Consider the following 60,948-nt stretch of genomic DNA (forward strand, 5'->3'; position numbering starts at 1 on the left):
GGGCTGGTGGTGGCTCAGACCAGGCACCAGAAGTGCATGCAGCTCCGTATCAGGGTCGGGCTTGAGGAGTGAGACCTCAGGGCTGGTAAAGAGATAAAGCTTTATTATTATTATTATTTTTTAATACTTACTGCAACAGTGGTCCTCCAAGTTGTAACCCTCCTGCCTCAATCTACTGAGTTCTGGGATTCTGGGCATGTGTCACCATGGCTTTCACTGTGACATTTACATTCATATATATGTATACTATATATTCATATATATGTATGTTATATGTATATGATGTTTATGTTATACATATATAATGTATATGTGTATAAGTATGTATGTGTATATGATATATATGATGTATATGATGTATATGCATATGTATAATACTTTGATTGTATTGGTCCCATTACCACCACTGTCTCCCCTTCCATTAGTCTACTTCCTGGTCCCTAACAGTAACAATAACCTGTGCAGGCATACATTTTTTGCAACCTACTTTGAGTAAATGTTCATCCTCTCCTCTTGCCCACTACCCACTAGAGTTAGTAGAAGAGAAAAGTTATTAGGATATGGGGAAAGTGAATCTGTTTAGTGATAGTTCTTTAGGGGTGAGCTCAATCTTCTTTGGCAGCATTTCAATCTTGTAGCAAACACCAAATACAACTCAGCAGCTACAGACCAGTAGTTCTCTGGCAGGCAGATGGCACACACAAACCAGCAGTTCAGTCCTTTCTACAGACAGACACCAGGCACGAACCAGCAGCTGTAGTTCAATCCTGAAGAAACTTCAAGACTTGACCACCAGCCAAGGCAGCGGAAGTTCTTGAGTAGTTCTTGGCGAGTTTCTCTCAGTGACTGCATTACTGCAAGCTGAGCTCAACAACACTATGTAAGGCGAAGCAATAGATGCCTGTTGTCAGTGAACAATAGCAAAGCAGAGCAAACCAATGCTCAGTGTTCGTCTCCCACTGTCTGTGGGGTAGTATTTATATCCATCGTGTGTCCTTTTGTGTGTCTGTTATATCAAAACATCCTTTCGCCTGTGTCTGCTTCAGGAAAACATTCTTTCCCATGTCTGCTCCAACAACACGTCCTTTCACCTGTGTGCCCAGCAAAACTTCATTTGGCATAACTAACTTTCCAAAGAACTAGAAGTTTCCGCTTCAATAAACCCTCTTCATCTCTCTCCTCCTCTCCCTCCCTCTCTCCCCATCCTCTTTTTCTCTCTCCCTTCATCTCTCCCTCTTCCCCTAGGCTCTCCAACGAAAGAGCACATACTATCTATATTCATTCATCTTAATTTTCTTAGCATGATGATCTCCAGTTTCTCTTTTCTGTAAATGAATTTTTTCATGAATTAAATCTATACTTTCATTCTTTGTAGCTAAACAATTCCTCCCACATCAGCTAAAAGAGAGCGACATTCAGCTAAGGGGTCAGACTGTATCTACTGAGAGAGAGCCAACTTCAGCTAGGTCCTAGCTGCTAGGAGACCAGACCCTGCATTTATTTTGGAGATGGATAAAGCTGCAACAGAAGTAGTCAAGAGAGATCCTATTTTACATGGGCAGCACATTGTCAACATGCTGTTATTTGGATGATGCTCTGCCTACACAAGCCCATAAAGTGGGACCTCCATCTGGGAAGCCAGGCCTTGCATTCACTCTGGAGGTAGAATTACACACTGGCAGCAGAAACGTCCCAGGAGGCTCTATCCCAGTTGCGATGGCACACGCTCTAGCCACCAGAGGGGTCACTCTACCACACACAGTCACTGTAGAGCTATCCTACCTATCTTAGTCAGGGTTTCTATTCTCACACAAAACATCATGACCAAGATGCAAGTTGAGGAAGAAAGGGTTGATTCAGCTTACACTTCCACATTGCTGTTCATCACCTAAGGAAGTCAGGACAGGACCTCACACAGGGCAGGAACTTGGAGGCAGAAGCTGATGGAGAGGCCATGGAGGGATGCTGCTTACCGGATTGCTTGCCCTGGCTTGCTCAGCCTGCTTTTTTATAAAACCCAGTACTACCAGCCCAGAGATAGTACCACCCACAATGGGCCCTCCCACCCTTAATCACTAATTGATAAAATGCCTTACAGCTGGATCTCATGAAGGCATTTCCTCAAGGGGGGCTCCTTTCTCTGTAATAATTCTAGCTTGGGTTAAGCTGACACAAAACCAGCCACTGATCTTATGGCACCTAGGTCTGGAAAGGATCTTCCATGCCGCCAGTTCAGAGTACTGCCAGCTATGACCTCTGACCTCACTCAGAGTGACTGTGGTAGTGGATGTACCTCTGTTTTTCAAAGCTAACATCTTCTTGGTTCTGTGACTCTCTGGGAGTCTTTCCACATGTACTGTGACATAGGCCACTTTCAACTTCGGCCACACTCCTTTACTTCACTGTGGAGTAGAGCTACCACCAGAGAGGCAGGCAAGCCAGACCCTACCTCACCATCCTCCTCTTGCAGTTCATCTGCAATGGAGCTCCAGCCTCAGTTTACACCTCTCACCAGAGTCCTAGCCCCTGCCTCAGGTTCAGCCTCACCCTGCCTCAGAATCATATCCTCTGTGCTCTATCTGCTTTTGCTTTCCATGTTTGGTATATCATTTTCAATTTTAACATATGAACTGATGTTAATAAAACGTCACTGTTTACTAATTTTAAATTGCATAATCCAGGGTACAAAGTCTACTGACTGACCCTGGAACTCTACTGCAGACTGAAGCCCTAAGCGGGGCGTATGGGTTGATTTGAGAACATTCACAAGTTGGTGTAATGAAAGCCCATATGTTGAATGTTTGGCCTGTAGCTGGTGGTGGTGTTCTAATGGTTGCAGAACCTTTGGGAAGTGGAGCCCAGTTGAATATAGTGGGTCACTGGAGGTTTGTAGCCTCTACTTTCTGATCCAATCAAATCTGAGTACCAATCCCCCTCCCCATTGTCTCAGGTCTGAGTTCACTCCAGGTGCCACGCCTGCCCCGACATTATAAACTAAATACTCATTTATTTATTTTATTTTATTTTTGAGACAGAGTTTCTCAGTGTAGCCCTGGCTATCCTGGAACACTGTAAAGCAGGCTAGCCTCAAACTCAAGAAATCCGTCTACCTCTTCTTCTCAGGTGCTGCACCACCACATCTGACTTCCAACTGCATCCTCCTAACCCACGACCCAAGAAACCATTCCTTTCTTTGGCAGTCCAGTCATTTATTTTTGTCCTATCGGGAGAGAAGCCGCTGGAAAGGAATTTGATTTCAAGTAATGGGGCTGTTGTCCCTGGACCATGTTGGATCTGGCTTGGAGCTGGTTTCTTAAAGGAATGTAGCAGAGTTGTGAACTGCAGCTCAAAGATTCCATAAGTAGAGATCCGTGGGCCTTTCTTGTGGGAGTTGGGTGGGAGACTGGAACTCTGAGAGTCACAGAAAATAAAACCAGAGTTCAGAGGGCGACAAAGAGTCTATCAAGAATTGGACTGGAGGCATGTGCACACTCAAGCACACACACACGTACACAAACTCACAGCTGTGTTTTGCCTGTGTCCTGAAAATCAGATTGAGACTAAATTCAAAAGTGATGGACCAAGTTGCCTGATGTTGGAAATTTCAGCACAGTGTTCGCACTATGACACTGATAATGTTCGCTGAATTTAGTGAGGTTTATGGTACAAATTAAAAGCAGAAAGTAGAGCAAAAACCTGGGGGGGGGGAGTACAGTTTGGTGAGAAAAGGCACATGGACAGGGCACACAAGACAGGTTCAGACAAAGCAGTATGGTTGCTAAGGAGACTAGTACAGCAAGAGCCTGGGAGAACTGGAAGACCCTCTCATCGATGCCCTATCGGGGGTTGATGCCTTGTGATGATTGTGTGTGATGTGTATATATGTATAAAGGGGCTTTTATTTACAGGGGCTCTCATAAGAGACTGTCTTAAGTCTTAGAAGAGATTTTAGCGAGTTGAACATTGTTGCAATTGTCAGACTGTGGGGTCTTGTGAAGCTCAGCTGAAAGCATTTGGCAGAGGTGACTCTAAGCCTAAGGAGACTGCATCAGAATGTTAGCGAAGAAAGGAAGACATGACTGCCCCTAAGTATGGGGCAGGGAGACGGTTGATTATAGACAGGAGAGAGAGCTCAGCCAGGGGCATCTGGGAGGGTGTGGACTGAACTGAGCCATGAGAGGAGAAAGGGCTGGGGGGTAAGAGAGGAAGAGAGCGTAGAGAGGCAGGACCAAGAGGCCAAGAGTGAACCAGGAGACAAAGAGACACCATGTAGCAAAAGTATAGGAATCAGAAGCTGGGGGAAGGGATGAAGCTCCGGGGCTGGAAAGATCCAGGAGGGGGCAGAGTGAGAAGGATTGAGAGGAACCAGGACACTGTAATGGGACTGGTGATGCTGGGAGAGACTAGCAGCCAGCTTCCGCCCTGACGTACAGATAGGTACTCACCTAGCCACCTGCCCTGGGTTTCTTTGAGCCCTACGAGTTATGAATATCTCACCTAGGCTCATGAGTTATAAAGCTTGGGTGCTTGCACTGTTTTGGGAGGTTGTGAAAAGTTTGGAATCCAGCTGGAGGGAGGGAGGGACTAGAGATGGGTGGTGGGGTATAGCTAGGTCCTAATTCTGGTCACTCTGTGTTTGGTGTCAGTGTAGCCAATGACTTACCCTTCACTGCCACCAATTGTCTGGCTGTGGGCTCTTACACTACTTAAATACAAGGGAGGGTCTCTATGTTGCAGTAATTAAAAAGCGGGGTGACCAGTTCCCTGAGCATAACTGATCCCCGAGCACTGCCCTCGGTTCCCTCTGGCCAGGGCGGTCTATAAGCCACTCCAGCGTGGCTGCCACGCGCTTTCACTCACAATTCCCTTGGTGGGCTGCCACCACGCCAGTTCCACAATCCCAATTCCGCGGAGGGCTTGGTGCGCCCCGCCACTACACTTTCCCTTGAACTCAATTAAGTTGCCACATGAAAGAACACGCCACACAATACCTCTGATCCAATTGATAAGATATAGTTTTCCCATCTAGACAGCACAAAATCCTGCACACACCTGTCCCTTTAAAATATTCATAACCTGTATCTATGCAGAGACTCAGAGAGGATCAATTTCCCTCCTCCCTTTGCTTCTCCTTCCTTTTTCTAAAACTTTATTCCCACCTACCCTTTCTTCTCGTCCAATGGCAGGCCTTGTGCCAGCCCTCTTTTAACTTCAGCCACATCTCTAGCTGTCCTCTTTGCCTCCATGTTTGACTGCAGTAGGCAGACAGAAGCAGTGACAAGGGAAGTATTACAGTCCCCTGTAGGTCTCTGCTATGAAGACTTCCGGCCCTTGGCACGTGGGTCTGAGTCCTTTGTCCTTGAATACTTGACAGCTCTCTGGGACTCTTGAGATGGTTGGGACCTTCCTTTGACTTGTTTCAGTGGTTGTTAAGCTTTCAGGACTGGGGAGATGACTCGGTGGGAAAAAGCACTTGTCACACTAGTGTGAGGACCCTGGTTGGAATCCTCTAACCTAATTAAAAGCCAGATAGGTATCATGGCATCTGTAATCCCAGTCCTTGTAGGGAAATGGAAACCAGAGACAAAAATTCTTAGAAGCCTGTGAGCCAGCCAGCCTGCCTAATGGTAGGAAACAACAAAGAAGACTCCCCTCCACCCACCCACATACCTACACACAAGGCAGAACCTTTAGAGAGTTGAACATTGTTGCAACTGTCAGACTGAGAACTTGTGAAGTTGATAGTAGAAAGGAGGGAGAGCACAGCCAGAAGTGTCTGGAAGGATGTGGAAGGGGGTAGGGTGAGAGAAGAAGAGAAGAGAGAGTAGAGAGGCAGAACCAAGAGGCCAAGAGTGAGCCAGGAGACAGAGAGATCCACACACATACATACATGCATGCATATCCACACACATACATACATGCATGCATACAAGGCGGAAGCTGTCACTTAGGGCTATCCTCACATGGTCAAATGTGCACTTCCAGGGGTCAAAAGGAAATGTCCTGTTAAAAGGAAGGTTAAGTTTTTCCATGGACCTTGTATTAGATACTCTTTTTGTTACTATGACCAAACATGAACAGACTGAAACAATTTAGAGGAGGAAGAGTTTACTCAGTATTATAGTCTCTGGGAACTCATCCTGATGACCTATTTTCTCTAGCTAGGTTCCACCTCCTGAAGTTTGAATGAGAAGAAAGGAAGAAAAAAAGAAAGAGAGAAAGAGGGAAAGAGAGAGGGAATAAGTGTTGGCATTTAGTCTAGGCTCTGCCCCACAGTTATGTGGCACCATCCCCCTCCCCATGTCTTGAATAAACTCTATTCTATACTATACAATCATATGGCTGGTACCTTAGACGGGGAAGGGATGCCTCAGCTTGGGCCTGCAGAGGCACCCCTTTCCCCCACACCATACCTCACCTCCACCAAATATATTCCCTCTCTTATACCTTTTTATAAAACACAACAGGAAGAAAGGCAGAGTGGGGAGAAGTATGGCAGAGGAGAAGGATTACTATAGATAAAAGGGATAGCAGAGCTAGAGGCAGAGATGTCCGGGAGAGCCCAGAGGGAACAGGACCCTGAGCTGGACCATGTGAGGAGAACCAGGAAACCAGGGAATCAGAGGCCGGATTGGGGGGTGGGGGATGTAAAGATCAGTGTAACATCCTGGCTGGATTATACAGGGAAGAGTTGAGGGGGAAAGGAAGCCCACCTCAACTACAGAGGCTACAGAGTTCAGGGTGTGTGTGTGTGTGTGTGTGTGTGTGTGTGTGTGTGTATGTGTGTTTAAGAATTTGTCGGCCATATCTTGACTGAGGGATGCAAGATGCCAGGTCAGCAAGCTGATAAGGAAGGCAAGAGAGAGAGGAGCACAGCCTGTTTTACTTGCTGTCCAGGCTCTGCGGGACCATCTAGGGCTAGGAAGTGCAGGGCCCCATTAGAGAAGTTTGTGAGGCTAGACCACCTGGGGCTGGCCACTCTGGAGCCACCTGGGATGCAGATTCTGAGGGAACATGTTGGTGAGAGAGAGAGAGAGAGAGAGAGAGAGAGAGAGAGAGAGAGAGAGAGAGGCTGGCCATGAGCATGTGGAGAGAAAGGGGGGAAGGGAAGGGGAAGAGGACTGATAGGGGTGGGAGAGCAAGAGAGCCAAGAGAGCCAAGAAAGAGAAAGGAAGGGTCAAGCAGCCCCTTTTATAGTGTCAGGTCACTGGGGTGGAGCATACCCAGCTACTGTCTGGTAACTGACGGGTGGGGTTTATAGAATCCCAACAGTAGGGCTGGCTGGTGAGTCAATGAAACAGTCTGCAGTAGATTTAAAATCTGCTAGGAAAGATAGACTGGGGACAGAAGGTAAAATTAAGGTGTTTAGGGGAAATCTTTTTATATTGAGTGTGCACTTGAAACTTTCAGACTCATGGTTCTGGTGGGGGGGGGGAAGGGAAAGAGAGACAGACACAGAGAGAGAATCCCATCTTCAGGAATATGGGGAACAGGCATTTGGTTACTAGCACTAATCTGGAGTCCATCTGCAAGAGATGGATCCAAGACGACTCCCTGAAGCTTACATGAATTTTTTAAAGTTGAAAAAGAGATAAAAGTTTTAGATGTGTCAGCATTACCACTGTTTATAATCTGTACTGAAATCCACATTGTAGAAAGAACAATAGACTCGTGCTTTTGAGTCACAGTAAAAGCCTGGGGACCCCAGAATGATCCTGGATTAAAGGTGTTCACACTCTTTCCAGAAGGCTGGATATATAGACTGAAGAGGGATGATTTTAGCATGATGGAGAAGAACCTTTAACCCTTAAAGAAAACCATAGAAAATTTAAAATCTCGTGATTGTGACTGTTATAACAGCATTCAGTGCTCCACTGATTGACATCGAAATTTCTTACTTTAGAAGTTTTAACATAACAATAGTATAAAGGAGGAAAAAAGTATTGTTGCTGGATATTTGATCACACTGTGCACCCTAAAACTGTCTTATGGTGTGGCTCAGCCTTTAGCACACAGCTTTAATCCCTCCAACTGGAATACAGAAGGTAGACACACATTTAATCCCAAACAATGTAGGTAAAGTTAATTTAGAGAAGGGGGTACCCATGTTTGAAAGCGATGTCTAAGTGAATGGCAGACAAAGTGACGAATTAGAGGAAGACCTGACAGAACAGGATATGCCTGTGAGGAGAGAAGGGGAAAAGAGGCTACTTAAATTAGCGAGGCACAGAGGAAAAAAGAGAGAGAAAGAGGTAGTTTTACTGGGACAGTTGTACAGAGACAGGTTACAGAGAGAACAGCTACAGGTAACAATCAGAATGAACCAGAAAACAATAAGGAGCCAGGAGATTAGAACAGGCTGTCAGAGTTAGTAGGAGGCCAAGCAGGGCAATACAGTCAAAGCCAAGAGAAGCCAGTTTGAATCAGTCAGCTTGGAAGAGGAGTTTAAGCTGAAGACCACTTTGACATCAGCCATGAAGATGGCAAAGGCTGAGTTTGCCCAGCTGGTTGCCTGTAATTCAGGGATTATAATTAAGTGGCTGGCTGGATCTCTGAAGAGACCTTAAACTTTGGTGATATTGCTACAGACTATGGGGACTTTGAAAGTTGGACTAAATGTATTTTGCATTATGCTATGTTTTGGTATGGCCCCCATAGACTTATGTGTTTGAACAAGCCTATAGGAGCCACGGAGTGGAATGTGATGATTTGAATATGCTTGGTCCAGGGAATGGCAGTATTAGGTGTGACCTTGTTGGAGGAAGTGTGTTATTGTGGGTGTAATATTTAAGGCCTTCAACCTAGCTCGCTGGAAGCCAGTCTTCTGTTTGCATTCAGAACAAGATGTAGAACTCGCAGCTCCTCCTGCACCATGCCTGCCTGGATGCTGCCATACTCCCACCTTGATGATAATGGACTGAACCTCTGAACCTGTAAGCCAGCCCCAATTAAATGTTGTCCTTATAAAACTTGCCTTGGTCATTGTGTCTGTTCACAGCAGTAAAACCATAACTGAGACAATTTTATTTTGTTAAGGAGGTTGCAAAGGCCAAAGATAATAAGGAAGGATGGAAAGATGAAAAAAATTGGGGTGTATGATGTGAAATTCACAAAGAATCAATAAAAAGGCTTCCTGATATCCTGAAGAATCTTTTGGGGCCCTAGGACCATCCAGCTTAGACCACTCCCCAGCAATCCCTTACCTGCTAGGTTCATCTGGAGCACAATAGCAGAAGCGAGTATCAGACTGTTCCCTGAGATCCATTGTCAGACTTGGCCTATCTCTCTGGAGAGCTCTGCTGGCATCAGAAACATCCAGCCAACACCAGGGACAACCAAATGGCTAAAGGACACAATAAGAACACAGTCAACAAGAACCATGACAATTTGGTGCCACCAGAGACCAGCTATCCTGCTACAGCAAGCCCCAGATATCCTAACACAGCGGAAGCACAAGACGTTGACTTTAAATTTAATCTTATGAAGATTATAGAGGCCATTAGAAAGGAAATTAATAAATCCCTTAAGGAAATACAGAAAAATACAATCAAATTGGTGAAGGAAATGAAAAAAAAAAAAAAACAGTTCAAGACATGAAACAATTAAAAAAAACTGAGGAAATCCTGAAGATAGAAAACCTGACGAAGAGAACAGGAACTAAAGATGCAAGCATTACCAACTGAATATAAGAGATGGAAGAGAGAATCTCAGGTGTAGAAGATAGGATTGAAGAAGTTGATACATTAACCAAAAAATTTACGAAGTCTAAAAAGTTCATGACACAAAACACCCAAGAAATTTGGAACACTATGAAAGAATATTCCCAACTACAAGGCCCAGAAAATTCTTTCAACAAAATCATAAAAGAAAAATTTCCTAACCTAAAGAAAGATATGCCTATATACATACAAGAAGCTTACAGAACACCAAATAGGTGGGACACTAAAGGAAAATCCTTCCACCACACAATGAACAGAGCACTAAATATACAGAACAAAGAAAGAATAGTAAAAGCTGCAAGAGGAAAAGGCCAAGTAATATATAAAAGCAGACCTATCAGAATTATGAGATGTCTGGTGTCTCTCAGATCTACAGACTCTGAGAGACCACAGACTGCTACACCCAGCAAAAGCTTCCATCACCATAGATGGAGAGAACAAGATATTCCATGATAAACCAAATTTAAACAATATCTACCCACAAATCCAGCTCTGCAGATGATATTAAGGAAGAAAACTCCAATCAAAGGAGGCTAACTACACTCAAGAAAATAAATAGCCCACACAACCAAACTAAAGGAAGTAACTCTCTCTCTCTCTCTCTCTCATTCACACACACACACACACACACACACACACACACACACTACCAACAACATCAAAATAACAGGAATTTAAAATTTCTGGTCACTAATATCTTTCAACATCAATGAACTCCATTCCCCAATAAATGGAAACATATCTCTACAAGAAAAATAGACATTATCTTAAAGGGCTAGAAAAAGATTTTCCAAGCAAACAAACCCAAGAAGCAAGCATATTAGATATTAGAATGGAGTAGCCATTTTTTTTTTTTTTTTTTTTTTTTTGGTGGAGCTGCTCTGATTAGTATTTTATTTCTCCTTTACAAGTTCCACATAATAGACAAAGGCTTTTTTAAAACCTTGTTATCTTTGCTGAAAACAATCATATAATCATTTAAAACAACACAAATGTGTACATACATGCATACATGACTGAGGTTTCTGCAGCCTACAAACACTGCTTTGGGTTTAAAAAGGAAAAGAGCAATATACTGACAATCCAACTGTAACTCTTAGAAAAACATTGGTTTTCTTACCAAACATGAGTGTTCTGTACAGGGACCTATCAACCAAGACAGCAATGAGTTCAAGCCAAGGGGAGCCAGAAGCAGCTCCCACACCAGCTCAGAAGACCCTCCCCGACCCCAGCTCCTTATCCTCATCATAGGAAGACAGCAGCCGCCCCCAGAGAAAACAGGAGCAGCAGATACACTTGTAATGTCTGAATGTCTTCTGCAGTATTTCACACCCAGCATCTCAGAAACATGTCCATGGGTACCATTCTTTAGACTGCTCCCTTCATTTCTTGAGTGAGGGACTAGGACTTCCTAATTCACTTTAGGTGCCTGGGATAACAAAGTGTTTCACCAGAAGGGGTGTAAGCAATGCTATCTGATAAGAGTGTGAATAAGGAAAAAGCAGTTATCTTAAAGAAAACTTGTGATCTACTCACACTAAAATATCAGACCAATGTACCATATACTGCAAAACTGTAACACAATACGGCCAAACGCAATGTTCAAATATTAAACTGTTCAAGCATGTGAAGATCTTCTGAAAGACAAAATGGGTTCTTATTTTGTAGCTACCTTTGTGTAACTTAAAAAAAAATGCTGTCCCTCAACAAGGTCTGACGCTGGTCTTGATACTTGTTAGGAAGTTCGATGAGACGATGAGAACTCAGCAGTAGCTCTCGGGATCTCCCAGCATCATCTTCAGCATTCATCCGAGGACTGGGCATCGTCTTCGTCCCTCACTTCTCAGTATCTCCCTGAAGACTCCCCTTCTGGATTGTAGGTTTGCATTTTAATATTCCGTCTCTCGGCTAGTTTTCTGTGCTGCGAGCTTTGCCTGCATCTCCTCATAATTCTGCTTCTGCTCTTTCTGCTCTATGGAGAGCAGCTGTGCGGGCAGGTGGTGGAGTGGAAGGAGGCGCGCTGCTGTGACATCATCAAGATGCTGCCTAGCCCTGCGCCGCTCTTCTGAGGACGCAGGAGACTGACCCCTCTGACAATGACTTGGTGAGTTATTTTGTTGTGTGGGTAACACATTGGTCTTAAACTTTTGAGAAGGGGGCGCTGGGTTCCTGGCTCGCATTTCTATCACTTTCATGTAAGTCCTGTCAAGTTCTCAGTGCTGGTGTTTTCTTCTGAGGGTTCACTTTGGTCTGCAATTGTGATCCTTTGCAACTTATCGATAAACAGACTGTCGACGTTGCTGGAAACCTCTTCCACTTGACTTGAGTGCTGGGGGAGATATTCACTAACTTCAGATGAGGGTGCCTGGGCTCTCCTATGGGCAGCTGGGCTGGTGTTCACTGTCCAGCCAGCCTCCAAAATCTTGTCATTGCCTTTGTGAGTGAGATGTATAGGTCTCTGTGTTTCTGTGGTTGTTATAGATGATTTAATATCTACTGGGGAACATTCAGAAACTAATGATGAAGCATCAGGTCAGAATTCTGGGCCTTGTCTATGTCGGTATCAACTCTTGTGGTTGCTTTTGGCTTTAGCTTACAGTCTACACTAACAGGACGAAACGGTTCACTTCTCCCTCTAACCTCTTCACGTTCTGAAATGGCAGCCTTCAGTTTGGCAATGGAGTCTGAGATCTTTTTACCTTTGTCGGGCAATTTGCAAATCAGTTTTTCCTTGCGCAAAAGTCTCTCCTGGTGCCTCAACCTCTCCCGCAGCTCCACCCGAACTCTGCCGTCCCAAGTCCTCGGGAGCTGGGGGCTCGAAGCCGCGGGGCGGGGGGCAGCGAGCACATTTCGCGAGGGCTGCGGTTGGTGCGGCAGCAGGGGCCCACGGCAGGCCCAGACTCTGGAGTTTGAGCGGGAGTCGCCATTTTTCCAGAAGAGCACTCGTAGCCATTCTAATATCTAATAAAATAGACTTTCGATCAAATTTATCAAAAAAAGATGGGGACACTTTGTACCCAGTAAAGAAAGAATCCACCAAGATGACATCTCAGTTCTGAACATCTACGCCCCCATATGCAAGGGCACTCAGATCTATAAAACAAACATTGCTACAGCTAAAATCACACATCAAACTTCACACGTTAATAGTGTGACTATTCACACTTCATCACCCCATTCTCACCAATGGACAGATCATCAAGACAGAAACCAAACAGAGAAATAATGAAACTAACGGAAGTTATGAGTCAAATGGACCTAGCACATATCTACAGAACATTTAACTCAAACACACACACACACACACACACACACACACAAATATATCTTTATCTCAGCACCTCATAGAACCTTCTCCAAAACTGACAATACAGTCAGTCATAAAGCAAGATACAACAAAATTGAAACAACTCCTTGTATCTTATCTTCTATCAGAGCATCATGGATTAAAGTTAGAACTCAACAACATAAAGTCTACAAACTCATGGAAACTGAAAAACTCTCTGCTAAATGACCCCTGGGACAGGGAAGAAATGAAGAAAGAACTAAAAGGCTTTCGAGAATTCAATGAAAATGAAGGCACAAGATATCCAAATTTAAGGAGCACAATGAAAGCAGTGCTAAGAGGAAAGTTTAGAGCATTAAGTGCCTTCATAAAGAAACTGGAAAGATCTTATACTAGCAACTTAAAAGCAACCTGAAAACTATAACAAAAAGGAGCAAATACATCCAGGAAGAGTAGATAATAGGAAATATTCAAACTCAGGGCTAAAATTAATGAGTTATAAACAAAGAGGACAATTCAAAGAATCAATGAAGCCAAGAGCTTGAGAAAAGCAACAAGTTAGACAAACCCTTAGCCAAACTAACAAAAAGACAGAGAGACCGTATCCAACTCAACAAAATTAGAAATAAAAAGCAGGACATTGTCACGCGCCCACGCTTCCCGCCGCTAGGAACAGGCGTGCAACAAAACAAACAGCTTCTTCTTCGGATAACCTTTATTGAACAGCACTTTGAGCAGGGGCTTCTTGAGCAGGAAACTTCTCTCTGAGCCGGGGACTCCCTACCAAGTTCTACTGTCTAGACGGCCTCTCACGCGCAGTCCCCCACGAACGATCTCTCTGTCCAGTCTCTGTCCACGCGGGACCTCCCGCAATCTCTTTTACCGAGTCTCTCTCCACGTGGTGCCTCTCCGCCATCCCTCCACGTGGGGTCTCCCGCAATCTCCCCACTGTCCTCCTCTTCTCCTCCTCACATGGGGGAGAAAATGCACTGCTATACATGCCTAGGAGACTCGTGTTGCTACCTGATTAGTGCATCCTCCTGTAGCTCAATCACGTGCCCCAAGAGTGGGCTGTGACTTATGTGGTGCATGCGCATTAAGTCTCTTGACTGGGCAACAGCTCTGTTTGCTGAGTTCTCGGCGGGAAGCCGGCACCATGTTTGGGTGCAGCACAAACGGCTCCCTACAGGACATAATAAGAGATCCTGAGGAAATCCAAAGAATCATTAGGTTTTACTTCAAAATCTGTACTTAGCAAAACTGGAAGCTGTAAACAAAATGAACAATTTTCTTGATAAATACTACTTACCAAAATTAAATCAAGATTAGGCAACAATTTAAATACTATTGTAACCCCAAAGGAAATAGAAACACTCATTAAAAGTCTCTCAACCAAAAAATGAGCTCAGATCCAGATAGTTTTAGCACAGAATTCTACTAGACTTTCAAAGAAGAGCTAAGGACAATACTCCTCAAGTATTCCACAAAATAGAAACAGAAAGAACACTATTAAACTCATTCTTTGAGGCCACAGTCACCCTGATACTTAAGCCACATGAAGACTCAACAAAGAGAATTTTAGACTAATTTCTCTTATGAACAGTGATGCAAAAATACTTAAGAAAATACTCAAAAACCAAATTCAAGAACAGATCAAAAACATCATACACCATGATCAAGTAGGCTTCAACACAGAGTTTCGAAGATGGTTCAATATTCAAAAATCTATAAGGTTAATTAACTATGTAAATGAACTAAAAGAAAAAAACCCCACATGATCATCTCATTAGATACTGAAAAAGCCTTTGACAAATTCCAACACCCCTTCATGTTAAAAGTCTTGGAAATATCAGGGATACAAGGTCCCTACCTAAACATAATAAAGATAATATACAGCAAGCCAATAGCCAACATCAAATTAAATGGAGAGAAACTTAAAGCAATTCCACTAAAATCAAGGGCAAGACAAGGATGCCCACTCTCTCTGCATCTATTCAATAAGATACTTGGAGTCCTAGCTAGAGCAATAAGATCATGGAGATCAAGGAGATACAAATTAGAAAGGAAGATGTCAAAGTATCATTATTTGCAGATGATAAGATAGTACATATAAAGACCCCAAAAATTCTACCAGAGAACTTCAGCTGATAAACACCTTCAGTAAAGTAGCTGGATACAAAATTAACTTTAAAAAAATCAGTATTCCTTCCTTGTACAAATGAAAACTGGGCTGAGAAACAAACAAGGGAAATAACAGCCTCCACAATAGCTACAAATAAAATATCAAAATAAAATAAAATAACCAAGCAAGTAAAAGACTTGTATGACAAGAACTCCAACTCCGAGGAAAAAAACTGAAGAAGGTGTCAGTTCCTGTGATCATGGATCAGCAGGATTAACACAGTAAAAAAGGCCACCTTACCAAAAGCATTCTACAGATTTAATCCAATTGCTATCAAAATTCCAACACAATTCTTTACAAACTTTGAACTCTCAATTTCATATGGAAAAAAAAAAAAAAACGGGATAGCTTTAACAAATCCTGTTCAGTAAAAGAACTTCTGGAGGAATCACCACTCCTGATTTCAAGCTGTACTACAGAGCAATTGTAATAAAAACTTCATGGTATTGGTACAGAAACAGAAAGGTTGATCAATGGAATAGAATTTAAAACCCAGAAATAAACCCACAAACCTACAAACATTTTTTACTAAGAACCAAAACCATACAATGGAAAAAAGAAAGCATCCTCAACAAATGGTACTGCTCTAACTAGATGTCTACATGTAGAAGAATGCAAATAGACCTATATTTATTACCCTGTATAAAACTAAAGTCCAAGTGGCTCAAATACCTCAATATAAAACCAGATATACTAAATTTACTAGAAGAGAAAATGGGGAATCACCCTGAATGCATTGGTACTGCAGACAACTTCCTGAACAGAAAACCAACAACAGCTCAGGCGCTAAGATCAACAAGTAGTAAACGAGACCTCACGAAACTGAAAAGCTTCTGTAAGGCAAAGGACACTGTCAGTAGGATAAAAGGTAGACTATAGAATGGGGGAAGATCTTCACCACCTATACACCTAACAGACAGCTAATATCCAAAATATATAAAGCACTTAAGAAGTTAACAACAAACCAAATAACCCAATTTAGAAAATGGGGTACAGAGCTAAACAGGATTCTCAATAGAAGAATTTCTAATGACCAAGAAACACTTAAAGCAATGTTTAGCGGCTAGAGAGACAGCTCAGTGGTTAAGAGCACTGACTGCTTTTCTAGAGGTCATGAGTTCAATTCCCAGCAGCTACATGGTAGCTCACAACCATCTGTAATGGAATCTGATGCTGTCTTCTGGTGTGTCTGAAGACAGACAGTATATTCACATACATAAAATAAATAAATCTTTAAAAAATGTTAAAAGTCCATAGTCATCAGGGAAATGCAAATCAAAATAACTCTGAGATTCCACTTTATACTCATCAGAATGGCTAAGATCAAAAACTGAAGTGATATCACATGCTGGAGAGGATGTGGAGCAAGGGGAACACTCCTCCATTGCTGGTGGGAGTGCAAACTTGTACAACCACTTGAAAACAATTTGGCAGTTTCTCAGAAAATTGGGAATAATTCTACCTCAAAATCTAACTATACCACTGCCGGGTATATACCCAAAAGATGCTCCATCATGCCCCAAGGACATTTGTTTAGGTATGCTCATAGCAGCTTTATTTGTAATAGCCAGAAACTAGAAACAACCCAGATGTTCCTCAACCAAATAATGGATTTTTTAAAATGTGATTTATTTACACAATGGAATACAGCTATTGAAAACAAGGACATAAAGAAATTTGCAGGCAAATGGATCGAACTAGAAAACTTCATCCTGAGTGAGGTAACCTAGACACAGAACGTATGTGGTATGTACTCACTAATCAGTGGATATTAGCCATGAAGTAATGATACCCAAGCTTTCATCCACAGACCCAAAGGAGCTAAATAACAAGAAGAGTCCCAGGGAGGATGCTTGAATCTCACTCAGAAAGGGAAACAAAATCATCACTGGAGTTGGATGGAGGGAGAAAACTAGATTGGAGAGTGTCTTAGGGTTTTATTGCACCATGACCGAGACAACTCTTATAAAGACAACATTTAATTGGGGCTGGCTTACAGGTCCAGAGGTTCAGTCCATTATCATCAAGGCAGGAAAAGGGCAGCATCCAGGCAAGCATGGTGCAGGAGGAGCTGAGAGTTCTACACCTTCATCTGAAGGCTGCTAGCAGAACACTGGCTTCCAGGCAGCTAGGATGAGAGTCTTAAAGCCCACCCCACAGTGACACACCTACTCCAACAGAGCCACACATTCTAGTAGTGCCACTCCCTGGGCCGAGCACATACAAACTATCACATATTTGGTGGATAGAAACGCCAGCCAGCTTTACACATACCCACATACACACATATTACACGCACACACATTTGGTGGATTGAAAAGCTTCAGTGACTTTTATTTTTGCCCTTAGGCTTTTATACCCTACAACAACAATGTTCTCTACATAAGTAAAATTACCTCATAGCCATAAATGCTATTATCATAAAAACAGGTTGAATTGTTACAACAGGCTAATTGGCTACCCGGTTTTGTAAACATTTTTACATTCCATAAGTTCACAGCAAGTTCAAAGTGATAGTTCATGTCATAGGTCACTGAAGTGTAAGGAATTACATCAGAATTGTTTGCATGTCTTTCTGTTAAGATTCCTACCTGACTAAACATTCTTTATCTTTATTTTATCTCCACAAGTTCATTATAAGTTTAAACAATGGCTTTTACGTCACAGGTTAACAAGGTTCTGTCAAGAAGCAGGTCATCTGTGTTGTGCCTTATTATTTGTATTCTCCGTGGAGGTGAGTTTCCAAGGTTCCGCATCTCCTATGTCTCAGGCTACTCCAACAACTCCATAGTGTAATTCACTGGATGCTCACAGGGCTTAAATTGTCCATTCCCATCCTGACTTTCGTCTTCTTCCAAGAGTAAAGACGGGGGGGGGGGGAGTGAGGGAAGAAGAACTCTGAAGGTTTAAGAGATCTAGTTCATGCAAGGATATCCCAGAAACTAGAAATTTCAGTCAACATTAAGAGGAAGGCTATCCACCATTTCTATCTCCTGGTTATATTGACGGATGGCTTGTTTTAAAACCTGAAAACCTCACAGTTCCCAACACACTTAATTCTGAGTCCTGCCTGGCCATGGTAGGGACAGTATGACATGGTTCCTACCCCCTGGAAGCCAGCACGGGTGAGCCTCCTCAAGTGTTGGTTGTTACTGTGAGTTCGAGTGTGTGTGTGTGTGTGTGTGTCTGTGTGTCTGTGTGTCTGTGTGTCTGTGTGTAGCAATGGAGTAGTTAAATTGCTTTGGCCCCTTGTCACCAAGGGCACCCTGCGTGGAGCATGGAGAGGTGGAGACACAGGAGAAGTGTCTGGTTCTGCAAGTTAGTGACATAGAGGATTCAGAACTCAGCAGCTCCCCCTACAGTCAAGGAATCACCAAAACAGTGAGCAACCTTTATTGCAGAATAGCAGGGCCTCTCCCCCAGGCCCTGTACAGATTGTGGGTTAGAGTTTGCAGGGCCAGATAAGAGAGAGATGTGGGAAAGACTGGGAGTCATCCCATCTCCATAGTTCCGGAAGCTGCACCATGCACAGAGCTTGAGCACGGTTCCTAACCTGATGCCAAAAATATAGTTTTACTATTCTTCATTTGCCTAATATTTAGTTAGGGTTCTAAGGTACATGAGTACACACCATAGTCCACAAAGTGGTTCTAGTTAGGTTCCCTTTAAATACATAAAATTAATTGAGAACACTATGATATCTTTTTCCTTTTTAAAAAAAGATGTATTTACTTTATGTATATGAGTACACTGTTGCTCTCTTTAGACACACCAGAAGAGGGCACTGGATTCCATTACAGATGGTTGTGAACCACCATGTGGTTTCTGGGAATTGAACTCAGAACCTATGGAAGAGCAGTCTGTGCTCTTAACCTCTAAGCCATCTCTCCAGCCTTTTTGTATTTTTAAGACAGGATCTCTCTATGTAGTTCTGACTGTCCTGGAACTTGCTGTGTAGACCAGGCTGGTCTTGAACTCACAGGAATCCACCTGCCTCTGCCTCTTGAGGGCTAGAATCCACTCAGGGATTACACACACTTGCCTAAGGCACCTTCCTGATGGGCAACATGCCAAAGGTTGCTATAGTAACTCATAGGGAGAAGGTGGCATTGTTTCCCATTTTTTGCCACTATCTCAATGCCTGGCTTAAGGGGAGGAAGCTGCTCGCTCTGCCATGACACACGACCACCGACAGAATGTGGGAGAAAACCTTTTGTCCACCATGCCATCGGGAAGTGAATATCGTCATGGCTGCTTCACATATCAGTCACATTTTTACACTGCATTGAACTTTATGAGTGATAGGCCCTTCCATCAGCAGCTGGAGAAGTCAGAGTCACCATGGAAACAGCACAGCAAACTTGACATATCCAGGGTTTGAGGTCTTTAGAAGGTGTTTGTTTGGAGAGATGGCTGGGCAGGTAAGAGCACTGGGTGCTCTTGCCAAGGACCAGAGTTCAATTCCCAGCACCCGCATGGGGACTCACAGTACCATACTCATAGTACTCACAATCCCATAGAGATGGGAGAACTGGGAGTGATTCTGCAATGTTTTACCCAAACTGTCACCGACACATTCTTCAGATTTGCTGTGCATGTGGCTGAGGGTTTCCAGCACGAGATGTATGAACAGACAACATGACCGATCCAGCCAGTGGTTACATGGAAGGTTTTTATTGTACATAGGAGAGAGAGTGCATGGCCAGCAGAGGGGACTTGACCACGGGAAGGGGGCAGGGTGGAAAAGAGCATAACAAGAAAGAAAATTGAGAGAGAAGGGGCAGAGCCTGTACCAGGGAGTGAGCAGCTGTTGTGGGGCAGCCTGTGAGCTGGAGAAGTTTAGGGCAGGATGTGGGAAGAATTGAGAAGAGCAGGAGGCCAGGAGGTAAGAGGTCCCTGGGTACTGAGGGAGCCTGGAGGTCAGCATACACTTCAGTGACCTAATAGATAGCAGAGAGAGCCCTTTGTCCCAAGTTTCTTTTGGACCTGACAGCATGTGAGTCATCTTCCCATTCCACTCACAAGGATTTGAAATAATTAGCTTATAAGGAGATCGGGTTTGTCCTGGCATGGAATTTTAGAGATCTCAGGTTTGGATCTGTTGGCCCTGCTTGGGGCCTGTGGTGTCACAGTGTGGCCTGAACAGACACTGGGGGGTGGGGGGGGGTGATTCGCACCCCATAGCTAGAGAATTTGGTGGTGTGAACAGGGGTATAGTAGGGGGGTTCCACGATTCCCTTCGGGGACATGACCTGCAGACCTGTCACTGGGCCCCACATCTTACAGTGTCCATGCCTCTCACTGCCCCTGCACAGTAACTAAGACTTCACCACGTGAAAGAGAGTGCTTTACCAGACGGAGCTGCCTGGATACTCTAAGGCATGTGCCATGAATCAACCTCTTCCTTCCTTTCTTTCTCTATTTATTTATTCATTTATTTTTAATATAATATAGTCTGGCTGCTATACTGTTTTCATTTTTTTTCTTACTGAACGTTACAATGGCTTTGACGAAAAGCACAGAAACTGTGTCTGAATTGTTCTGTGCTCTGATGAATTCTCTGTCCCACATGTTCATTCATTGCCTTCCTGTAAACTGAACTTTGAAACCACCTTTGCTGCATTAGAGTTCATGGCAAGTGGGTAACAGACAAGGGCAAGGGGAAACTTTGGCTGAGACTTTGGCTTTCTTTGTTTTCAACAGCAGCTGTATTCAGATGTAGTCCCCATGGCTTAACACTTACTCAGGGGGGGATTTTGTTTTTTTGGGTTTTTTGCTTTGTTTTGTTTTGTTTCCTTCATTTTTATCATTGTTGACAATCCAATCTAGGGCCTTCTACTTGCCAAGTAAGGCTCAAAGCACAGAGCCACACCCAGTCCATAGGTCTGTCTGTCCAACACAGCAGGTTCAGTGGTGTCCTGGTTGGTTTTGGGTTATTTATTTATTTATTTATTTATTACCAAATTGTTACAATCTAGAGTATTCTGAGAAGAGAGAATCAGAGTGTTTTTTTTTTTTTTTTTTTTTTTTTTTTTTTTTTTTTAATCCCTCTATTAGATTGGTCTGGAGGCAGGACTATGGAGTTTTGTGTTTTATAAAAGAAAAGGAATTCAGGGATATGTTTGTAGAGTAAGGTACGGTATTGGGGGTGGGGAGAATGCCTCTGTGGGCCCATGTGAGGCATCCCTTCTCCCTGAGGAATCAGTCAGGGACTGGTATAGTATACAATGGAGTTTATTGAGGGCATGGGTACAGGAGTTGTGGGAGTAGAGACAGAGAAAGGTGTGGGGGGGGGGAGTAGGGGTTGGCCATGAACACATGGAGAGAGAGGGGGAAGGGGAATGGGGACAGGAGGGGACAGAGAGGGACAGAGGGGAAGAGAGTGAGAGGACTAACAGCCCCTTTTACACTGAGTCAGGCACACCTGGCTATTGCCTGGTAACTGGGGCGGAGCCTAGAAGAAATGCTATCTTGGAACATTTTGTTAATTACTGATTGATGGGTGTGAGTGGGCCCACCCCACCAACCATCCAGGCAGATGGTCCTTAGCTGTATATAAAAGCAGGCTGAGCAAGCCATGAAGAGCAAGCCAGGAACCGTGCCTCTGATTAAGATCCTGCCTTCAGGTTTCTATCCTGAGTTTCTACCATGACTTCCCTCGGTGATAAAGTGTATCTTAGAGTTTCCAGCTAAACCTAGTCCCTTCTTTCCCATGCTGGATGTTGTATCTTAGCAACAGGAACACTTGACTAAGACAAGTGCACTTACTACATTCACAGGCTGATACATCTACCAGCCAGCAACCAGTGCTAGAGTGATCTCTTCCCCCACCCCCCACTCACTCATTTTTTCAAGACAGGCCCTGGCTGTATGACCCTGGCTGTCCTGCAACTTACTCTGAAGACCAGGTTGACTTCATATTCAAAGATCTGGCTACCTCTGCCTCCCACTCAGGGAATGCTGGGAATAAAGGTGCGCACCACCACTGCCCAGCACCTTAGAAAGTTTCTATCCTCACTTTGTTAAGAACAATACCTTTACCTGCTTTGGTGAATGCTCAGAGGCAGCTCTCCTGTGGGAGCAATTCAGAGGGCAGCTATGGAACAAGCCTGGACTGCACACCTTGGAGGAGGAACACAGGTGTGCCAGAGGGAATAGGGAGGAGGAGATAGAGCTGCAGTACCAGGAGATCCCAGGTTCCCACAGAGGACTGAGGGCATGCTATCCAGGAGTTCCACAGAGGTAGGAATGAGTTGCATGTATTCACTGCAGAGAAACTGGCCCTCAGGATGCAGAAGGCTGGGGCCACCGTGAGCAGGGAAGGAGGCTGGAGACCATGGGTGAGAAGTGAGAATCAAGATCCAGACTTTCAGATGGGTGCAGGCAGATAACTTTGGACCCCACAGCAGGCCCTGCTAGGCCCTCACAGTGGGGTGCCTGCTCATCTTGTCTGTGTAGCTGCTGAAGCATGTGAAGGCTATAGGCTAGTCTTAGGGGGGCTTCGGGAGTAAAGACAGGAGACTGGGCAGGCTGGCCAATGGAGAGCAGGTTAGCCCCAAGGGTGCCAGGAACTGTGGTTGGCCCACTCCTGCTTGCTCGCTAGGCCTCAGATCAGCAAGCCTCACAGGGAGTGCTGAAAGACAAACCTAAGGTTCTTGTGTTCATATCCACACTTCATTATTTTATTCGCGGTTCTGGGAGACAAGCATCCTACCCTCCAGCTTTATCCCCAGACGTTTGTTCACGGACCGATTCGCTTATAAAATAATTACAACGAATTGCTAGCAAGGTGAGAGGAAGGCTGCAGCCCCAGACCAGCGCGGGTTTTTATGTTTAGAGTCCACATCCTGTAGAATTGAAACTGCCAGCATCCTGTTCAGAACAGAGGACTTGGCCAGAATTGGTGAAACCTTAGCTAACTTGGGGGGTGGGGCCGAGATAGGCGGGGCTAGTAGGGGCGGGGCCAAAGGGCTGCTGGTGTTTTCTTAGCTCAGCCACAAGCAGACTGCTCAAGAGGAGTTGGGGAGAGAAGCAGCTGCACACCAGCCGCCGCGGGAGTAGGAGCAGGAGCGCGACCCTGACAGTAAGCTCCGGGGACAGCAGCAGCACCCCAGCGTGAGAGTTGCGGTGGCTGCTTGTATCTCCTGCAGCTAAAATGCGCTTCTCCCTATCCCTAGACCGATCCGGGCGTGCAGTTGGCCATGCCTTCCAGTCCTGCATCAGAATCCTCATCCTCCTAGGGCAGTCCGTTTGCGCCTTGGAAGCAAGGGGTGGGTGCTAGGCCTGACAGCGGTGTTGGCACCTCAGGGCCCCTGGTTCCCTTCCCCGCGGATTCAGGCTTGCTACTTGCCCAAGGCACCTGAGCTGATCCTGGTAGTTGAGGGAGCTGTCTATGCTCTTAATTTTAACTTCTCCAGTCTGCACCTCCAACTTCTCCAGTCTGCCCCTCCCACCATTTAAACTTCCGCTGGCCCTTGCATCTGGTTGGCTGAAACAGAAGTGGGGAGGAGGTATCCTGTGCCTGTGTATGCAGGTTAACCCTACTCCTGCGCCTTTCTCGCATTCTAAGCAGCTGGCAGTATTGTCGACCTCAAACTTTACCAAACTTTACTTCTCTGCTTCCAATTTCGTCCTGATCGTTGGTTTGGTTGGTTTTCTCTCTCTCTCTCTCTCTCTCTCTCTCTCTCTCTCTCTCTCTCTCTCTCTCTCTCTCTCTCCCTCTCTCTCCCTCCCCCTCCCTCTCTCTCTCTCTCTCTCTCTCTCTCTCTCTCTCCCTCTCTCCCTCTCTCTCCCTCCCTCTCTCTCCCTCCCTCTCCCTCCCTCCCTCCCTCCCTCCCTCCCTCCCTCCCTCCCTCCCTCCCTCCCTCCCTCCCTCCCTCCCTCCCTCCCTCCCTCCCTCTCTCTCTCTCTCTCTCTCTCTCTCTCTCTCTCTCTCTCTCGTTTTTGGTTTTTTAAACTCACAGAGCCCTAAGGCTCACGTTGTATTTTATTGTGATAATGGCTTCCTTTCTCACGTGGGGACATCCACTGACTGGACGTGCTCTGCCCTCTCACAAGCTGGGAGCAAAAACATGGGTGTGTTCAGCCAACACTTTCCATTCCCTAATACCCACACGAGAAGGGCCACGTGATGGCTTCCTGTGTCCCTGAAGGAGTGTGACCAGTGGGGCTGTGCTCAAAGATCCAGACTGACTGTTTAGCCACTGCCCTCCGCCCTGGGGCTGGCAGGGAGTGTGTTTTCATGGACCCTGGAAGCATTTTAGTGCAGACAACAAACTAAATTCAAGGGCCTGGGTCAGATCCCCAGCCCCACATAATAAATGAATATTTATTTGTAAAATAGAAGTTATGTTTATGAGCTGAAGGAAATAGAAAGCCATAAAAAGAGACCAGGGCTGTTGAGTGGAAGGGGAAGGCCTCACACAGGCAACACTTGCACACCAAAGGGTTAGGAGTGTGCCTCACTACTCAGGGTCCAGATGCACAGGGCTGAGGGGAGATGGTGCAAAGGTCCTGAGGCAGAGGTGTGCCTGCTGTGGGTGGCTTTTGTGTCCTCAGTTGCCCTCTGAGAGGACTGACCTATGTCAGTGAAAGAGCCCCAGGCTTTCTGTGCCTCTCCTTCCGAGAAAACAAGAATTCCCCTAGACCCTGAGGTGCTCCTGGAGTCAGTTGTGAGCTTCAGCACCATTGTGAGTACCCCATGTGATCTGGTGTGACTGCACCTGCCTTTGGCTGTGCCTTACACACCTGCTGCCCTAGATGTACTGAGAGGGAAGATCACTGAGAGGTGATCAGAGGGAGGGATTGTTAGAGCCCCCTGGGGTACAGTTTCTGCCCAGTGTCCAACTGGTGCACATGTGGAACTCACAAAACACCCTGTGAGGATTAGCAACATCCTTGCTCCCATCCACAGCCGCCCTGGCATGCCCAGGCATCACCCTACTTATCTGGCACCTCCCCCAACCCCTTTGTTTTTGTTTCCCTGGGATTCTGGCCTTGACTCAAGTATTTGAAGAACATGGGCCCAAATTCTACTTCCTGATTCTTGTTTTAAGACCTCAGAGTATGGGAACACAGCTTGGATGGTGGGAAGGGGACAGCAGAGGTCAGGGCCAAGATTGGAGGCAGGAGGGCCACTACTCAGTCTCACTGGCCTTCTGGGATCACCTGCAGGTGGTCTTCAGGCCAAGCTGGTGGCATGGGGAGTCCCCAGAGAGCTATGTTGACAAGACTGGGAAAAGGAGCCCAAGAGGAAGCCCAGCCTCTGCCAAGTTCCTTCTCCTGCATGGTGGTGCCCAGGGAATGGGGGAGACTGGGTCTCCATCCTCAGATGCATAATCAATTTCACAAACTGGTTCAAAGAAACAAAGTGCTCTGCTACCAGGGTTTATTGATTTACTGAGGAAAATCACAGTTCCTACTTTCTTCCCAGAAAGCAACTGTTTTCCCTCTGAGAGTGGCAGGCTTGTTCCTTCCCAGCATCACAGGCCTGGAGTGGCATCTGACTCCTGGCCCAGTGCCTGCCTCCCCTTGGCTGCCAGTCGGTCTTCTGCACTTTCCTATGGAGCCAAGCCACTGTGCAGAGCCACGCCTGTGCTTTCTCCCAAGGCCTGAGGAGCTCACTTTAGGGGGAAAGCATTGTTTCAGCTGTGTATTAAAACATCTTTCCAGAAAACTCTACTTGACCAACTGATGAACAACTAGCCTAGTTTGTGCTTAAGAAGGTGGAGTCTTTGCTGCCTCCAGCATTCCAGAGACTGGCCTGCAGTGGTACAGAATGGATGTCTCTTTGGCACTTGCTGCTTAGATTACCTTGACTCACCATCTTCTCTGAACCTTAAGTGCTCTTTCAACAGGGAAAATGCCCTTTATTTCTTAGGTTTATAGTAGTTCACGGACTGATAAATTCAAGAGTCAGGCCTTCCTCAGCAGCAAGGACAGAACTCAGCACTATGGCTGTGCAGCCTGTGGCTGTCCCTGGAACATCCAGTCAGGGGCAGCCAGGATCTTGACCTCTGGTGTAAAGGGCGATTGAGGGTGATTCAGTGTGAAGCAGAGTTGGAGTTATTAAGAGAAGGTTTTAAGATAGACTTAAAAAGTGTCTGTTCGTCAGAGATAGGCAGCAACAAGTGATTCCACAGATGAACAACCTGATGAACCGATGAATTGATTGAGCTTACAGGAATATGATGAGGAACTCTTTACAGCATTGTGGGTGACTTGGGACAGTTTCATCACTGATAAGTCCCATCCTATGAATGACAGCTACTCAAGAGCTGCATCCTACCTTCAGGTAAACTGCAGTTAACCTAGTTCCTGTATACTCTCCTGGCCCCTCCCTAGCCCAGCCTATGCCCACCTGGGCTGAGAGCAAGATTAGTGGTGGGTGAGGGAAGTAGTTTGAAAGAACAGAGCCCCCATAGGCTCATAGGGTGTGGTCCTACTAAGAGGTGTGGACTTGTGGGAGTAGTGGTCTTGTTGGAGAGACTATGTCACCAGGGCAAGCTTTGAGGTGTCAGACGTTCAAGTTGGGCCTAGTGGTTATGTCTCTTCCTGCTGTCTGCAGATCCAGATGTAGAACTCTCAGGTACCTCTCCAAAACTATGTCTGCCTGCCACCATGCTTCCCACCATGGTGATAATGAGATAAACCTCTAACCTATAGTCAACCCCCAATTAAATGTTTTCCTCATAAGACTTGCTGTGGATGTGGTGTCTCTTCACAGCAATAGAAACCCCAACTAAGGCAGTGGGTAAGGGGAAGAGACTTGGCTTTTCATTTCCCTCCTTCTAGGGTGTGTTCTCCTCCATTGCCCTCAGCCTGGCTATCACTGTACTCTGCCTTGTCATGAAGTTATCTCTGCTCCTTGAGGATGATAGGATGGAAAAAGGATGTTGTAGCATACCCATTTTTATCTACATTTTATTTAGCAACTGGGATTACACAGTGGTTTATGGGGTTCATTGTACACTTGTTTGCTGATAAGAAGAAGTATTATTTTTTTAAGCAAGTCAAAAAAGTTCAAAGGAATTCTCACTACATGTCACAAGGAAGTAGACATGTGCTTTGACTGTTAAGCATGGTTCAGTCTTATTTGTGAGCTTTACTCAAAGGATTATGGTCTCTTGTAAGCAATTTGAAAGTTCTTTGAAGACACTTAACTGGATCCTAGGGTTGAGGGGCTCCTCTCTGTCCTCTTCTTTTCCCTGTGTTCCTATCTTCATGAATTACTACCACAATGTTACAGTCCAGGGCTTCTCTGAACTTTCTCTAGACAGTGGATTATAGAACACCTGAGCATTCCTGCCATGGACACACATGCTTGAATCTGCCTGTAGTTTTCACAATGACCTGGGAGGACTGTGGGATGCCATGCCCAAGGGTAGGAAATCCCAGAGTCTTCATGTGGCATGGGAGAGCCACATGCTGCTTCTATAAACTGATCACATGGCATTCAAAGGTTTGGTTAACAGGAAGGTCCTTTGTAGATATGAGAGAAAACACGACCAGAAACATTCTGAATGGTTTGGAACAGAGAGAGCAGTAAACTGAATATGACCAGGGACTGGATGGATCATGAGAGAAGGCTTGTATTTAAAATTTATCTCTAGAACAGAGCAGGGGCACCTGGGTTTCCTCAGCACTGGCAAAAGGCAGATTAGCCTGTCTCCCTTTCACATAAATTGAAAGGCCATTTCCTCAAACTCTGGTGATGAGACAACAGCCAGCATTGCTCAAGGACTTGTGAAGCTGGCTCCCCTCTATGAAAGGAGCCATTTCCTTTACACTGGCAGAGGGACAAATTGCTAACTCTGGTGCCCATTAGCACGCCAAAGCCCATGCTGGCTCCCAGACTAGCTCAGTATCACCAGGATCTAGCTCTTCTAACCTCCTCCAGGATCCCAAACTTCTCCAGCTCATGGGTTTCCTCCCTAGCTGTTCATTTCCTTATAAGCTTGCTAATTCAGCCATGCACACTCTGGGTCTTCTTTTGGTCTTCATTGTTCCCTCCCCACCCCCCATCCCACACTGTTCTCCTGTTTCTCTTATGGCCAGGTCCAGTCTGCGGGCCTTGTTCATTCTACTGCACTCTTCCTGCTCTGGGTTTCTCCCCTTCATATCTACAATACAACCTTCCCTTCACCATGCCATGGAACAGTCATGTCATGTTTTCACAAACTGACAGGTAAAATGACCTATGCTTTACCTTTGTCCCTTGGCTTTCTATAAACTCTAATATGATGCTGTTTGGAGAAATTTTGAGACCCTTCCTTGTCTAAATTAAAAGAAAATTGCCTTTCTTGGACGAGTTGTTTCTTAAATCTTTTAAAAATACATGGCAGTCAGACTGTACGTGTCTGGACCTAAGTGCTTGGGAATGGCAGGCTAGTTTAGGGGAGCTGGTCTCCCCTGCTTTCATGGGGTATTATGCCTTTCCCCCTTGCCTTCCTCAGCAAAGCTACTGTCCAACCAGCTAGTCTCTCAGAGAAAACAGAAACACCCAGAAAATGGGAATGAACTCTGCCAAGTGGGAGTAAGCGACTCTGTTCTCTTCCCCTGTGCATTTGGCTATAGGAGTCTCCAGGCCCTGTTAGGATCCTGTTTTCTGAGAAACTGTTCAAGAAGGAGACCATGATGGGCAGGGTTGCTTAACATCAGAGGCTACCTAGGGAGTTCATTCCAGTTTTCTGAGTGTTTCTGTTTTCTCTGAGGGACATGCTGGTTGGGCAGTGGGTCTGCCAAGGCGGGCAAGGGGAAAGTCATAATACCTGGAGCAGCCCTATTGCATGCTAGTGAGGAAACTTCCAGACCACAAGGTTATAATCCCTGAGGATCAGCTGGGTATAGTGAAGACAATCCACAGTGAGTGGCTTTCGGTGGGAAGAAAGAGAATGCATGCTAGTCAGTCTACTTCTGCTACCTCGACATGGGCTAACCTTCCTCCTTAAAGGAGATGACATGTACTTCTAGACATTTTAAACCAGTGGGAAACTTGACACCCTATTTTGATTGGCAGAGCTGGAGATGGGAGAGGGCACAGGGACTTAACAATGCAGCTCCTCCTGCCCTTCCCTCCTGATAGGACTTTAAAACCCGTGTCCCTGCAGCATTGAGTGAAACCATTCTGGGTGACAGCTCTGGGAGAGGATGTGCCTACATGAGGGAGGTTTGGGAATCTATCCCCAGCACACGAGCACGCACGCACCCCCGCACGCACGCCTTAATGGAGCATGTTTGTTTGAGAGCCCATAAAATCGAGTTAAGAGGCCATTGTTAATGAGATCTCAGACACATCTGCAATGGAATCTGCCTGAGACTAAGTAAAACAGTTTCTAAGTAATTAATGAGCTAGCTGTGGCCTTTTCACACAAGAAGTATTCATCCTCTCTCCAAAGGCACCTGGGGCCTGCCTTCCCTAAATAACCAGTTAAGTAGTTAACTCTGTGGTGGTGACCAGACTGAGGCCTGGAGAAGCAGTCCCTGTCCTTAGGAGGACACAGGGCTGCACTGCCGGCCTGACCTCCAGCTGGGCTGGCCCCAGCCCCTGGTGGGCTTCAGCAGAGCTTACCACCCTCCAGATCACCGATTTTCTGACCATCTCTGCTGACGTGTGGCTATGCCACCTCCCTAAGGCTCCCCACTAGGCTCCTCCCACATTATCCTGCTCTTCCTCTTTGATGTTGTCTGTAAATGCACTAGAACTTTCTCTTGCTAGTCAACTCTGGCCTGTTCTTAGCTCAACTCCAAGGCTGTGCTCTGAAAGAAAGGAGACATTAGACCAGGCACAGAGGGCGCACTACAGCTGAGCCACCACAGCACAGGGAAGAAAGAGACTGGCCATTAGCCATCTGTGAGGTCCGAGGAAGCCTCTGCTCATTAATCACCGACCAGCGTGAAACCTGGAGTAGTGGGCAGGCAGCACTATCAGAAGGCCTGGGAATTGTCAGCAAAGGCATTTGCACCCCTCCCTTGTGGCAGTCTGACTGGAACACAAGAGGGACCAAATGTTCCCCTTTCTCTGCTTAGAGTTTCCTAATCTCCCTAGGAAGGGAGATGGAGTTGCAGGGCCAGTCAGATCCTGGGCCAATAAAAGGCCACACTTCCCTCTTCCCCTGGTCTGACATCTTCCCCTCAGCCCCCACAACTCCCAAGCCAAAGTGTGGATGCCCCCAGGAGGGGCTGCCAGGAGTTCAGGTAATCACCAGGCAATCTCACACAGCCTCCCCGAGGGAGTGCTCCTCTCCCTGAGGGAGTGCTCCTCATGTCCTCTCAGATCCAGGGCCTGCTGCCAACACTGGCAGGGCTCTCTGCACTTACTTGGCCTTTGTTCTGGAAAACCCCTGAGTATCCAAGCCTGTAATTTGCCTTACAAAGACTACATCTGCTGTGTCACTATTAGCTGGTACTAGAGGGCCATCTCAGGGGACATGCTTGACTGAGCACTGGGTCTAGAGAACAGGTTTCTCTCCAAGGACAGTTATCTGACCCAAACTGAGGTTTGCAGTGACTGCCCTCTGACCCCACACTTATCTCTAGCCTTCCTCCACACTTACAATAATCCTCTGTCCCTTAGCTCCGCAGACTAGACTGAGAAATAAGCTGGATGCTATTACTTAAGGAGAATTTAAAATCTTTGTCACTTGAAACTTCTAGTGTCTACGTTATGTTCCAGAGAACTTTTCATCTCATTCACTGAATAATCATTGAGTCGGTGCAAGGCTCAGAGAATACAGAAGGGAACTGAGGATGCTTTGCTTATAGAGAGGGGCACAGGCCCTGGTATTACAGCCAAGCACAAACAGAAATGACGGTGGTGGTAATAAACACCCCCCCCCAGCTCTGGGACAGGAGAGGTTGCCGAGCACAAGAACTAAACAAAGATGGTTAGGATTTGTGGCTTAAGCTCATACAGGGGGAGATGGGTCTTTAGACCACATGGGCCTCAGAGGTACCATTAACTAGTTTTGCTTTGTTTCAGAGACATGGCAATTTCCTTAAGGTTTTAACTCTCTCTCTCTCTCTCTCTCTCTCTCTCTCTCCCCCCCCCCTTCCTTCCTTCTCCCCCCCTTACACACACACACACACACACACACACACACAGGGAGACACAGAGAGAAGAGAGTCAAATTTCCATAAGAGACACTTGGTGGGCAGAGATTGGGCAGGGAGGGGAAGCCTGCAGGTGCCTGGGCTGGGCTGGATGCAAGGCAGAGATAGACCTGATAGTTCTGCTTTTGAAGAAAAGCAGCAGAACTTACAGATACGGCCATGGAATAAAGAATGGTTACCAGGGAGTCTCTGTTTTAGAAACCTGACAGTGGCCAGTGGGTAATGGCACATGAGCGGAAACCCCAAAAGAAGACAAAGCTTAGGGGGACAGGGTCACAGTTCAGAGCCATGTGGGCTGGGGATTGGGAGACATCTGAGAATGGGAACTGGTGGCAAGTATGAAGGGATGAACTCACAGGAAGTATAGAATAGGCATGCGTCTCTGTCACCTACAGAGGCAGCGGGGGAGGGAGGTCAGTGAATGTAAATGATGTTCTTCTATGATACCAGTTCTCCAATGGCCTCTTCCCTGATTCCCTTCCCCTATCCTGACCCTACCCCCGCCTTGCCAACTTTGTCTTCATGGCTTTACATGTTCACTGGGCCGCTGTCAGATTGGTGCCCTTAGGTTTCCAGATTGATCCTTATCTCGTGGACTTCACAAACAGGAGGAAGTCCTAGTCGAGCATGGCACACCTGCCTGAGTGTGTCGTGTGAGACTCTGGTGCTAACACCTGACACATTGAAATAGATTTCACGGATAAAACTTCATGGCTTAAAAATGGAAAGTAAAAATTTGTATTTGAGTGGATAATGCATGCATTGGTTTAAAATTATTTGAATGGTACAAAAGCCGATAACCACAATGTTTTGAACTCGGCAGACACGCTTGACAAGTGCTCTGCCACCAAGGCGAGATGAACAGCAGCAGCTGACATTAAAATACAGATAACCTTAATTCTTCTTATGAAGACTTGGCTGCACATCAGATTTCCAGTGAGTTACCGTTGTCCTCCGGTTACTATGAGTTGATTTTGTAATTTGGTTTTTAACGTTTGTGCATCTGGATAATTTACCTGCTGGATGCATGTCTATGCACCTCATATGTATAATGCATACACAGATGCCAGGTCCCCAGGAACCAGAGTTGTAGATAGATGTGAGAAGAGAGCTGGGAATGGAATCTCAGCTGGTCCTCTGGAAGACTAGCTGGTGCTCTTCTGAGTCATCTTCCCAGCCAGTGGATACAATGTTGTAATGTCTGTATCTAGCTGTTTGTTTTGGTTTTATAACAGCCAATCATTTCCTTGGGGAGAATACCATAACTCTAAGAAAAAATTATGGTTTCCTTTTGCTTTTGTAACACAAGGCATCAAACACATCTCCTCACATGCACTGGGGGCCTCCACTGGAGTGGCTTTCTCCCCAACTCCACTTCTCCAGGGTTACAAAACGAATAAAAAGACTACTGGGGGAATGAAACCTTTGGTACAAGATAAATTAACCTCCCATTTGAGGAGCTAGCATGTCCAAAGGAACTTTGGACTTGCCTTTTTGTTTCCAGTATCTTTCCTGACATCCCCTAAACTTTGGTGTTTTGAAGAGGTTAGAGTGTTCTCTACTGCAGTAGAAACAGACCACACAGAAGACTTCATTGCAGCCAATAACACAGACATGCACCCCTAGGACATGGTTTACAGAAGGTGGACGGTCACAGGCCTATATGGGCGGATCTTGGCTTACTCCTTCTGGATCACGGCTTTGGTGAAGGTGCATTGGCAGGACAGTTGGCATCCCAGGACATAGGTGTCTTCACTTTCTTGCCTCCAGCCTGGTCCTGTGCATATATGCTGCTGTGGGGGGTGTGGATATGAGGGTCCCATATAGTGAATTAAGGGAAAGGAAAGAACACTCGCTTTGGTGGAGCACTTCCTGGGGCCATTTGTTCTTCATCATTATAGGTTGATGATCCCCACAGTCTAGATGGCAAAGGCTCAAGGGGTTTCATAACTTATCCAGAGTTCCACAGCTGCTGTGATAGGACTGCAGATGGAGCCACCAGAGGAAGAAAACATACTAGAACCACCTCCCACCCACCCCCACCCCCCAGCATTGTGCCTCCAAGATCCTCCTGGTCCAGGCAGCATTCTCACTGCCTGACGAAGTGTGCTACCATGCTACCCAGCTCACAGATACTGCATGGTACTTGTTAATGACACATCCCCCAGGGGACTCATGGTTGAGTCTTTCCTCTGAACCAGCTCTTCCGGGAACTGGGCCATCTGGGGCTGACCTCTCGTAAAAAGTCTATGAGAAAGTCAGAGCCCAGGTGAATTATCACAGTGGAGGTGCCCATGGCATCTTCCTGTGAGTCCTTTGCTGAAGTGAATTGTGTCAGCATTCCTACCTTTACTAGACTGCAGACTGACTTAGTCAGGGTTTCTATTCCTGCACAAACATCATGACCAAAAAACAAGTTGTGGAGGAAAGGATTTATTCAGCTTACACATTGCTGTTCATCACCAAAGGAAGTCAGGACTGGAACTCAAGCAGGTCAGGAAGCAGGAGCTGATGCAGAGGCCATGGAGGGATGTCACTTACTGACTTGCTTTTTTAAAGAACCCAGGTTTCCCAGCCCAGGGATGGCACCACCCACAATGAGCTGGGCCCTCCCCCCTTGATCACTAGTTGAGAAAATGCCTTACAGCTGGATCTCATGGAGGCATTTCCTCCAGGGAGGCTCCTTTCTCTGTGATAGCTCCAGCTTGTGTTAAGTTGACACAAAATCAGCCAGTACACAGACCTTTCCTCTTTATTCAACAGTCTCCAATATCTTGATAGTTATGCTCTGGAAGAAGCAGTGGAACTCACAGACACATCAGTGGAATAAGAAAAGGTACTAGAACCCCCTTTACTGTAGACTATGAATGAAGCAGGACTGGAAGTCTGTCCTCCTCTGAACTGTAGGATCCCAATGCTCAGTCTAGGGGAAGGGGTGTGTGAGAAAAGACATACCCATAGACAGTGGGTACCAGTTCTGATTGGTCAGGCTCTACCTCTTCCAGGCAGCGCTATCCACTCATGTTCCAGGGAAAGGTATTGCTTATTACCCTTCCAGGTGGAGGGGGAAAGACTCACAGTCTAGTAGATTCCTTGGGGGCCACCGTACCTGGGCTTGTGGTTGTCAGTGTTCTGAGGTCCCAGGCCTGACTTGAAAGCTTTAGACTGTAAACACATACTGAGGGAGCAAGCTAGAGAGAGGACATTCAGTATTCACAAGTGACAGCGATATATTCTTTGGCCATAAATTGTAATCTTCACAAGCATGGTGCTAGGTGTTTCTCTTTTCTGATTCTTATCTTAAGTAAGTGTTGGGGTTGGTGGGTGGGTTGGTAGGTGGGTTGGTTGGTTGGTTGGCTGGTTTTTAAAGGTCCATGAATACTGGGTTTGCCTGTACTGTTGATTGGCAAATGCAGCAGGACAATGCCAGTGGCTACTCAAGGCTAATCAGAAAGAATGTTCAGTGATGAGCTGAGACATTGCAGCCAGTCCTGCTGTGTAGAGGGAGGCCCAGTGACTGACACTTGAGCAAAGTGCAGCATCATTTTACACAGTAGATAATACTAATACTCTTCTGACCTGGATTATTCTAAGAAACAAAGCCTTTAAGTTACTCTTTAGCTCTGTTGCTTTGTGTCCTCACTATATTCTTGAGCTTTTCTGGAGAACAATACTTTCCAAGGCGCCACTTAGATGCTGTTACTAAGTGACAAAGGGTTACTTGAAATCAAGTTCACCAGTGTGATCACTAGGGTGCCCCTATGTAAGTACTGGATACATCAAACAAAACAACCTGGGTGGGATGGCACAGGGCCAGTGGGAGAGGACACCATTTATGATCACAGCTTTGGAGTTTTGTTCTTTGCTTGGAGTCTTTGGGGGATGGAGAAATGTGAAGATATAAAAGAACAACTTTCCAGAGGTGACTTTGTGTCCACCATGTGGATCCCCAAGATCAAACATAGCCCGCCAGGCTTAGCAGCAAGTGCCTTTAGTCGCTGTACCTTCTTGCCAGACCAACACAGGGTTTTAAACTAAAAACTATTTCTAAAATGTCTGTTTACACTTTCAGGCCACAGTCACCCATGGGTAAATAAAACCTCGAACTGGGGCACGACAGACATGAGTCATTCATCCTAACGCCCTTTGGCCTGGATTCTGTTCCACCCCCCACAGTGGAGCTCCAGCACTGGACCCTCAGCACTGAGCCTCCAGGTCACTGTCACTGTGGTTCAGTTTGCTGTCTGAAGTCCAGGGTGATAACTGCCCTGTGTACACTACGAATCAGCTGAGTCATTGGGGCTATGAAAGCATAAAAAGTCAGGGTTGGTAAGACTCACACTCAGCCACCCTCACTGGCATGGTGTGACCAGGGAGGAATCAGAGCCTTACACTTAGCCCTGGTGAGCAGCAGAGCATGCTGGGATAATTTTTCCCAGAAAAGGAAAAGTAGACACTTCTATTGGGGGGGGAACAACAGGGGTACTTTGGGCATCCCTGCTGCTGTCAGGTGGGGGGCTGGTTGTCCAGTTCCCTGGATAGGTCGGCTAGCTTTCCTACTTGACTCTGCTTGTAGCTCTCATGATGACTTCGTGCAAAATTGGTCTTCTTTCAGTGGCTCTGGGGCCACAGGTGACAGACAGTATTCTATCTTCTCAAAGAAGAGGACTTTGAGGTAAAAACAGAGAGTCTCTAGAAGTGAAGGGGGGGAGGCAGATTCCCTGTCTGAATTCAGAAGGACTCATCCTCAGCCTTCTCTAACTTCTTTTATTGGAGCTGGTCTTACCACCTGACTGATCAGGGATCTGAGGACAAGGGCTGAGGGAGTCTAAAGTTGAGAGACAAAAGCCTTGGTCTGGGGGCCTGGGAATAAAATGATAGAATGCACACCAACAGAGAAAAATAGACAGACAGACAGACAGACAGACACACACACACACACACACACACACACACGTGTGTGTGTGTGTGTGTGTGCACGGGTGCACGCACCAGTATCCCTTCACTAGGATGGGCAAAGCTTTCTCTCTGGCACCCAGACTCTCGGGAAACATTCTCACAGAGACTTTGAGCCACACAGGTACTTACAGCCCAAAGAGGGAAATGGGTAGGAAGTTGAAGACCATATGCACAGGGCATGGCTTTCATGTAGGGCTATACTGGGAATCTCAGTGTCCCAGTGACTTTGGCTGATAGTGCCTAGGTTGCCTCTCTTGAGATCTGTGGCAGTATTTGATGTGGGTTGATAAGGTCTCTGGGCAGAGAGGGTTGGCCATGGGAGAGGTTATATCTGTGTGTTGTCGCTTCCTGGTGATTGGATGGGTATGAAGGAAGACACAGAGGTGGCTCTGGGACTGACAGTAGGTCAGGGGAGATCAGTAGGCTTCCCGCCAGACAGAAGCAGTTTCCACTTGAGATTCCTTCCACATTAGGATGCAGGTACCCCTACTCCATCACCTACATCTCTGTAGAAGCCCACAGCTGACTTTCTGTGTGGCTTGGTATCTCTAGAAATAGCATGTAGTGGGCCAGTTCTTAGCTTAAATGGGAAGGTTTCTGCAGGAATAAACTTGGGGCTCTACAAACACTGGTGGAGTCCGTGACCTTCTGATATTAGCAGGTGGAGTGCGCACAGGTATTTTTTTAACAGGCCTTTTCTTACCTTGGGATTCCACTCCCTGCTCTGTGTCACCCCAGACTGGTCCTGACTATAGTGTGACCAGTGAAACCTCCTCTTCCCCTGCTCCAAGGACAGGTTCATGTTCCTGCCAAGCTGGGCACTGTCCTAGGAAGCTGGAAGCTGAGGAGCCCAGCCACAATGCTGGGCTGGGATCTCTCTGGTATTGGTTTGCAGAGACCTGGTTCTTCTTTCTTCTTCCTGAGAGAAAAGAAAAAAGGTCCAGACTCATGGGTATTAAAGTACAGCTTGGATTTTCTGAAATGCAATAGTGCATGACCACAGAAACTGGAGACTTGGTTACAGAGGGCCCAGGATAGGTTGGGGACTAGAGAAGCAACATGTTCAGGGTGTAAGGTTTCTCTTTGTTGAGATGACAATATCCTAACATCAGCTGTGCAGATGGTTCCTGTGTCCATGAGCACACTCCAAACAATTGGATTGTACACTTGGAATAGGCACACAGTATGGTGTGTGTATCCTCTTTTTTTTTTTTTTTTTTAAAGATTTATCTATTTATTATATATAACTACACTGTATCTGTCTTCAGACATACCAGAAGAGGGCATCAGATCTCATTACAGATGGTTGTGAGCCACCATGTGGTTGCTGGGATTTGAACTCAAGACCTCTGGGAGAGGAGTCCATGCTCTTAACCGCTGAGCCATCTCGCCAGCCCCGTGTATCCTCTTCTATAAAACTATTTAAAATACCCAGAGATGACGGCCATAGCTGAGGGTGAACTCCCTAACATTGTCCCACACTCAACTGGACTATGGGTCCCAGGACCTCTGACCTCCCACTTTCCCTGTACCCCATGAAGAACCCTCCTTTCAAGACCACACATAGAATGTGTCCCCTCTTTTCACACATTGGGGTATAGAGAGGACCTACTGAGCAGTATTGGGACCAGAAGGCCCTTCAGAAGCCCCAAGCCTTCAAATTCAGTCTCTACAGTCCCACCCAGTGCTGCTGAAGCAGCCATGTACAGTTCCCAGGGGGTGGTCACTTCTCACTACCCAGCAGATTTATGATTGCGTTTGTCTCTCTAATATTATTCAGGTTTTTATATTGTATATCTTTAGCACTGATGGCCTAAATAAGAAAATTATTGGCCAGGAATAATGAGCCAAACCTATACTCCTGAGGCAGGAGGATGGCTGGGGTTCATAGCCAGTCCAGATACCATTGCCAAACTCCATCTCAAACATCATTAAAACAGAACAAGAGCTAGTGTCTCTCCCTGTATTACTATTAATTTAGGAATAGCAGAGCAAAGCAAACAAAATACACTGCTAGGGGCTGGAGATATGACTCAGCCATTAAAGATTAGGCTCACAACCAAAAATAAAAAAACCATTAAATTACACCTACAGTAGAAAACATTGAAACAAAGGGAGTAGTTTAAAGGAAAAACTAAGGAGTGTGGGACTGGCAGTGTAGTTTAGCCATGATATAGATCTTGCCTATAATACTTGAGACCAGGATTATGTCCCATGACCAAAGTATTAATAATAATAACAGATAAAATGAAATGTACTATATCAGTTACTTTGAAACAGTAAACTTGGCCACTGTGATTAATAAGGAAACTGGAATCAAATGAGGATTCACTGTGCAAACTTAGGGCACTGCAGAGGCTTCATCCACGGTGGCTGTCAGTCATGTAGAACAATCCATTCCTCAGAAGTGTTTCTTTTGAGTCTGACAAGAGCAACACCTTTTTTTTGGGGGGGGGGGACCGAATTCGCTTTTCTCACAAAGCAACCATGAATAGTGCAGGAGGGTAATGTTTAGGTATTTGCTGGTTGGTGTGACAAAATACTTTTAAGACTAGGTCACTGATGGAGAAGTTTTTGGGCTGTGCTTGAGGACATCAGTCATGGAAGGGCGGGCGTGGCCTCTGGGAGGCTGGAGGTGATGGGTCATATTGCATCCACAGTCACAGTGCAGAGAGAGATGAATGCTAGAGCTCAGATCGATTTCTTCTTTTATTCAGTCGGGGGCTCTAGCGCTTGGAAATGCACCAACCAAATTCATGGTGGCTCTTCCCACCTGAGGTCAGCTCTTCTGGAAGAGCTGTCTCCTAGGAGGCTCTAACCCCCAGCATAATGACAGCTGAGATTAGCCCTCACCTTTGGACAAGACCTGGGGAAGAGCCTGTCTATAATTGGAATCTCTGGAGAGCCCAGCACCAGGCTGGGTTTTCCCTCTTGCTGATGTATCCTCTTCATCTCCCAGGAGTCATGTGGCTGGAACTTGTCCTGGCTTCTGTGCTGGGCTTTGTCATCTACTGGTTTGTCTCCCGGGACAAGGAGGAGACCTTACCACTTGAAGATGGGTGGTGGGGGCCAGGATCAAAGCCATCAGCCAAAGAAGATGAGAGCATCCGGCCCTTCAAGGTGGAAACATCAGATGAGGAGATCGAGGTGAGACACCCTTTCTCGGGCAGGGCAGACACAGGGCTGGTCCTGATGAGTTTCACTTGGACCACAGCACGGATGTGGTTGAAGATGGAGCTTTGGAAATGGACCATCCTGAGGTTTTCCCTGGCCACTCTTCTCCCTGAGGGCATGTGCATTTTGCTCCTAAAAGGAATTTTCTCCTTACTAACCCCATTTCTTTAGCCACTTCTTCACCACATGAGGCCCAGGAGATTTGCTACTAGAACCATGGTGTGCACCACAGACTGAAGCTTCCAAACCACCATCCCCTGACTGCCACTGGGAGGAGAGAGTGAGCAGATGTCCCTGTGTGGATGTGGAAGTCACAGCTACAGAGGGGAGTGGAGCTCAGGACATGCAGGAGCATGGAGACCATAGGGACAGCATTGGGAAAGCCCCTACTGTGTGTTGAATACTCCTGAGCCCATCATATCCCTATACCAAGCCTGCCCATTGTCACCTGTGTGGCAGACTCAGAGGTGGACCCTGAAGCTGAGAATGGTACAGGAGAGGGTCCCAAGCACTGGAGAGCACAGGCAGAGGATTACAAGTCTCGGGGCCTTGGTCTTTCCACTCAGAGCTGGATTCAGAAAGTAAGAGCTGGTGGGTAGAGGAAGGGGAGAAGGAAGTCTCCTAAGGGAACCAGTCAGTCAGCGTCACAGGGATCAGACCTTACATGATGCATCCTTTCCTTCACCCTCTGATCCTTGAGCAGCTACTGTGTGCAGATGCTCTTTGGAGTGCTGGGAGATCACAGAGACACTTCCTCACACAACTGAGCATATAGCAACCACACACGAAGGGACAGCATCAAGAGATACAGTGACCTGCATATCTGTGAAGATTAATGTCACTGAAGCACTAACAAGAGGTCACAAAGTTCCCAGGAGGAAGAGATTGGGAGCAGGGTCTGGACTAAAGCCAAGAGCAGGCAGCTGAGGTTCATGTGTGGGGCATGCTGGGCCCTCGCTGCTGAGCGTGGAAGCTGAGCCCTGAGGACCAGTCCTGGGTGGAATCTAAGGTTTGCAAACCTGTTTGGGGGAGGCCAGGGGACATCTCTGTGAACAATGACACTGAGCTCCACTCCCTGAGGCTAAGGGCACATCCCTTGGCTGGAATACTGAACTTTATCTGCCTTTGGAGCCTGTGCCCAGGGCAGGCCATTTCGTCTGTGTTAGGATCCTTTGATCCTGTACTGCAAGTGCAGGCACAGCAGGGCTCAAAGTCACCCTGTAGACTGTCACTTGTTCATTAACTACCCAGTGAATAGATTATGTGACTGGAAAAGGGTGGAGCAAAAAAAATACAATAATTACTGCTCCTGCAGGGGCTACAAGTGTCCCTGGCCTCTCTGCTCCTGCAGGGGTCTCCAGTGTCCCTGGCCTCTCTGCTCCTGCAGGGGTCTCCAGTGTCCCTGGTCTCTCTGCTCCTGCAGGGGTCTCCAGTGTCCCTGGCCTCTCTGCTCCTTCAGAGGTCATCTATGGCAGCTTTTTTGTTTAGTGGGAGAAAGTGGGACCTTTGCATCTTCCCTACAATCTTGCTCTATGACTTTTTACAAAGTTTGCCAATTCCAGGACTATTTGTAGTTGGGTAAGTTAAAAGTGAGTGTTGTTCACAAACCTAAGAAATGAAAACATGACTGGAATTGAGCTAAGAGGGAAAACACATCACGGATGGCAAGTGTGAAACCTTTCATTCTCTACCTACACCCCCAAACCCCATTCCACCAATTCGGAGTTAGGTGAAAGGGAGAATCTGAAGTCCACTTGAGGACCCATTAGCCCCACAAGGATCCAGTGACATACATGGGAACCCTGTGTGTCTTCTCCACGGTGACCATCTATGGCTGCAAGGTTCACTCTGGTAGACACAAGCCCTCTCTTGTCTCTGCCCCCCACCCCGACTTCTTCACTGCAGGACTTGCACCAGAGGATAGATAGGTTCCGGGCATCCCCACCTTTGGAGGGCAGCCGCTTCCACTATGGCTTCAACTCCAACTACCTGAAGAAAGTGGTGTCCTACTGGAGAAACGAGTTTGACTGGAGGAAGCAGGTGGAGATCCTCAACCAGTACCCTCACTTCAAGACCAAGATTGAAGGTGAGATCCAGAGCAGCCCCCAGGATGGGGGAAGCAGGGATGGGTTGGGTGTGAATCTCAGGAGCAGCCTTCCTGCATAACTCAACTATGCTGTTAGCACCCCAGGATCTGATGGTAGGTCAATAAGCTATTGTAGTTCACCATCTTGCCAGGATGGACAAATAATGCTGAGTCAACAAACCATTAGTCTTTAGCACTGGACAAAAGGCAGAGCAATGATTGTGCACCAGAGACCTGCAAATTCCAGTCAGCAATGTGGAGAGGTCCTTGAGCAGTGTCTATACAGGAAGTCTGGGGTCTGTACATGACCTGTCTCAGCTCAGCCACTGATAGAGTTTTGGGCTAGACAATTCTACGGGGTGCTCAGTGGTCTGTCCTTTGATAAACTGTCCTCAGCCTCATAGCCAAGCTCTCCCTCCTGAGCCTGTGCCCATGCAAGCATGGATGTGTGTGTGTTTCTAATTTTAAAATTAGATGATGTTGTACTAAATTTTGAATTAGCACAACTTTATATCATGCAGTTTAGTCCAAATGTGATAAAATTACCCATTAAAATGAACTTGAAAGTGTTTGTAAGTTTAGCCTCAGAGGACCCTGGGAAATACTAAGTAGGAAGTTTAAGGTTCCAACGTGGAAGAAGCATTGCCTGTTGGTTTTGTTAAAGGGGAGTTATATTCTGGAAATGTTTCTCGGGAATGTAGACCATACTAGAAGAATCCTAGGAACACAGGTCAGCCAGGTCCTGGGAATGATCCTGGAAAGTGAGGTCAGATTAGTGCCCAGAACCCTGAATTGCACAGCACAGAACTTATATGTCAGTGTCGTACAAGTTTGAAAAGGGAGACAGTGAAGCCAGCAGGTGTGGTCGTCTGTTATCCTAGCCCTTGGAAGGCAGAGGCAGGAGGATCACAACTTAGGGTCAACCTGGGACCTGATAAGTTTCAAAAGAAATTCTTCAGTGTCACACCTGGGCAAACCTTAAGGTTATTGCATTGTCCTGGTTGACAGGTGTCATTCCCAAAGGGCAGACTAGTGATTCACCTGTGTGAGGTGTCTGAAACACTGAGAAAGAGACTAAGTGGGCATGATGCTAACAGTGTGTGGGATGCTGTGGTCTTGGCCAATGACTGAGTTCCAGGGATTGATCTGCCTTTTACAACCATAGTGACAGGCACTGCAGGTGAGGGCCATTGCTCATGTGAACTGTTTGGCTCAAACATGCAGGGCCTGAAAAAAAGAAAGGTCTAGAGAATTTCCCAGGCTCCTTGGCACCTACCCATTTCTCCCTGTTCAGTGCTCATTCCACTAGTAAGTTGCCACATGCTTTTGGAGCTCAGTGAAGGCTCTGGTTAGCAAGGACGCTGACACCCGACAGCAATGCCCTATTTGAGACTCAAACACATTTATCTCCAAGTGTTCTTCAGGACACACAGTGGATTTTTCAACTCAATGCAATTTTTAACTTCTCCATTTCTCACGTCAGACAGGCTCATCAGAATATAAGCCACACGTGGCTGTTACATTCATGCACAAGGTCAAGCCAGTCAATAATTCTGCAAGGCATTCCCCTCAATGAGAATCTGCTGGATTATGGGGACTCCTATGGGTGGGAAAGTCGCTTTTCTTTGGGGTAGGAGCTGATTCTAGGTTGGCCACAGCCACGCACATGCAGACAACACTATCTGGATGTGATGGGTTAGAAAAATGGAGATCAAGAACATGAGAGAAGGAGTCCCGGGGTGTGGGATGCTATCAAGATACACTCGTGGATGCATATATACATACTTACATACATAATGCATATATATCTCGCATATGTGTGTCTTGTAAGCTTCGTGAAAGCATCACACACAAGTGAATTTATGTAATATACATGTATATGAAATTGTTAAAGAATAAGTAAAAATATTTCATTTTTAGAATAATATAGCACTATGTAATTGAATATACAGTGCCTAGAAATGTTGGTAAAACTGAACTATACCATGACCATGACATAAATGGTCACTTAACTTGATAGCCATGAGCTCCTTTGTATGTGAGATGATCACATAGATATTTGCTTCACAGGACTATACTGCAGTGGAATGTCCTTCCCTCACCCTGAATGCTCTGTCCCTCATGCTGGCTGTCTCTGTCCCCAGGGCTGGACATCCACTTCATCCATGTGAAGCCTCCACAGCTGCCCTCAGGCCGCACCCCAAAGCCCTTGCTGATGGTGCATGGCTGGCCCGGCTCTTTCTATGAGTTTTACAAGATCATCCCACTGCTGACTGACCCCAAGACCCACGGTCTGAGTGATGAACATGTGTTTGAAGTCATCTGTCCCTCCATTCCTGGCTATGGCTTCTCAGAGGCATCCAGCAAGAAAGGTACAGGGTTCTGAGGGGGACACATCCAGACTGTGCTTTGTCATCACAGTCCCTGCTGGGGCAGCAGCACCCTGAGCCATATGCTGTGTGGCTGCAATGCCCTAGGGAAGGCAGAACCAGGCATACTGTCCTGTGATCTGGGTCTTCCTTGGGCACCAAGACTTCTACTGTCTGGTCTCCTGTGAGGTACCTTCTCCTTAGCCTGGGAAAAGAAAGGTCTAGAGAATTTCTCAGGCTGCCTACCCATGACTCCCTGTTCAGTGTTCATTGCACTAGTAAGTAGTCACGTGCTTTTGGAGCTCAGTGAAGGCTCTGGAAGCAAGGATGCAGACACCCCATAGCAATGCCCTATTTGAGACTCAAGCACATCTATCTCCAAGTGTTCTGCAGGACACGCAGTCCTGTGTCAGGCTGGCCCTGACTCTGCAACAGGGAGAGGGGAAAACAGCAAGCAGCTCAGAGTATTAAAAACGCTGCATCACGAGGACAGCCAAGAAGACAAACTTATTTCCAACACCCTGCTACTGTTTGCTCCATGCCATAAAATATCTACGTGGAGGCTCATCAATGGGGAGAAAATTGTCCACTGGGAATTCTAGCTGACAGCCTTGACTTCCCTCGCTGACTTCTGCTGGATGTTTGCAAGGTCCTACATTGCTGCTTTGTCAGGGAGGTGCCTCTGCTCACCTCTACCGCCTGCTGTACACCTGAGATTTGATGAGGCTTTGCTATTTTATCTTCTGCTGCTACTGTGCTTGAGAAACTCGCTCAGAGCCCAAGCACAGCAGCCTTAGACCATTCTCCAGACTGTACAGAACCTGTCTGTCCCCTGCACGCTCAGGTTTAAATTCAGTGGCCACGGCGAGGATCTTCTACAAGCTGATGTCACGGCTGGGCTTCCAGAAATTCTACATCCAAGGCGGAGACTGGGGTTCCCTCATCTGCACCAACATGGCCCAGATGGTTCCCAAGTGAGTTGACATAGTCAAACAGGCATGGTCAGCCTCACGAGGGCCTGTGGGTGCGTGGAATCTACACAGGACACAGGACTGCTCACCCCAGGCCATCTTCAGCAGTGTCTGAGACTTGGGGTTCTCTTATCTGGGTCCCCCAATCCTGGATTCTTGTGGGCCTGGGACAGAGAAAACAGATCTTCTCTCATTAGGTAGAAGAGGGCATATTGATCCTTGGGATCCCTGTGGAGGCTGTGTGAAGTAGAAGAAGGGGTCTAGAGTCTATGTGGAACAAGGTCTAGGACAGCCCTGAGGACAAGAACACTCTAGAACACTTTCCTCTTCCCCAGCCACTCAGGACCCACTCAGTGGATGCCCCAGAGGGACAGGGGCTGAAGGAGGCTGGCTTGTATTCCTCAGGTCTGTGGCCTGTCCCTTCTTCCTCTATGTCCTCTCACTTCTGTCCTTCACAGAAGCTCACCTGTGCCCATTCCTCTGCCCACAGCCACGTGAAAGGCCTGCACTTGAATATGGCTTTCATTTCAAGAAGTGTTTACCCCTTCACCCCTCTCCTGGGCCAACGTTTTGGGAGATTTCTTGGCTACACCGAGAAGGATATCGAGCTCTTGTACCCCTATAAGGAGAAGATTTTCTACAGCATCATGAGGGAGAGTGGCTACTTACACATCCAAGCCACCAAGCCAGACACTGTGGGTAAGCACACCAGGGCAGTGGGGCAGGGAGGGACTCTCACTGTCCCCGAGAACACAGCTTACAGCAAGAAACTCCTAGCCAGGAAGCAGAAATCTTTGTTTTCGGTACTGAGAACTGGACCCAGGGCATCACATTGGGTGACAAGTGATCTGTCATTTCCCACAGCTATAGTTCCATGTATGAGAGACCGAAGGTAGGGGGACCCCACAAGTTTTAGGCTAGCCTGGTCTACACAGTGAGTTCCAAGCCATCCTGGGCTACATAAAAAGACTCTTGACTCAAAACACAGCAAAACACAAACAACAACAAAAACAATGACCCCCCCAAAAATACAAACACTAAAAATTTCAATCATAGGTTTAATTATAATTGATAATTGATAAGATGATAAAAATAGAGTTTGTTCAAGGTGTTTGGAATACAAATTTGTTTACTCATGGATATAAAATTCATGAACTCCTACAGAATAGCCAGAGCCGGTGACACACAGGCGTCTGTAACCCCTGCTCTTGGGGGCTGCAGCAAGAAGATCCAGAATGCCAAGGACTACCTCTGTGCCTTAGGCTGCCACCACATCTCCAGGCAAACAGAGGCATTGGGGAGGCAGCTGAGTTGGAGCATATTTGTTTCCAATCTAGTAAATCCCTATAAAGAAGCTAAAAGGCGAGGCTACGCAGTATCAGCCTAGAACTGTGGATCTCAACCTTCCTAATGCTTTGATCCTCTAAAAACAGTTCTTCATGTTTTGATCCTCAACCATGAAATAAATTCTGTTGTTGTTTCATAATGGTAATTTTGCTACTGTGATGAATCATCGTGTCAATATCTAATATGCAGGAGATCTGATATGTGACCCCTGTGAATGGGTCATTTGGCCCTAAAGGGGTCACGACCCACAGGTTGAGAACTGCTGCCCTAGAAGTCCTGAGGACTGTCATGTGTCCTCCGGATGCTCCCGAGTCCACTCAGAGGACACCTGGGAGTCTCTTTGCCCACTGTGGCGCCTCCCACGGTTCCCATGGTAGCTCCACACCAACAGCAGGGACACCTCCTGATCAAAATGCACTTTATACTCAGGCTGCCTTTCCAGTTGTGAAGCAGATGTTCCTGCTATGATGGGAAATGTAAAAAATATAAAATATAACAGAGAGCTGTCTTCCAGCTACACACCCCAGAAGAGCTTGTCAGCCTTGTCCCTTACACATGCTGTAAACAGAGGTCCCGTGTCCCAGACACAGTTGATGGCCTCTTTAGGGACCTGAATGGTCAGTCCCCCTTTCTTGGGGTCCTAGGGAGTGTTTGCCTGTACTTATCCTTTGGGTACTTAAGTCACACAGCATGGACTCTGTTTTGTTCCTTTCCCTCTGAATGACTCTTGTGAGGTTTCTGTGTTATCCCTGCCATGATTTTTAATGCTGGTTATGGTACCTGGAGCCACATTGATGCTAAGCATCCGGTGACTTGCCCCTGTCCCCTGCTATTCCAATGACTGGAGGTGACCTGCCCCATCCCCTGCTATTACAATTGCTGGAGTTGTATTTTAACTCATGGGCATATTAATATTTTCTTGTAATTGATTATCCAATTTTATGCCAAGATGTAGCCCATGTGGCCTGTAAATTTATGAGACTATAGGACATATTGATCTCCACCTGCTATAGGAGGCCATACAGACCAGGGCTGCAGATGTAGGGTGCCCAGCTGAACCTGCTGTCCCTGCAAGGTCCCCCACACCTCTCTCCTGGAGTCACATATGCTCTGGGGTCAGGCTTGAATCCGTCCCTTGCTTCTTTCCATTCAGGCTGTGCTCTGAACGACTCTCCTGTTGGCCTGGCTGCCTACATCCTAGAAAAGTTCTCCACCTGGACCAAGTCAGAATACCGTGAACTGGAGGATGGAGGGCTGGAGAGGTGAGGCCCCACCACCTTTCTGTCAGACCTGATGCCCAGGCTCTGCCTCTCTTGTCCAGACATTCCATCCCTGTCTGCAGGCACCCCATGGGGACGCCAGCAAGCTTCTTCACTGCTTAGCTTGTGCACCCCCTACTCTATGGCCTCATTGAGAATAGGGAAGTGGACACAAGAAAGGGCCAGTGGTTTGTTCAGCCTCCTACTTGCTGATGAGAAAAAATACATGTGCCAGGAAGTCTCCAGAACAATAAATATCTTTTATGGCAGAAGAGCTGAGCCCTGCCAATTGGGACCTGTACAGACCATGAGTTCTGTGGAGAGTACTGGGAAGGGACAGAGATGTATGAGTGCATGGGTGTGAGGTGAACTGCTGTGTCCCTCTGACACAGTGTTGTATACCAGGACCTTAGGCTGATGCCAAGCTCCTTTTTGACACTGTCACATGGATAGGCAGAGAGAGACTGCAAGGCACCCGAGTCAGGTGTCCATTCAGAGCCTGGATCCACGAAGGTAGAGCTTGGGTGAAGATATTGTGTGCAAGGGAGAGTTCCATGTGGTCCGGTTGACCTGCAGTAGATATCACAGAAAATGTGAAGAGCAGCATCTAGGGATGCTGAGAAATCTTATTGACTACAGATAAGGGAGAGAAAAGGACAGTGGGACAAAGAAAAAGGACCTGATAAGAGCCTCACTCCTACATACCCAAGCAATATGAGCAGTTTCAGGATGCAGGACTGAGAAGGGAAAGGAGTGGAGATGGGGTGGGGGTGGGGAGAGCAGCTGATAGAAGGGGCACCATTAGACCAGACAGTGCAGCCAGCGCAGGGAAGATAGGCTGATATGGCCAAGGAGGAAGACACAGTAATTCACTGGCAGATTATAACTCCTGTAGGATAGAAAAACCTTGAAATTCTAGACCCTGATGTGGTGGGTATGTCTTCAAGACTAAGATGTTCTCAAAAAGTGTGGCAGGGGTTGTTGGGCTGTAGACCCATGGCCCATCAGAACAGAGACCTTTGGAGGAGTCAGCAACTGGGAAGGAAAGAGTCAGCAGGGTTAGAGGTCACATGGAGCCATAACTAGCCACAGGTAAGACTCAGAAGAACATAGGCCTGAGACACGGATGTCAGCAAATGTCACAGAAGGGATGAGAGCACTCTAGTGGATTATTACAGCTAAACACAGTGGCTGTTCTACAACAAAGACAGCTACCAGGGAATGCTGGAGCTGTTCTCTGTAGAAGGCCACGCCCCTCTCCCTGAGTGGCAGGTAGAGGTCATCAGTCCTTCCCAGGGTTCACAGCTTATGAGAGCCAGGCATTGTCTGATGTGCTGAATCTGTAGCGGGCATCCGTTTGTTCCTGACAGTCACAGCTTTCACAGAGCCTGGATTTCCTATGTGCTTTTTCAGGAAGTTCTCTCTGGAAGATCTGCTGACAAACATCATGATCTACTGGACGACAGGAACCATTGTCCCCTCCCAACGCTTCTACAAGGAAAACTTGGGTCGGGGCTTCATGGTCCATAGACATGAGAAGTAAGCCTGGCTGAGCAGGGAAGGGACATCTGGGGTGGGGAGATGGTTACCATCTGTCCTTTAACTCAGAGAAGACTTGAGGGCAAGGCAGAAAGATACCAGACATCCTGAATATCCACTCCTTCCGGGTCCTGGCCTGCTGTCAGGTACTTTGGGATTCACAGGCCTATATAGAGATCCTCGGGTGAGAGCAAAGACATGGCCCAGCAAAGGGAACCTCAGAGATCACCCTTGCCCTGCCTGGGTGACCCTCCCTGGCAGAGAAGGTCCCTAATGAATGGAAAGGAGGAACTTTACTGCGAAGGTAGTGGAAGCCCTTGCCATTATGACTCCATCTGACCTGGCTGAGTTCTCCCCAGGCCCTGAGAGTTCTTTCTGCTGTGAGGAGAACACAGCCTCAGCCTCACCTCAGCCCTCTTCTCCACAGGATGAAGGTCTTTGTACCCACCGGCTATTCGGCCTTCCCTTCTGAGCTACTGCATGCCCCAGAAAAGTGGGTGAAGGTCAAGTACCCCAAACTCATCTCCTATTCCTACATGGAGCGTGGGGGCCACTTTGCTGCCTTTGAGGAGCCCAAGCTTCTGGCCCAGGACATCCGCAAGTTCGTGTCCCTGGCTGAGCTGCAGTAATGACACCAGATGGCAACCATGGCTTTAGCAGCAGCCCTGGTTTCTCCCGAGTCACACTTAGGGAAGGTGACCCCTTCCTGAGGAATAAGTTTGTTCCCTGGCCACACTGGGGAGCCCAGACTTAAACCCCATAGTTATCTCTTACCACCCCATAGGCTTCATCCCACTACAAGCTGTGTTAGTCCTTGTGGCTTTAATAATAAATGGATTTATTTCTAAGAGTGTGTGGGCCAAATGCCATGTGCTTCTTCAGTACCCACATGGGCCTTCCATTCCAAGAGAGTTGGCATGTGCTCCCCATCCCTGTCTTGGAGAGTCCTGCTGGGCCCTCTGAACTTGTCCCTGCTGCCTAGGGAAGAGGGACAGTTGTGTGCCACCAGCAGTCAAGGCCACACTGCACTAGGCAGCCTCAGAAGACTACTGCCCCCTCTCGAGTCACTCACATAGGGCACTGGGAGAGGAGGTTGTGTGGCTGGCAGTTGTCACTGAGAAGGTCTGAGTTCCCAGACCAGCCATGTCTCCGAATGAGCCCAGAGTGGTCTCCCGTACTGTGTTTGGTCCCATGGTGGTCAGCTGAGGTGGACGGAAGGATGCCCATGTTTGTCTCTGTTCTATTCGAGCAGGGTCTCTCCCTGTCATGATCCTGTGCCTTAGGCATTCCCAGAGGCACCAAGGAGGATGCCTTAGCCACATGTGACTGCCTAGATCCAGGATCACACTGGGGACAACACAGTGGGCTGCTTGACCTTCCACAGTTGGTGGCTTCAGGACTGACAGTCCATCCCCTAACATGAACCCCTATTCTACCTCCCCTCTGTCTCCACATCCTTCCAGGAGCCCCATGGCACTGTGACCCCACCGTAGAAAGAAGAGACACTAGAGTAGCCTGCTAGAGTACATAGGAGGGCAGAGAGATGGGGTCTTTCCAGCTGGGCCCAGCGGATACTTTATAGTGTTCTTAATCTCTGTGACCTCAAACCTCCACTCTGATCTAGCCAGAGTTCTACACAACATGATAGGAAAACTCAGAACAGCATGTATTGATATGTGTCCAGCCACTAGGAACCTGCTACACTAGGCAATCACAGGTACCGGGTCCCCGCACCACCCTAAGCAAGGCTGCACTGAGGCTCTGGAACCCTTCGGCCTCCATCTCAGATCTGACTACTGCAAGACAGCAACAGAGACTTTTCCCTCACTTCTCAGAGGAAACACACCTGCAGTGGTGCTGCATTCTGGAAGGTTCCCACTTTATATGGAAAACCAGGCTGGCTGTGGAGATGAGTCTGTGTCAGCTATATACCTCCTCCCTGATACCGGCTGAGAATGCTGGCTGTCCTGCACACCTCTGACCTCTTGCAGTTGAAAGCCCTCAGGCGTCCCTGAGTAATTAAGGTCTCTGTGTACCTTCTCATCAGGGCTCTCCTGGTGTTGGCAGGGCCTCAGATGTCCTTTGGTAAGGATGATATCTGGAGACCTTCTCATCAGGGACTTGTCCAAGGACAGACTAAGAGTCTCAGACCTCAAGAAGATATCAGCTGGAAAGTCTAAGGCTGCTTTCCTGCCCTGGGTAGCAGCCATTACTTTTCTGAGGTCCTGGGGCTCAGAGTCTCAGTCTCTCCCTGTAGCAACATCTGAAGGCTAAAGAAGAGGAGGCCCAGGAAGGAAAAGGTTCTGGTGGCTCCTGGCACTTCCCTCTGTAGCAAATGCCAAATAAGATGGCTGAACTCAGAAGGGCGTGTGTCTGCCGTCCCCGTGTGGCCATCAGAGGACCTCACACGGGCACATGAACAGCTGGTGACAGTGCTTCAGGCACCCAGCAGAACCTTCCCTTAGGGCAGTACTGGAGGCCCCGGTTCTCCAGGCAGTGGGTCTGAAAGATGGCCAGTGAAGAGGACACTACAGCCTAGGGGTGGGCATCCATCCTACAAAGCTGCTTCTTTTCCTTCAGAGGAGGTCTTTAGATCCCCAACAGATAGATCCATGAAATCGCTGAAGCCCTACCCAGCACCTCCTGCACACTTGACTGGATCTGCTACACTGTGTAGTGCCACGATACATAAGGCAGGGATTTCTTTTTCTTCTTCGTAAATCTGTTGATCAAAGTTTGATCCTCGAGGGTCTCAACATTTGATACCTTTTTCTCTCTTTGTAAGTCAAAAACATTCACTTTTCACACCACGGAATGGATTTGAAATTCCGCCTTGGCAGGAGAATTGCCACATGACTCCCGCTGGGGGCATCACCGGATCCCAAGCACTGGCCGCTGGTCCGGTTGACAGTGCTGAGATTGGAGAGGAAGGGCGAGAAGCTAATTCTGTGTGGATGCATGGGAACAGGCTTCACACGGGGCGGGGGGAGGGGGCACAATACTATTTACGGTGGCTGATGTGTGAGCGCACTCAAGAGTTTATTTCCAAAAGGAGATACAAATTTGAAAAAACAAAACAAACTAATCCTGTTTCTAGAATACATCATCCTATCCTTAAAAGACCCTAAAGGAGGCTAGGAATGGCTCAGCACTTAAGAGCACTGGCTGATCTTTCAGGAAGACCTGGTTCCCTCAACACCCACAGGGCAGACCACAACCATCTGTGACTAGTTCCTGAGCATCTGACGCCCTCTTCTGACCTCTGCGGGTAACCAGCACACAATGGGACACAAACATGCATGAGGGCAAAGCTTTTATACAATAAAAAATAAACTTAACTTTCAGCAAAGCACAGGATACAGGAGCAGCGGATAAAGCAAGTAGCTTTGCTATGCGTCAGTAACAAACTCGAGAAAGGACTCGTGCTCCATGCACAATAGCTTTTAAAAATTAAAATGCCAGGGCTGGAGAGATGGCTCGGTGGTTAAGAGCACTAACTGCTCCTCCAGAGGTCCTGAGTTCAAATCCTATTAACCACATGGTGGCCCACAACCATCTGTAATGGGATCCGATGCCATCTTCTGTTGTGTCTGATGCCAGGGCTGGAGTCTCACAGTTAAGAAGACTGCCTGTTTTTCTATAGGTTCAAATTCCCAACATCCATATGGTGACTCAGCTCCAAGAGACCCAACGCCCTGTCTGGTCTCTGTGGCCACTAGGGATACATATGGTGTACAGTCACACAAGCAGGCAAAATACCCATATATATATATATATATATATATATATATATATATATATATATATATATATATATAAGAAAAATTTGAAGTTGACTTAAAAACAAGATAGGAATAAGTGTATATAGATGTAATTCTTGGGGGATTTTCTTCACTCACACGTGCACACTCCATCTCTCAAATGACTGCAGGACATTTCTAGCCCATTCTAGATCTCAAAGAAGGACAGAGACCTGGTATTTTTAAGAATTCTATGCCATCTGGTCTTGTCCTGGCTCATCTGTCCATGTGTGTCCTCATGGTGAATCTTCCTGTTTTCTCTACATCTTCTCATGGTCCTTCGAAGCTCTCCTCCCCTTGCACGGCTTTGGGGACCCCCCCCCCGAATCAGAAGTCCCACTCTATTCCCTTCTGTTCGGTTAGTTGGCTGTTCTACTCATTTACCTATCAACCAGAGGTGATGGAAAACCATTTTTACATAACATAGTGACCAGAGATGCTTGGCCATGTCACCGTCCAGACCACAGCAGATGTCTGGGCACAGAAGTCAGCATACAAAGACAGTTTCACAAGAACACCCCCCAATATTTCTCCCTTCAGTCCAATAGAAGTCCTATATTAATAAACTATATAATAACAACAATTATGAAAACTTATCAAGCAAAACTTACATCCACAATGTCCAGTCTTTGTATTTGGCAGCATTGTAAAAAGTACTCTATTGTCCATCTTATCTCGGGGAGTTAGTTTGTGCATAGACCATTTTCTATCATAACTTGCACACATATAAACCTAAGAATATTTTCTTAGATCGGAAATTTTTTTCTCAGATCCCAAACAATTTAAACTTAACTATGGGAGTATAACTATCTAGTCCTCAGCCCCATCACAGATTCGAAAAGAATAAATATCACCTGATTACACAGGAAGTTCAAAGCAAGCAATTTTCAAAACTATAGAAATGACAGAGATTCAGGTTGCCTAGGCAGTCACCCTAAATGTCTGTATCGAGAGAGCATTCATCTTAGGCGTCTGGCCCAGAATATCTGCAGACTCTTTTGTGAAGCAGGAGTCATAAAGGACTGCCTACCTTGTCTTGGCAAAACTCAACAGTCAGCGTCCCTGCCTCCTGTTTACCCACAGCATGGACAGCACTGTGTACAGTAAAGAGCAGGTTTTGCCTGGTGGCTAGCCACCCCATACGGAGATCTTCGATGTTCACAGTCCTCTTTGAAGTATAATGCAGGTGTTGCTAGGAGTGGACATGTCACTGTGACAAAACACCTTTTACCAATAAAATATCTTTAAGTGACATATTCTGTAGACCTCTGAGGTTTTTAAGAAAGTCTATCTGGAGTATATCTGTGCTTGTTTCTAACCATCTACTGTTTGCCTAACTTTTAAAAACATCGAAGGTAGAAGCTAAATAAAGCTCATTTCTGTAATTAACTAAATGAGAATCTAACTTGAGCAATATGTTGACTGATCGACTACTAATTTACATTGCTTATTTATCCTAGACAGTTTGGAACAGCAGCTTTCAAAAGGACTAGAACTTTACATTCTGGTTTAAATGAGTTGCAACAGACACAATACCTTAAATAAGAGTTGAAGGTCGGCTACCGGCTTCACAAAGATGATCATGGCAGCTCGGACCAGTCAGAGGGCCCTGACAAGGGTGGCATCGGGGTGCTGTCCGAAGTCGACCGTGACGGAAGCCCCGGCGCGGGGGTCTTAGCTCCCTGTGGTGTACTGATGAACAGAACCCTTCCACCGTGTGCCTCAGTTTTGCCTAAAGAGATCTGTGCAAGAACCTTCTTCAGAGTCACTGCGCCACTAGTAAATAAACGAAAGGAGTATTCAGAGAGAAGAGTTATAGGGTACTCGATGCAGGAGATGTATGATGTGGTGTCAGGGATGGAGGATTATAAGCATTTCGTTCCTTGGTGTAAAAAGTCAGATATAATATCAAGGAGATCCGGATATTGTAAAACTCGATTAGAAATTGGGTTTCCACCTGTTTTGGAGCGATATACATCAATAGTAACCTTGGTAAAACCACATTTGGTAAAGGCATCTTGTACTGATGGGAAACTTTTCAATCATTTGGAGTCTACTTGGCGTTTTAGCCCAGGTCTTCCTGGCTATCCGAGAACTTGTACCTTGGATTTTTCAATTTCTTTTGAATTCCGCTCCCTTCTGCACTCTCAGCTCGCTACACTGTTCTTCGATGAAGTTGTGAAACAAATGGTAGCGGCCTTTGAAAGAAGAGCGTGTAAACTGTATGGTCCAGAGACAAACATACTTCGGGAATTAATGCTTCATGAAATTCACCACACCTAAGAGGAAAATAAGAGCTGCCTTCACCTACTCTTGACTAGTTTGTTTACTTTCAGGAAGTCCTTTCACCGTCCATTGAGAAGTCAGAAAGCATTTGTTAAACTTGCCTTGATTCTAAGTCTGCTCCATTGAAAATTTGCACATTGAATATGGACCCGCTTGTACATAGAATTATTTCTTCAATCAAGTGTAACTAAGTAACATGTACATTTGCAGGCTCTGCCTTTGTAATAATGGATGTCCTCACTGTTGCTAGGATACCACATTCCTCATTGAAGTGCAGATGAACAGTCTTTTAATTCTCACCTTACATGAAAGGTTAGCTGAGATACGTGTGTGTTATATTAACCATATCATGTTTAAGTTATTAGGTTCAGACTATTTGTAACTTATTGTTGTTGGGCATGCCATACGGCTTAGGGTATTTGAGTAATCGTATAGTTAACATTAAAACTTTGATCTAAAGTACTGCTGGTGAAGTCTTAGCACTTTGGGAAATTTAAACTGTTCTTATGGGCAGCAGTAGGTAGTTGAGTATTGGGGGGTTGTTTCCCAGATGTACTGAGTGGGGTTTTATTTTGTTCTTTCTTGTGTTTTGTTTTATTTGGTGAGTGGTCCAGAGCTCTGAGCTACTTTTCTAGACATTTGAAACTTCCAGGTGTTTTGCACTTTCAAATGCTGATAGTGTTTGAAAATTCTGTCTGCCACTGTAGACAGACCAGTAGTAAAGTCTCCACCGCACAGGCCATTTTCTATTTACTGTGCATATTCACTTCCAATAATATTCTAAACGGATATTATTTTTTTAAATCAGTGTAAGGGCTGAAGTCATGACATAATAAAGTTAAATTGTTTATTTTAAAAAAAAAAGTTGAAACACATGTACATGGTATGGTGTGGCACAATATAAACTTGAATTTGTATCAATATACCAAGTCTATGCCAAATGTAAAGTATTTGGTTTATTAATGCTCTTTGGTCTAAATGTAGATTCAGTGCTCTACCCTTTTATCATTCCTATAGCCCTACCCTTTTCCCTTTCATTCCTTTCCCCCACTTTCCCCTTACATTAGATCAGAGAGGAAGGAGAGAGAAAAATAAAAGAGAGAAACAATCTGAATATAATCTCTCTTATGTTGTGTTCTCCCTAACTGAGACCATTGGTAATGTGTAATCAAGTCCCCTAAAATAACAACACACACATCATCATCCACTGAACGACCAAACCCCACCCACTCTGCACTAAGGGAATGTACTGTTAGTCTCTCTCTCTCTCTCTCTCTCTCTCTCTCTTTCTCTCTCTCTCTCTCTCTCTATCTATCTATCTATCTATCTATCTCTATCTCCTTTTTAAAGCTATTTCTTTTTTTAAGATTTATTTTATGTATATGAGTACACTGTAGCTGTCAAACACACCAGAAGAGAGAGGGCATCAGATCCCATTACAGATGGTTGTGAGCCACGATGTGGTTGCTGAGAATTGAACTCAGGACCTCTGGAAGGGCAGTCTTAACTCTTAACTGCTGAGCCATCTTTCCAGGCACGTGATGTCATTCTCTTAAAATTGCTTCCTGCTCTCTAGGGGTGTCTTTTGGGGGAGGGCAAAAAACTGGGATATTGGTCAGTCTTAAGAATGCTAGCTGTAACCTTTATTGTTCGGTCTCTGTGTGCTATAGAAGTCCAGGGCTTAAATAAAGTCTTGATTGGAGCAGAGGCTGGACCAACTGGAGTCAGCAGCATTAAAGCTGTTCTGGAAGCAAGTTTTGATGAAACTGATAATGAAGTAGTCTGAGGTTGGATGGAGCAGAATGTTAGGATAAATATGTCTGAGAATCTCAGCATCCTTCACACATCCAAAAGGGTAAATCTTGGCAGGGCCTCTTAATGTCATTGGTGTCTATAAACATATATACTTTCACTGGAAATATACATTTAGCCAATGTATGCAATGTGCAATGTACACTATTTTAGCTCAACATGATTCTCTGTTCTCTGTTCAAGTAGGTAAAGCATCTGTCTTTCTTTTTTAAGTTAGTTTTGGACTGTATAACGAACTGTAATACAAACTTTTATCTATGCCATTTGAAAGGATAGCATGATAAATCCTGAGGATTTTGGAACCAACAAGATTTATTGGCTATACTTGGTTGAAGTTTTGATTGGAGACATTTACACATCTCAGCCCATCTTAGAGCTGTTCCCATATAAAGGGATCAGCAATATGTTACCTATTTTGTTGGTCTTTTTGATTTCCTTTATGTCTAAAATCAGGATCTTCAGGGGATCTTCCCCAGTCAAATCTGATTTGTATTTATTTTTAAGGAATCCATAGTTTTCTTTTCCTGTTGAAACAAGAGCATAACCTCTTCCCCCAAGATAATATATTCCCTGCTTTCCCTTCTGAGGTTATCAAATATATATAGGCTGATCTAAATCATCACTCCTTTTAAAGTCCAGTGCATTTTAGCAGTTATGTTATCTGTCTCGTTGACATTTTAAACATCTAAAGTCACTAATTATTTAATGGATCTCTGTGAGAATCCTTTTCCTCCTTCTCTTCTATGAGCATTTTCTTTAAAGTCCTGTTTAGATTGCTTTACAACTACTTCACCTGAAGGATTAAAAGAGATAACTATAACATTTTTTCTGTCCTAACATTCAAAAAATTGTTGCATTTTATTGGATACATATGTTGAAAAATCATCAGCTTCAATCAAAGGCATTACCAAGACCATCATCACCGCTAACCAATGTGCAGTCTCAGAATCAGTCTCTCCAGAGCCTAAAGCAGGCGCCCACTGAACTTTTAAGTAGGCATTGATTATATGATTCATTAACATAGGCATATGTCTTAATTCTCTAAAATCTATAAAAATGAAATATATAATCTCTTGTATGGAATTGCTCTAAAGCAATTAAGCAGAATCCTGATTCTTAATTCAGAATATTGCATCTCTATGGGCTGCCATTCTAATTCAAGCCTTTGTGGATTTTTCTCATCTGGAACAACCTTTTCTGCTGTTGCTGTAGGGTCTGGATTGGGATTAAAGGTGAATATTCCCACACTTCTTTCTTCTGCTGCTGACTTTCACTAATAGTTCTTTCTCTCTCTCCTCTTCCTCTTCTCCCACCTCTTCCTCTTCTTCCTTCTCCTCTTCTTTCTCCTCTTCTTCCTTCTCCTCTTCCTCTTCCTTTTCCTCTTCTTTCTCTTCCTCTTCCCCCTCCTCCTCCTCTTTGTTCAGATGGGGTTTCTCTGTGTGGCCTTGGTTGTGTCTATGATGTATTGAGTTATATTTCTATAGGCTTATCCAATGGTATGTCTAGGTCATATTTCAGTTTTTTGGGGAAACTTCTTCATACTGACTTCCAGGTGGCTGCATTAGTTCACACACTCAGTATTTAGAGATCCCTTGTCAGTTGTGGCTGCTATTTCCTGGGCTATTAGAGAATATTCAGTTATATTAATCATGGCTGCTCCATGACTCTATGCATTGCTGACTATCACACCTATGAGACCCAGCCTACAGCAGCTCAATGCTGGCTGCAATTCTGGGATAATCCAGAATCCCACTTACCAGCTGCTCTAAAGTAAGGAGTGGAGGTTGCTGAGCTAACACACTAGAGCCAAACCTGCTTTGTAGTTGGAGATCATGAGTCTCAGACCCCTTCCTTGAGCAAATAATATTCTATCTTAATTAGAATGATTTTTGTTTTCTTTTTAAGATTTATTTCTTGTATTTATATGAGTATTCTATAGCTGTCAGACACACCAGAAGATGACATCAGATCCCATTACAGATGGTTGTGAACCACCATGTGGTTGCTGGGATTTGGAGTCAGGACCTCTGGAAGAGCAGTCAGTGCTCTGAGCCACTGAGCCTTCTTTCCAGCCCTTAATTAGAATGTAAGAGAACAAGTTGAGTTTCACAGGAGGTCTGTTGCCTTGCCCCCCACTCTAGCTTCACTGGAACTCATTGGAAGATAATACTTTCCAAGAAACTTCACCCCATGGCGGCCTGACACTGAGGGACATATTAGACAGTACTGTGTGGACGCATGCAAACACACTCATGATGAAGCCACTTATGATGAGACCTAGTGAGACATTAATAACCATGTATAATTCAGTTGAGTGTTAACAGCTCTAATCTGTACAGTGGTGCCAGCAACACTGGACCTGAGCTTTGGGACTGTTATTAAATGAAGTCAGGTTTGGACACAGCTCTGTGACACTGTGACAATTGCCTAGCCGCTGAGCACTGCTAGGTGACTAACAGGCACCAAGCATAAAGTCTGACTCAGTGGACTAGGGAATAGCTTATGATGTGGGGTGGGGGGGTGAGCAGGACAATGGGGACCTTATCATGGCATTCAGAATGGCCCATGGTTTTCTGAAGTTTCAGGTTGCCATTTTCCCACACATAACCAAAGCTTCACACAAAAGAGGACTATTGGGCAAAGCTGGCATGAGCCATCCTAACATCCCAGATTCCCTTTCTTTAGATGGGGCTTCAGCAATGATCTCTTGGCGTCTGGTCTCTGGGTCATTGTGGTTCAGTTTGCTGTCTGAATTCCAGAGTGTAACGGCCTTGGGCACCCAGCAGATCAGCTGGGTCATTGTGACTGTGCAGGGTACAAAGGGAGAGGGGAGGGGACCCACGTTCCGTCTGCCCTGCCTCTCCCAAGGGCTCTGGGTGCTATTGTGTACAGAGCTCCCTAGGCCTGCTGCTTCAAGAGGACTCAGGGGGCCAGCACTGAGCCCTGGTGGGCTGCAGGGCATGCTGGGATAATTCTGCCCAGAGAAGTGGAAAGGCACTGGCTATCCTAGCTCTGTAGATTCCCTTGCCTCTGCCTCCTAAGTGCTGAGATGTAAAGTTTCACCACAAACTCCCAGATTACAAACCAGTTTTCTGATTAATGCAAACCCCAACTACCGAACGATACATAATGATCACTGGAAAATGCGATTGTTCATCTCTGCAGATAAAAATCATTTGCACGGCTCTGGCTTTTCTGTAATTTACTGAGTCATGAAGTGACTCTATGTATGTGGGTACACTGTAGCTGTCTTCAGACATACCAGAAGAGGGCATCAGATCCCATTACAGATGGTTGTGAGCCACCATGTGGTTGCTGGGAATTGAACTCAGGACCTCTGGGAGAGCAGCCAGTGTTCTTAACCTCTGAGCCATCTCTCCATTTTAGAGCACTTGCCTACCAAATATGAAGCCCTGGGTTCAAGGCCCAGTGCCACATAAAGTGTGTGTGTGTGTGTGCACGCACACGTGTGTGTATGTTTGTGTCTGTGTATCAGTGTGTCTATATGTGTGTCTCTATGTGTGTAAGTGCTCATGAATATGTATGTGTAAGTTCATGTGAATGTGTGTCTGTGTGTCTATAAGTGTGTACAAATGTGTGTGTATGTGTGTGTGTGTATGTGTGTGGTTGATATCTATATGTAGGTGAGGGAAGGCACAGGATAAGGCAAAGCCTGTGATTGGACAATGAAAAAGTAAGGTGGGCACAGAGTTTTTAAGAGGGTGGAGAGATAGGAGAAAGGAGAGAAAAAAAAATAAAGGAGAAGAAAGATGATCCACCTTCCTATAGCTTTAAATAGCAACAGGTAGCTATGAATATCTTATAGGGGATGAATTATTACAGGACAATCTGTCTTATCTAGGTGGGCAGTTTATATTAATATCAATTGGCTCTGAGTTTATTGTGTAAACATTTTGTGGAGTGAAATTTATTGATATAAATCTAATTAATAAACTATAAGTTTCTAGAGTTTTGATTTTACTGTACTACTGGGAAATGTGACTATAACTCAGAAGGTGGATGCAGGAAATATGAGCAGAAAGCCTTGT

At 46.0% G+C, this 60,948-nt stretch overlaps 1 protein-coding gene and 2 pseudogenes across 3 annotated transcripts; 2 read left to right on the forward strand and 1 right to left on the reverse strand.

Moving 5' to 3' along the window:
• Positions 1 to 11,517: 11,517 nt before the first annotated feature.
• Positions 11,518 to 12,672, reverse strand: LOC308427431 (DNA-directed RNA polymerase II subunit GRINL1A-like; annotated as a pseudogene). Its single transcript has one exon. The product of its transcript is annotated as a DNA-directed RNA polymerase II subunit GRINL1A-like (transcript).
• Positions 12,673 to 23,164: 10,492 nt separating this feature from the next.
• On the forward strand, positions 23,165 to 49,849 carry LOC308433248 (epoxide hydrolase 1). Its single transcript, XM_080933257.1, has 9 exons — positions 23,165 to 23,270; positions 39,216 to 39,403; positions 41,336 to 41,516; positions 43,661 to 43,888; positions 44,730 to 44,859; positions 45,347 to 45,555; positions 47,357 to 47,465; positions 48,876 to 49,001; positions 49,429 to 49,849. The coding sequence occupies exons 2-9, from the start codon at positions 39,221 to 39,223 to the stop codon at positions 49,628 to 49,630; spliced, it is 1,368 nt and encodes a 455-aa protein (XP_080789383.1). The 5' UTR covers positions 23,165 to 23,270; positions 39,216 to 39,220; the 3' UTR covers positions 49,631 to 49,849.
• A 4,528-nt stretch (positions 49,850 to 54,377) lies between these two features.
• Positions 54,378 to 55,337, forward strand: LOC308426993 (coenzyme Q-binding protein COQ10 homolog B, mitochondrial-like; annotated as a pseudogene). Its single transcript has one exon. The product of its transcript is annotated as a coenzyme Q-binding protein COQ10 homolog B, mitochondrial-like (transcript).
• Positions 55,338 to 60,948: the final 5,611 nt, after the last annotated feature.

The sequence above is a fragment of the Micromys minutus genome (assembly GCF_963924665.1).
Source record: "Micromys minutus genome assembly, chromosome: 1".
Classification (NCBI taxonomy): domain Eukaryota; kingdom Metazoa; phylum Chordata; class Mammalia; order Rodentia; family Muridae; genus Micromys; species Micromys minutus.

What these genes read in the sequence shown, in the direction of transcription:
- LOC308433248 (XM_080933257.1), top strand. Translation starts at nt 39,221, where the DNA reads ATGTGGCTGGAACTTGTCCTGGCTTCTGTGCTGGGCTTTGTCATCTAC. An exon ending in CTTCAAGACCAAGATTGAAG is followed by an intron (nt 41,517 to 43,660) that starts GTGAGATCCAGA and finishes CTCTGTCCCCAG; the next exon opens with GGCTGGACATCCACTTCATC. An exon ending in ATGGTCCATAGACATGAGAA is followed by an intron (nt 49,002 to 49,428) that starts GTAAGCCTGGCT and finishes TCTTCTCCACAG; the next exon opens with GATGAAGGTCTTTGTACCCA.